Here is a 64,441-nt window from a genome sequence, read left to right on the forward strand (position 1 = left end):
TCACTGTGACACCGACACATCCCTTACCCCTCACTGTGACACTGACACACCCCACACCCCTCACTGTGACACTGACACATCCCACACCCCTCACTGTGACACTGACACACCCCACACCCCTCACTGTGACACTGACACATCCCACACCCCTCACTGTGACACCGACACATCCCTTACCCCTCACTGTGACACAGACACACCCCACACACCTCACTGTGACAATGACACTCCCCACACCCCTCACCCCTCACTGTGACACTGACACATCCCACACCCCTCACTGTGACACCGACACAGCCCACATCCCTCACTGACACACCCCACACCCCTCACTGTCACACTGACACCCCCCCACTGTAACAGTGACACACCCACACCTTTACTGTGACACCGACACACCCCACTCCCCTCACTGTGACTCTGACACTCACCACACCCCTCATTGTGACACCGACACATCCCACACCCCTCACTGTAACACTGTCACACCCCACACCCCTCACTGTAACACAGACACACCCCACACCCCTCACTGTGACACTGACACTCCCCACACCCCTCACCCTCACTGTGACACCGACACATCCCTTACCCCTCACTGTAACACTGACACACACCACACCCCTCACTGTGACACCGATACACCCCACACCCCTCACTGTGACACCAACACACTCCTCACCCCTCACTGTGACACCGACACACCCCTCACCCCTCACTGTGACTCTGACACACCCCACACCCCTCACTGTGACACAGACACACCCCACACTGTGACACTGACACACCCCACACCTCTCACTGTGACTCTGACACCCCCACACCCCTCACTGTGACACCAACACACTCCTCACCCCTCACTGTAACACTGACACACCCCACACCCCTCACTGTAACACAGACACACCCCTCACCCCTCACTGTGACACTGACACACCCCACACCCTCACTGTGACACCGACACACCCCTCACTGTGACACTGACACAGCCCACACCCCTCACTGTGACACTGACACACCCCACACCCCTCACAGTAACACACACATCCCACACCCCTCACTGTGACACTAACACATCCCACACCCCTCACTGTGACACCGACACACCCCTTACCCCTCACTGTAACACTAACATACCCCTCACTGTGACACCAACACACCCCACACCCCTCACTGTGACACTGACACACCCCCACCCCTCATTGTGACACCGACACACCCCTCACCGTGACACCGAAACATCCCTTACCCCTCACTGTGACACAGACCACACCCCACACCCCTCACTGTGACACTGAAACATCCCACACCCCTCACTGTGACACCGACACATCCCTTACCCCTCACTGTGACACAGACACACCCCACACCCCTGACTGTGACACTGACACTCCCCACACCCCTCACTGTGACACAGACACACCCCACATCCCTCACTGTCACACTGACACACCCCACACCCCTCACTGTGACACCGACACAGCCCACACCCCTCACTGACACTGACACACCCCACACCCCTCACTGTGACACCGACACAGCCCTTACCCCTCACTGTGACACCGACACAGCCCACACCCCTCACTGACACTGACACACCCCACACCCCTCACTGTCACACTGACACACCCCCACTGTAACAGTGACACACCCACACCTTTACTGTGACACCGACACACCCCACTCCCCTCACTGTGACTCTGACACATCCCACACAACTCACTGTAACACTGACACACCCCACACCTCTCACTGTAACACTGTCACACCCCACACCCCTCACTGTGACACAGACACACCCCACACCTCTCACTGTGACACTGACACATCCCACACCCCTCACTGTGACACTGACACACCCCACACCCCTCACTGTGACACCGACACACCCTACACCCCTCACTGTAACACTGTCACACCCCACACCCCTCACTGTGACACAGACACACCCCACAACTCTCACTGTGACTCTGAGACACCCCACACCCCTCACTGTGACACCAACACACTCCTCACCCCTCACTGTGACACCAACACACCCCTTACCCCTCACTGTAACACAGACACACCCCTCACTGTGACACCAACACACCCCACACCCCTCACTGTAACACTGACACACCCCACACCCTCACTGTGACACCGACACACCCCTCACTGTGACACTGACACACCCCACACCCCTCACTGTGACACTGACACACCCCACACCCCTCACAGTAACACAGACACATCCCACACCCCTCACTGTGACACTAACACATCCCACACCCCTCACTGTGACACCGACACACCCCTTACCCCTCACTGTAACACTAACATACCCCTCACTGTGACACCAACACACCCCACACCCCTCACTGTGACACTGACACACCCCCACCCCTCATTGTGACACCGACACACCCCTCACCGTGACACCGACACATCCCTTACCCCTCACTGTGACACAGGACACACCCCACACCCCTCACTGTGACACTGACACACCCCACACCCCTCACTGTAACACTGTCACACCCCACACCCCTCACTGTGACACAGACACACCCCACACCTCTCACTGTGACACCGACACATCCCTTACCCCTCACTGTGACACAGACACACCCCACACCCCTCACTGTGACACCGACACACCCCACACCCCTCACTGTAACACTGTCACACCCCACACCCCTCACTGTGACACTGACACATCCCACACCCCTCACTGTGACACCGACACATCCTTACCCCTCACTGTGACACAGACACACCCCACACCCCTCACTGTGACACCGACACACCCCACACCCCTCACTGTAACACTGTCACACCCCACACCCCTCACTGTGACACAGACACACCCCACACCTCTCACTGTGACTCTGACACATCCCACACCCCTCACTGTGACACTAACACATCCCACACCCCTCACTGTGACACCGACACACCCCTTACCCCTCACTGTAACACTAACATACCCTCACTGTGACACCAACACACCCCACACCCCTCACTGTGACACTGACACACCCCCACCCCTCATTGTGACACCGACACACCCCTCACCGTGACACCGACACATCCCTTACCCCTCACTGTGACACAGACACACCCCACACCCCTCACTGTGACACTGACACATCCCACACCCCTCACTGTGACACCGACACATCCCTTACCCCTCTCTGTGACACAGACACACCCCACACCCCTCACTGTGACACCGACACACCCCACACCCCTCACTGTAACACTGTCACACCCCACACCCCTCACTGTGAGACAGACACATCCCACACCCCTCACTGTGACACCGACACACCCCTTACCCCTCACTGTAACACTAACATACCCCTCACTGTGACACCAACACACCCCACACCCCTCACTGTGACACTGACACACCCCCACCCCTCATTGTGACACCGACACACCCCTCACCGTGACACCGACACATCCCTTACCCCTCACTGTGACACAGACACACCCCACACCCCTCACTGTGACACTGACACATCCCACACCCCTCACTGTGACACCGACACATCCCTTACCCCTCACTGTGACACAGACACACCCCACACCCCTCACTGTGACACCGACACACCCCACACCCCTCACTGTAACACTGTCACACCCCACACCCCTCACTGTGACACAGACACACCCCACACCTCTCACTGTGACTCTGACACACCCCACACCCCTCACTGTGACACCAACACACTCCTCACCCCTCACTGTGACACCAACACACCCCTTACCCCTCACTGTAACACAGACACACCCCTCACTGTGACACCAACACACCCCACACCCCTCACTGTAACACTGACACACCCCACACCCCTCACTGTAACACAGAGACACCCCTCACCCCTCACTGTGACACTGACACACCCCACACCCTCACTGTGACACCGACACACCCCTCACTGTGACACTGACACACCCCACACCCCTCACTGTGACACTGACACACCCCACACCCCTCACAGTAACACAGACACATCCCACACCCCTCACTGTGACACTAACACATCCCACACCCCTCACTGTGACACCGACACACCCCTTACCCCTCACTGTAACACTAACATACCCCTCACTGTGACACCAACACACCCCACACCCCTCACTGTGACACTGACACACCCCCACCCCTCATTGTGACACCGACACACCCCTCACTGTGACACCGACACATCCCTTACCCCTCACTGTGACACAGACACATCCCACACCCCTCACTGTGACACCGACACATCCCTTACCCCTCACTGTGACACAGACACACCCCACACCCCTCACTGTGACACTGACACTCCCCACACCCCTCACTGTGACACAGACACACCCCACATCCCTCACTGTCACACTGACACACCCCCACTGTAACAGTGACACACCCACACCTTTACTGTGACACCGACACACCCCACTCCCCTCACTGTGACTCTGGCACTCACCACACCCCTCACTGTGACACCGACGCATCCCACACCCCTCACTGTAACACTGTCACACCCCACACCCCTCACTGTGACACAGACACACCCCACACCTCTCACTGTGACACTGACACATCCCACACCCCTCACTGTGACACTGACACACCCCACACCCCTCACTGTGACACCGACACACCCCTTACCTCTCACTGTGACACCAACACACCCCACACCCCTCACTGTGACACCAACACACTCCTCACCCCTCACTGTGACACCGACACACCCCTCACCCCTCACTGTGACTCTGACACACCCCACACCCCTCACTGTGACACCAACACATCCGTTACCCCTCACTGTAACACAGACACACCCCACACCCCTCACTGTGACACTGACACACCCCACACCCTGACTGTGACACCGACACACTCCTCACTGTGACACTGACACACCCCACACCCCTCACTGTGACACTGACACACCCCACACCCCTCACAGTAACACAGACACATCCCACACCCCTCAGTGTGACACTAACACATCCCACACCCCTCACTGTGACACCGACACACCCCTTACCCCTCACTGTAACACTAACATACCCCTCACTGTGACACCAACACATCCCCACACCCCTCACTGTGACACTGACACTCCCCACACCCCTCACCCTCACTGTGACACCGACACATCCCTTACCCCTCACTGTAACACCAACACATCCCACACCCCTCACTGTGACACCGACACACCCCACACCCCTCACTGTGACACCAACACATTCCACACCCCTCACTGTGACACCGACACATCCCTTACCCCTCACTGTAACACAGACACACACCACACCCCTCACTGTGACACCGACACAGCCCTTACCCCTCACTGTGACACTGACACATCCCACACCCCTCACTGTGACACCGACACACCCCACACCCCTCACTGTGACACCGACACACCCCACACCTCTCACTGTGACTCTGACACACCCCACACCCTCACTGTGACACCGACACACCCCTCACTGTGACACTGACACACCCCACACCCCTCACTGTGACACTGACACACCCCACACCCCTCACAGTAACACAGACACATCCCACACCCCTCACTGTGACACCGACACACCCCACACCCCTCACTGTGACACTGACACTCCCCACACCCCTCACTGTGACACCAACACATCCCTTACCCCTCACTGTAACACAGACACACCCCACACCCCTCACTGTGACACTGACACTCCCCACACCCCTCACCCCTCACTGTGACACTGACACATCCCACACCCCTCACTGTGACACCGACACACCCCACACCCCTCATCCCTCACTGTGCCACTGACACATCCCACACCCCTCACTGTGACACTGACACACCCCTCACCCCTCACTTTGACACCGACACACCCCTCACTGTGACACCGACACATCCCTTACCCCTCACTGTGACACTGACACACCCCACACCCCTCACTGTGACACTGACACATCCCACACCCCTCACTGTGACACCGACACATCCCTTACCCCTCACTGTGACACAGACACACCCCACACCCCTCACTGTCACACTGACACACCCCCACTGTAACACAGACACACCCCACACCCCTCATTGTGACACTGACACTCCCCACACCCCTCACCCTCACTGTGACACCGACACACCCCACACCCCTCACTGTGACACCGACACACCCCACACCCCTCACTGTGACACCGACACACCACTTACCCCTCACTGTAACACTGACACACCCCTCACTGTGACACCAACACACCCCACACCCCTCACTGTGACACTGACACTCCCCACACCCCTCACCCTCACTGTGACACTGACACACCCCACACCCCTCACTGTAACACCAACACATCCCTTACCCCTCACTGTAACACCAACACACCCCACACCCCTCACTGTGACACCGAAACACCCCACACCCCTCACTGTGACACCCACACATCCCACACCCCTCACTGCGACACCGACACTCCCCACACCCCTCACTGTGACACCAACACACCCCACACCCCTCACTGTAACATTGACACACCCCACACCCCTCACTGTGACACCGACACACCCCTTACCCCTCACTGTAACACTAACATACCCCTCACTGTGACACCAACACACCCCACACCCCTCACTGTGACACTGACACTCCCCACACCCCTCACTGTGACACCAACACATCCGTTACCCCTCACTGTAACACAGACACACCCCACACCCCTCACTGTGACACCAACACACCCCACACCCCTCACTGTGACACCGACACAGCCCCACACCCCTCACTGACACACCCCACACCGTCACACTGACACCCCCCCACTGTAACAGTGACACACCCACACCTTTACTGTGACACCGACACACCCCACTCCCCTCACTGTGACTCTGACACATCCCACATAACTCACTGTAACACTGACACACCCCACACCTCTCACTGTAACACTGTCACACCCCACACCCCTCACTGTAACACTGTCACACCCCACACCCCTCACTGTGACACTGACACATCCCACACCCCTCACTGTGACACTGACACACCCCACACCCCTCACTGTGACACCGACACACCCCACACCCCTCACTGTAACACTGTCACACCCCACACCCCTCACTGTGACACCAACACACTCCTCACCCCTCACTGTGACACCAACACACCCCTTACCCCTCACTGTAACACAGACACACCCCTCACTGTGACACCAACACACCCCACACCCCTCACTGTAACACTGACACACCCCACACCCCTCACTGTAACACAGACACACCCCTCACCCCTCACTGTGACACTGACACACCCCACACCCTCACTGTGACACCGACACACCCCTCACTGTGACACTGACACACCCCACACCCCTCACTGTGACACTGACACACCCCACACCCCTCACAGTAACACAGACACATCCCACACCCTTCACTGTGACACGGACGCATCCCACACCCCTCACTGTGACACTAACACATCCCACACCCCTCACTGTGACACCGACACAACCCTACCCCTCACTGTAACACTAACATACCCCTCACTGTGACACCAACACACCCCTCACCCCTCACTGTGACACCGACACACCCCTCACTGTGACACCGACACATCCCTTACCCCTCACTGTGACACTGACACACCCCACACCCCTCACTGTGACACTGACACATCCCACACCCCTCACTGTGACACTGACACACCCCACACCCCACTGTGACACTGACACATCCCACACCCCTCACTGTGACACCGACACATCCCTTACCCCTCACTGTGACACAGACACACCCCACACACCTCACTGTGACAATGACACTCCCCACACCCCTCACCCCTCACTGTGACACTGACACATCCCACACCCCTCACTGTGACACCGACACAGCCCACATCCCTCACTGACACACCCCACACCCCTCACTGTCACACTGACACCCCCCCACTGTAACAGTGACACACCCACACCTTTACTGTGACACCGACACACCCCACTCCCCTCACGGTGACTCTGACACTCACCACACCCCTCATTGTGACACCGACACATCCCACACCCCTCACTGTAACACTGTCACACCCCACACCCCTCACTGTAACACAGACACACCCCACACCCCTCACTGTGACACTGACACTCCCCACACCCCTCACCCTCACTGTGACACCGACACATCCCTTACCCCTCACTGTAACACTGACACACACCACACCCCTCACTGTGACACCGATACACCCCACACCCCTCACTGTGACACCAACACACTCCTCACCCCTCACTGTGACACCGACACACCCCTCACCCCTCACTGTGACTCTGACACACCCCACACCCCTCACTGTGACACAGACACACCCCACACTGTGACACTGACACACCCCACACCTCTCACTGTGACTCTGACACACCCCACACCCCTCACTGTGACACCAACACACTCCTCACCCCTCACTGTAACACTGACACACCCCACACCCCTCACTGTAACACAGACACACCCCTCACCCCTCACTGTGACACTGACACACCCCACACCCTCACTGTGACACCGACACACCCCTCACTGTGACACTGACACAGCCCACACCCCTCACTGTGACACTGACACACCCCACACCCCTCACAGTAACACACACATCCCACACCCCTCACTGTGACACTAACACATCCCACACCCCTCACTGTGACACCGACACACCCCTTACCCCTCACTGTAACACTAACATACCCCTCACTGTGACACCAACACACCCCACACCCCTCACTGTGACACTGACACACCCCCACCCCTCATTGTGACACCGACACACCCCTCACCGTGACACCGAAACATCCCTTACCCCTCACTGTGACACAGACACACCCCACACCCCTCACTGTGACACTGAAACATCCCACACCCCTCACTGTGACACCGACACATCCCTTACCCCTCACTGTGACACAGACACACCCCACACCCCTGACTGTGACACTGACACTCCCCACACCCCTCACTGTGACACAGACACACCCCACATCCCTCACTGTCACACTGACACACCCCACACCCCTCACTGTGACACCGACACAGCCCACACCCCTCACTGACACTGACACACCCCACACCCCTCACTGTGACACCGACACAGCCCTTACCCCTCACTGTGACACCGACACAGCCCACACCCCTCACTGACACTGACACACCCCACACCCCTCACTGTCACACTGACACACCCCCACTGTAACAGTGACACACCCACACCTTTACTGTGACACCGACACACCCCACTCCCCTCACTGTGACTCTGACACATCCCACACAACTCACTGTAACACTGACACACCCCACACCTCTCACTGTAACACTGTCACACCCCACACCCCTCACTGTGACACAGACACACCCCACACCTCTCACTGTGACACTGACACATCCCACACCCCTCACTGTGACACTGACACACCCCACACCCCTCACTGTGACACCGACACACCCCACACCCCTCACTGTAACACTGTCACACCCCACACCCCTCACTGTGACACAGACACACCCCACACCTCTCACTGTGACTCTGAGACACCCCACACCCCTCACTGTGACACCAACACACTCCTCACCCCTCACTGTGACACCAACACACCCCTTACCCCTCACTGTAACACAGACACACCCCTCACTGTGACACCAACACACCCCACACCCCTCACTGTAACACTGACACACCCCACACCCTCACTGTGACACCGACACACCCCTCACTGTGACACTGACACACCCCACACCCCTCACTGTGACACTGACACACCCCACACCCCTCACAGTAACACAGACACATCCCACACCCCTCACTGTGACACTAACACATCCCACACCCCTCACTGTGACACCGACACACCCCTTACCCCTCACTGTAACACTAACATACCCCTCACTGTGACACCAACACACCCCACACCCCTCACTGTGACACTGACACACCCCCACCCCTCATTGTGACACCGACACACCCCTCACCGTGACACCGACACATCCCTTACCCCTCACTGTGACACAGACACACCCCACACCCCTCACTGTGACACTGACACACCCCACACCCCTCACTGTAACACTGTCACACCCCACACCCCTCACTGTGACACAGACACACCCCACACCTCTCACTGTGACACCGACACATCCCTTACCCCTCACTGTGACACAGACACACCCCACACCCCTCACTGTGACACCGACACACCCCACACCCCTCACTGTAACACTGTCACACCCCACACCCCTCACTGTGACACTGACACATCCCACACCCCTCACTGTGACACCGACACATCCCTTACCCCTCACTGTGACACAGACACACCCCACACCCCTCACTGTGACACCGACACACCCCACACCCCTCACTGTAACACTGTCACACCCCACACCCCTCACTGTGACACAGACACACCCCACACCTCTCACTGTGACTCTGACACATCCCACACCCCTCACTGTGACACTAACACATCCCACACCCCTCACTGTGACACCGACACACCCCTTACCCCTCACTGTAACACTAACATACCCCTCACTGTGACACCAACACACCCCACACCCCTCACTGTGACACTGACACACCCCCACCCCTCATTGTGACACCGACACACCCCTCACCGTGACACCGACACATCCCTTACCCCTCACTGTGACACAGACACACCCCACACCCCTCACTGTGACACTGACACATCCCACACCCCTCACTGTGACACCGACACATCCCTTACCCCTCTCTGTGACACAGACACACCCCACACCCCTCACTGTGACACCGACACACCCCACACCCCTCACTGTAACACTGTCACACCCCACACCCCTCACTGTGAGACAGACACATCCCACACCCCTCACTGTGACACCGACACACCCCTTACCCCTCACTGTAACACTAACATACCCCTCACTGTGACACCAACACACCCCACACCCCTCACTGTGACACTGACACACCCCCACCCCTCATTGTGACACCGACACACCCCTCACCGTGACACCGACACATCCCTTACCCCTCACTGTGACACAGACACACCCCACACCCCTCACTGTGACACTGACACATCCCACACCCCTCACTGTGACACCGACACATCCCTTACCCCTCACTGTGACACAGACACACCCCACACCCCTCACTGTGACACCGACACACCCCACACCCCTCACTGTAACACTGTCACACCCCACACCCCTCACTGTGACACAGACACACCCCACACCTCTCACTGTGACTCTGACACACCCCACACCCCTCACTGTGACACCAACACACTCCTCACCCCTCACTGTGACACCAACACACCCCTTACCCCTCACTGTAACACAGACACACCCCTCACTGTGACACCAACACACCCCACACCCCTCACTGTAACACTGACACACCCCACACCCCTCACTGTAACACAGAGACACCCCTCACCCCTCACTGTGACACTGACACACCCCACACCCTCACTGTGACACCGACACACCCCTCACTGTGACACTGACACACCCCACACCCCTCACTGTGACACTGACACACCCCACACCCCTCACAGTAACACAGACACATCCCACACCCCTCACTGTGACACTAACACATCCCACACCCCTCACTGTGACACCGACACACCCCTTACCCCTCACTGTAACACTAACATACCCCTCACTGTGACACCAACACACCCCACACCCCTCACTGTGACACTGACACACCCCTCACTGTGACACCGACACATCCCTTACCCCTCACTGTGACACAGACACATCCCACACCCCTCACTGTGACACCGACACATCCCTTACCCCTCACTGTGACACAGACACACCCCACACCCCTCACTGTGACACTGACACTCCCCACACCCCTCACTGTGACACAGACACACCCCACATCCCTCACTGTCACACTGACACACCCCCACTGTAACAGTGACACACCCACACCTTTACTGTGACACCGACACACCCCACTCCCCTCACTGTGACTCTGGCACTCACCACACCCCTCACTGTGACACCGACGCATCCCACACCCCTCACTGTAACACTGTCACACCCCACACCCCTCACTGTGACACAGACACACCCCACACCTCTCACTGTGACACTGACACATCCCACACCCCTCACTGTGACACTGACACACCCCACACCCCTCACTGTGACACCGACACACCCCTTACCTCTCACTGTGACACCAACACACCCCACACCCCTCACTGTGACACCAACACACTCCTCACCCCTCACTGTGACACCGACACACCCCTCACCCCTCACTGTGACTCTGACACACCCCACACCCCTCACTGTGACACCAACACATCCGTTACCCCTCACTGTAACACAGACACACCCCACACCCCTCACTGTGACACTGACACACCCCACACCCTGACTGTGACACCGACACACTCCTCACTGTGACACTGACACACCCCACACCCCTCACTGTGACACTGACACACCCCACACCCCTCACAGTAACACAGACACATCCCACACCCCTCAGTGTGACACTAACACATCCCACACCCCTCACTGTGACACCGACACACCCCTTACCCCTCACTGTAACACTAACATACCCCTCACTGTGACACCAACACATCCCCACACCCCTCACTGTGACACTGACACTCCCCACACCCCTCACCCTCACTGTGACACCGACACATCCCTTACCCCTCACTGTAACACCAACACATCCCACACCCCTCACTGTGACACCGACACACCCCACACCCCTCACTGTGACACCAACACATTCCACACCCCTCACTGTGACACCGACACATCCCTTACCCCTCACTGTAACACAGACACACACCACACCCCTCACTGTGACACCGACACAGCCCTTACCCCTCACTGTGACACTGACACATCCCACACCCCTCACTGTGACACCGACACACCCCACACCCCTCACTGTGACACCGACACACCCCACACCTCTCACTGTGACTCTGACACACCCCACACCCTCACTGTGACACCGACACACCCCTCACTGTGACACTGACACACCCCACACCCCTCACTGTGACACTGACACACCCCACACCCCTCACAGTAACACAGACACATCCCACACCCCTCACTGTGACACCGACACACCCCACACCCCTCACTGTGACACTGACACTCCCCACACCCCTCACTGTGACACCAACACATCCCTTACCCCTCACTGTAACACAGACACACCCCACACCCCTCACTGTGACACTGACACTCCCCACACCCCTCACCCCTCACTGTGACACTGACACATCCCACACCCCTCACTGTGACACCGACACACCCCACACCCCTCATCCCTCACTGTGCCACTGACACATCCCACACCCCTCACTGTGACACTGACACACCCCTCACCCCTCACTTTGACACCGACACACCCCTCACTGTGACACCGACACATCCCTTACCCCTCACTGTGACACTGACACACCCCACACCCCTCACTGTGACACTGACACATCCCACACCCCTCACTGTGACACCGACACATCCCTTACCCCTCACTGTGACACAGACACACCCCACACCCCTCACTGTCACACTGACACACCCCCACTGTAACACAGACACACCCCACACCCCTCATTGTGACACTGACACTCCCCACACCCCTCACCCTCACTGTGACACCGACACACCCCACACCCCTCACTGTGACACCGACACACCCCACACCCCTCACTGTGACACCGACACACCACTTACCCCTCACTGTAACACTGACACACCCCTCACTGTGACACCAACACACCCCACACCCCTCACTGTGACACTGACACTCCCCACACCCCTCACCCTCACTGTGACACTGACACACCCCACACCCCTCACTGTAACACCAACACATCCCTTACCCCTCACTGTAACACCAACACACCCCACACCCCTCACTGTGACACCGAAACACCCCACACCCCTCACTGTGACACCCACACATCCCACACCCCTCACTGCGACACCGACACTCCCCACACCCCTCACTGTAACACCAACACATCCCTTACCCCTCACTGTAACACCAACACACCCCACACCCCTCACTGTGACACCGAAACACCCCACACCCCTCACTGTGACACCCACACATCCCACACCCCTCACTGCGACACCGACACTCCCCACACCCCTCACCCTCACTGTGACACCAACACATCCCTTACCCCTCACTGTAACACCAACACACCCCACACACCTCACTGTGACACCGACGCACCCCACACCCCTCACTGTGACACCAACACATCCCACACCCCTCACTGTAACACAGACACACCCCACACCCCTCACTGTGACACTGACACTCCCCACACCCCTCACCCCTCACTGTGACACTGACACACCCCACACCCCTCACTGTGACACTAACACATCCCACACCCCTCACCCCTCACTGTGACACTAAGACATCCCACACCCCTCACTGTGACACTGACACACCCCACACCCCTCACTGTGACACTGACACATCCCTCACCCCTCACTGTGACACCGACACATCCCTTACCCCTCACTGTAACACAGACACACCCCACACCCCTCACTGTGACACTGACACAGCCCACACCCCTCACTGACACTGACACACCCCACACCCCTCACTGTCACACTGACACACCCCCACTGTAACAGTGACACACGCACACCTTTACTGTGACACCGACACACCCCACACCCCTCACTGTGACACCAACACACCCCTCACTGTGACTCTGACACACCCCACACCCCTCACTGTGACACCAACACACTCCTCACCCCTCACTGTGACACCAACACACCCCACACCCCTCACTGTAACATAGACACACCCCTCTCCCCTCACTGTAACACAGACACTCCCCACACCCCTCACTGTGACACTGACACACTACATACCCCTTACTGTGACACCGACACACCCCACACCCCCACTGTAACACTGACACACCCCACACCCTCACTGTGACACCGACACACTCCACACCCCTCACTGTGACACCGACACACCCCACACCCCTCACCGTGACACTGACACACACCTCACCCCTCACTGTAACAACACAACCCACACCCCTCACTGTGACATTGACACTCCCCACACCCCTCACTGTCACACTGACACACCCCCACTGTAACAGTGACACACCCCACACCTTTACTGTGACACCGACACACCCCACTCCCCTCACTGTGACTCTGACACTCACCACACCCCTCACTGTGACACCGACACATCCCACACCTCTCAGTGTAATAGCGACACACCCCACACCCCTCACTGCGACACCGACATAACCCACACCCCTCACTGTGACACCGACACACCCCACACCTCTCAGTGTAACACCAACACACCCCACACCCCTCACTGTGACACCCACACATCCCACACCCCTCACTGCGACACCGACACTCCCCACACCCCTCACTGTGATACTGTGATGTGGGGGATGTGTTTGCTGAGGGGAATTGTTGTTGAGGGAATAGTGTTTGCGGGGGTAAGGTATGAATAGATAGTGTTTGTGGTGGAAGGGGTGTTGAGGGTGTTTGACGAAGGGAAGGGTAATGTATGGAATGTATTTGCTGAGGGGAACGGGTGATGAGGGTGTTTGACAAAGGGAAGGGGTGATCAGGCCAATGTGTTTGCCAAAGGAAAGGGGTGTGTATTAACCACTTACCTACACACAATGGTTGGGCTCAGGGTCTGTGCAGTAATTGGGAGGTGAAGGATTAGTTCTGTGGCCTCCTGCGGCCCTGCTGGAGAAGAGGGCCTTTGTGTTGATGGGATTTAGAGGTCTCACTAATCAATGCCTGTTGTTCAAGATACAAGGGGGGAGGGAGTATTTGGATTGAGCAATTAGAGCTGGCAAAGCCAGAATGTGACTCCTCATCTGCTTCACACACATGAGATTAGTTTTGGTTGCTGTCTGTGTGAAGCCCTGAAGTCACCTGAGGTTTGGCTCAAGTCTCACTCTCTCCCTGGGATGGGATCTGCTAGTTTAATTATTTGTCTCAGTGATTTGTTTGCAGAATGAGAAACAAAAGGAACTTGAGAGCGCCTATCACCAGTATTGCAGTCATAGAGCACTGCAGCACAGGAACAGGCCCTTCAGCCCATCTAGTCACTGCTGAACTGTTATTCCCCTCATCTCATCGAGCCATGCCTGTACCATAGCCCCCCACACCCCTCCCATCCATGTACCTATCCAAACTTCTCTTAAAAATTGCAGTCTAACCCACATCCTCCACTAACATCGGCTCGTTCCCCACTCACACCCCCCCCCGAGTGAAGGACTTTCCCCTCAAATATCTCACCCTGCACCCTGCACTTGTGACCTCTGGTTCTCGTCACACCCAATCTCAGTGGAAGAAGCCTGCTTGCATTTATCCTATGACTACTCCTCATCATTTTGTATAGTTCTATTACATCTCCCCTCGTTCTCCTCCACTCCAGAGAACAAAGTCCTCACCTCTTCAACCTTTCCCTTTTACTCCAGTAAGCAATGTCCTTGTAAGTTTTCCATGCACCCTTTCAGTCTGATTGACATCTTTCCTGTAGGTGGGTGAGCAGGACTGCCTGAACTTCAGCCTCACAAGCATGTTGTACAGCTCCAGCACAACACCCCAAATCCTGGACTTCATACGTTGAGTTATTAAGGTCAATGTGCCAAAAGCTCTCTTTAAGACCCTATCTAACTCCAATGCCATTTTCAAGGAATTATTGACCTGTTTCTCCTCACTCCTCAGTGCCTTACCATTCACTGTGTAATTTCTACCCGAAGTTAAACACCTTACATTTGTCTGCATTAAATTCTGTCTGCCATTTTCCAGCCCGTTTTCCCATCAGGTCCAGGCCCCCGTTACAAGCTTTGGTAGCCTTCCTCGCTGTCCACTCTGCCCCCAGTCTTAGTGTCATCGGCAAACATGCTGATCCAGTTAACTTTGAGACAGATGACAATTTTGATAACTTTGAGACAGATAACAAGCAGGGAGAGGGGCAACCATTTACCGCTGCTGTCAGTCCTCTCCGACGCCAAGATTGTACCCAATTTTCTACCTCATCTTGAAGGAGGGAAACGTTATATAGATAGTCGAGTAGGTTAAAGTTTGGCACAACATCATTCACCAAGGGGCCTGTCCCGTATTATAATGTGCAATGAATCCCCACTGCTTCCACTTTCACCTGCCCTGTGTACCACTGCGGCCAGTCACTTTTGACAAAAGATCAACATGAACCGTTAGCTTGGTTTCTCTCTCTGCGGGTACGGTCTGTTTAGTGACTCATTTTTCCCTTCCCCGCTGCAGACTACATTGCGGTCCTTGATCCGTTCACTGGTCGATTGCTGTGTTCTGAACCAGCGTGCACGGTATCTACAGCAAGCAAAAGGGTCTTCATCGCACTCAGGCTGGGTATCACAATAAACGATACGGCTGCGGCAGGCATCCTGACTGGTTGCAGACGCGGTCTTTCCAGTGCCCGGCAACTTGAGACGTCTGTGCTCCCTGCCACCGAGACCACGTGCAGGAGGCGCCGTCTCAAGAACATGGCACCCATCATCAGAGACGCCCACCCTGCGGGCACCACCCCCTACTCAGTGCCACCATCGGGCAGGAGGCACAGAAGCCTGAAGTCCCACAGAATCAGGTTCAATATCACCAGCACATGTCATGAAACCTCTTGTTTTGTGGTAGCAGTACATTGCATGGATAATAACAAAAAACTCCCAATCACAACAAATAAATATAAATTATATCATCATCATCATCATCATCAGGTGCTGTGCCCAGTTTGAGCTTTGACTGCCATGGCCCACACACTCCTGTTCCGGGTCAAGTGGATCAATTCATTGGTATTCATTTCCAGTTCTCTGGCTGCTGTCTCCATCATCATTTGTCTTTGTCTTCCTCTTGCTTTCTTCTCTTCAATCTTTCCCATAATTACCATGCATTCTAACTCCTCTTTCCTAATCACATGTCCAATGAAGTTACGTTGCCTTTGCATGATCTCATACATTATTTCTCTTTTTGTGTTTGCTCGGTTCATGACATCCTAAATTATATCATAAATATATATAATCATATCATAAATTATATACTGTATAAATTAAACTAAATGAGTATTACTAAAAGAGAGAGGGAAAAATACTGAGGTAGCGTTCATGGATTAATTGTCCATTCAGAAATCTGCTGGTGGAGGGGAAGAAGCTGTTCCTGAAATGTTGAGTGTGTGCCTTCAGGCTCCTGTACCTCCTCCCTGGTGGTAGCAATGGGAAGAGGGAATGTCCTGGGTGATGAAGAACTTTAATGATGAATGCTGCCTTTTCAAGGCATTGCCTTTTGAAGGCGGTGAAGAAGGTGAATGGTATGCTGACATTCATAGCAAGAGGATTTGAGTACAGGAGCAGTGAGGTACTACTGCAGTTGTACAAGGCCTTGGTGAGACCACACCTGGAGTATTGTGTGCAGTTTTGCCTAATCTGAGGAAAGACATTGTTGCCAAAGAGGGAGTACAAAGAAGGTTCACCAGATTGATTCCTGGGATGGCAGAACTTTCATATGATGGAAGACTGGATCGACTAGGCTTATACTCTCTGAAATTTACAAGATTGAGGGGGGATCTTATTGAAATGTATAAAATTCTAAAGGGATTGGACAGGCTAGATGCAGGAAGATTGTTCCCAATGTTGGGGAAGTCCAGAACGAGGGGTCACAGTTTGAGGATAAAGGGGAAGCCTTTTAGGACCGAGATGAGGAAAAACTTCTTCACACAGAGAGTGGTGAATCTATGGAATTCTCTGCCACAGGAAACAGTTGAGGCTATATATAAGAGGGAGCTAGATATGGCCCTGGTGGCTAAAGGGATCAGGGGGTATGGAGGGAAGGCTGGTGCAGGGTTCTGAGTTGGATGATCAGCCATGATCATACTGAATGGCGGTGCAGGCTCGAAGGGTCGAATGGCCTACTCCTGCACCTATTTTCTATGTTTCTATGTCCTCGATGCTGAGGAAGTTAGCACTCATGACGGAGTTTACAACTTCCTGCAGCTTTCTCTGATGCTGTCCAGTGGCCCCTCCAACCAGTCAGAATGCTCTGCAGGTACATCTATATACATTTGTGAGCGCCATTGCTGACATACCTAGTCTCCTCAAACTCCTGTCATGCCTTCTGAAGTAGGTGTTACTATTGTCCGGATGACCCAAGCACAACGATCAGGAACAGCTACTTGCTTTCAATCACCGGGTGTCTGAACTGGCCCTACAACCCACAGAACACAACATTAGGGTCCAGCATTGAGCTGAGTCTGATGGTGTTGTTTTGTGCTAAGCTCTCGCTTTACCACGACTTCTACACCGCCATCAGATCTCCGAATGGTCCCCGAACACCGCCTCACGTCTTTTGCTCTCATTTTGCACTATTTGAATGGATTTTTCCACTTTAAAAATACTCTCCCTCATAGGTTTCTGACATCGGCAGACAACACACACACACATTTTCATAACATATGTCAGTGATAACAAACAACTTTATATGTAATTTACACATACCACATACACATATACGAGGAAATCTGCAGATGCTGGAAATTCAAGCAACACACACATATATAATTTTCTGTGTTGGTACCTAGGTGCCTGTGATGCTGATGCAAATTTTTCATTATAACAAACTTGACTCTAACTACTTTGAATTTCCTTTTTTTTTAAGTTGGTATTTCAACCGAAGGAATTTGTTTAAACCTCCCTATCCTTTGTAAGTGACGGAGACACTCGGCAGGGCCGCTGGCTCCTGTAGACAAGCGCTACTATCGCAGGTGGGAGAGCTGCGAAAGAGAGAGAGGAAGTTAGGGCGAAGTTGGTGGAAGTTTTGCAGCATCTGTGCCCAATGTCTAATTTACCTCCGGAGCTCTCTGAAATCCGCCTGCTGTGAACGTCCTTTCTGGGGGCAGCGGGATTGAGACGTGGGTGGCGAGGGACGGGGCTACCGGGACGGGCAGGCGGGCGAGCGCTGCGGTGCCCGGGATAAACCCGGTTTAGGAGGCGGGGACCGCGGTTCATTGATTGGTGGTTGGGCAGGTCAGTGGATGGGGCCCGGCCATTGGTTGGCGCTAGGGGGCGGGGCAAAGGGTGGGATCGCAGTCAGGCCCCGGCTATTGATTGGCGTTCGGGGCGGGGCGATAGGCGGGGCTACGGTCGGGCCCCGGCCATTGATTGGCGGCGGGGGCCAGGGGCAGCTGGCAGTCAGAGCGGGGCAGCGGGCGGGAAGATGCCGCTGAGCGGCGGCGGGGAGCTGGGGGCCAGCGACGAGCTGATCCGCTTCAAGGACGAAGGCGAGCAGGAGGGCGAACGGGACCTGGCCGAGGTCAAATCTTCGCTGCTGCAAGAGACCGAGGGACCGGAGAGCGGTGGCCGTCCGCCCAGGACCCAGGTCAGCTCCGAGTCGGTGATCCCCCTCGCAATCTCCCGCCGGCCGCCCCGGATTCCCCCGGCAGCCGGTCCCCCCCCCCTCCACCGCGTACCTCTCGGCCGCTCTGGACCCCGGGCTGACGCCTCTTGTGTGTTGCAGGCGGAGCGCAGAGCCGAGTCCGAGAGTTTGGTGGAAAAACGCCGGGATCGAGAGGAGGAGGGTGAGTGAGACCGATTCCCCACCCGCCCCAGGACATCTCCCCCCTCCCCACTCGGTCTCCGTCTCCGTCTCCCCTCCACACACTGGATCTCTTGTCACTGCGCTGGGTCTGTCTGCCCCCCCCCCGCACCCACTGCGCTGGATCCTCTCCCGCACCCCCGCTCTAGATTGATCCCTCTTTTTAACTGTACCGCCGCCCACCAACTCCATCTCTGCGTCTGCACCGGATCTCCCCCCCCCTCCCCACAGCACTGGATTCCTTACTGCAGGGGTTCCCAACCCGGGGTCCGCCGATCCCTCGGTCTGGCCATTAAAAATGGTTGGAAACCCCTGCCTGACTCGATCCCTGTTTCTCTCAACTTGATCTCTGCTGTGCCCCCTCGCACTGGATCTCCCCCCCCTTCCCCATCCCTGTTCACTTACTCTCCCGTACACCCTCCACCTCCCCTTGGCCTTCCATTAACCCCAATCGCCGCCTTTCTCTCCCCTGCAGCGCGGAGCCGGGATGGGGGCTCGTTGTCGGCCGCCACCTTACCCTTTCTGCTGATCCCGGAGTTGGCGGCGCCGCGAGGCCTGCCCTCGGGGCCGCGCACGGTGAGTCCGAAAACTTGTTCAAACTTTTCGCGCACTCGTCCCGGGGGCCGTGTGTGTGTGTGTAAGAGAGAGAGAGAGTGTGTGTGTGCCTGTGCCGGATCTCTCCCGCATTCTCCCATCGCCATGGTCCCACCCCCGAACCGGGCCTCTCAGCCTTTTGTTCTGGACCTCGCTGCACCCCCTCCTCCCGCCCCGCTGTCTATCCCACCTTCTCCCCTCTCCCTCCCATACCCCTGACGCGCGCTCGCTCCTTCCTTCCCACCCACCACCCCCAACCCTACCCCTACCCCTCACTCCCTGTCGCTTTCGACAAATTGCAAAGTTTGGCACAAGTTTCTGTCGTGCCTCGGGGTAAATTTTTTCCCAGTCTCGCCGCGCCGGGTGTGACTCGCAGAAAGTGTAGATGCGCCGGCAGCCCGACCCAGTAATCTCCCGATATCGGGCGTCCAAACCCGACGTGAGCTGCAGAAGGTTTCCTGGGGGAGTTCCGGGGGTGGGGGTGTGGAGAGATGGTCAGGAGAGTTGTTAGTAAAGTTAGTGAAGACTAGCCATTCTTATAGCCGGGCTGGCCACGTCCTGATGCGTGTTTAGAGAGAACAACTGGCCGGAGGCACAAGATTCTGCAGATCATAAACACAAGGGATTCTGCAGATGCTGGAAATCCAGAGTTATGACTTGGAGTCTCGGCCTGATGTGCTGAATTCCTCCGGTACTGCAGTCCGGAGCAACTCGTACTGAAGGAACTCAGCAAGGTGAACAGCGTCCCTTGGGGAATTAGACTGTGCACGCCTCAGAATCTGGTTTAATATCACTGGCGTACATCGAGGCAGTAGTACCTCGCAATATATAATAATAATAAGCTATAAATTATATTGAGTATATATAAACATTTAATTAAACAAGTGGTGGAAAAAGAGAGGACAAAAAACATGAGGTAGTGTTCATGGGTTCATTGCCCATTCAGAAATCTGATGGCAGAGGGGAGGAAGCTGTTCCTGAATCGCTGAGTGTGTATCTTCAGGCTCCTATAACTCCTACCTGATGGTAACAGTGAGAAGAGGGCATGTCCTGGGTGATGGGGGTCCGTAATGACAGATGCTGTCTTTTTGAGGCATCGCCTTTTGAAGCTGGCCTGGTCGCTGGGGAGGCTGGTGCCCATGATGGAGCTGGCTGAGTGTACAACTTTCTGCAGCTTTTTCCGATCCTGTGCGGCCGCCCCTCCACTCCAGATGGTGAGGCGAACAGTTAGAGTGCTCCCCGCGGTACACCTGTAGGAATTTGGTGACGTGCCAGGTCTCCTCAAGCTCTGAATGAAACGTAGCCGCTGACGTTCCTTCTCTGTAATTGCAACAATATCTTGAGTCTGGGACAGACCTTCAGAGATGTTGAAAACCAGGATCTTGAAGCTGCTTACCCTTCTTATCAATGTTCCCTTGACTTCCCGTTCCCGGAGACCACAGATCCTGGGAGTGAGAAAGATCAGCTGGTTGAGTGGTATCGCAACATTAGTCGCACTGATGTTGTTGCGATACCACTCAACCAGCTGATCTTTCTCACTCCCGTAACCCCCAACCCCCCCCCCCCCACCGTCACCATCTGAAACTCTACCAGGAGTAGTTGCGTCGTCAACAAATTTGTAGAGAGCATTTGAGCTGTGCCCAGCCACACAGTCGTGGGCGCCAGTGTTGATTGTCAGTGAGGAGGAGATGACGGGGCTCTCCCAGTTGCAGAGGGAGGTACGGGGGCCCAGGTCTGGGAGCTGGTTGATTAGGACTGAGGGTACGATTGTATTGGACACTGAGTTCTAATCAATGTGTATAATGTGTAGGCATTACTACTGTCCAGGCTGAGTGGAGGGCCATCAAGATTGGATCTGCTGCAGACCAAGGCAAATCGCAGAGGGTCTAAGTCCTTGCTTAGGCAAGAGTTGATTCTAGCTGTAACCAAGCTCTCAAAGCACCTTATCGCTGTAGATGTGAGTGCCACTGGGCAATATTCATTGAGGCAGCTCACTCTGTTCTTCTTGGGCACTGGTCTGATTGTTGCCCTCTTGAATGTCCGACTGTAGTAGTGAGAGAGGCTGAACAAGCCCTTGAACACTCCCGCCAGTTGGTTGGTACAGGTTGCCAAGGACACCACCTGGGTCTACTGCCCTGCGATGGTTCACCCAGAGATGTCCTGACGTCAGCCTCCGAGGCAGAGATTGCGGGGTCACCAGATGGTACAGGGATTCGCACGGGTAACTTTATTCTCCCTTTCAAAGCGAGTGTAAAAGGTGTCGAGCTTACCCGGGAATGAAGCATCACAGGCATCCATGATGTAAGGTTTCACTTTGTAAGAACTAATGGTTGGCAAACGCTGAAAGACCTGAAGTACATCCGATCCTGTCTGTAACCTCGATCGGAATTGCCCTATTTGCTCTTCGAAATAGCTTTCTGTGGGTTGCACCTGGCGACATGTATTGACACAAAACCCTGCACACAGACAGGTTTTGACCCCCAAGCGTCAACAATTACTGCCTCCCCAACCTCCCCCAGGCACATGGACCTGCTGAGCGTGTTACCACTGCAGCTCTGTGTCTCCCAGTTCAGAACCTAACCTAACTGTTCATTATGTCTCAGTAGGACAGCCGCCAACTCTCTTCCCTGTACCCTGTTTAGTTCTGCAGAATTTCCCAGGCATCTAAATCAGAATCATATGTTGCAAAATTAGTTGTTTTGCAGTGCAAGACATAAAATTTACTATAGAAATATGGAAAATAGTGCTAAAGCGAAGCAGGTTTATTATCACTGATGTATGTCGTGAGATGCAGCAACTGTATATAAAAAAAAGTTACTATAAGTTGCAAAAAGAAATGTATAAATAACTAAATAAGTAATGTAAATCGAGACCCTTTGACCAGTCCTGTCAATACTGACCATATTGTACTCATCTACACTTGCCTGAATTAGGACAGTTCTGTGCTTTGCCAACTTAATTGTCTCTCCAAATGTTTCTTAGATGTAGCAATTGTATTCGATTCCAGGACTTCCTCTGGCAGCATGTTCAAAGTGAAATTTATTATCAGAGTACATACATGTCACTACATCTAATCCCGAGATTCTTTTCCTGCAGGCATACTTAGCAAATTTATAGAACAGTGACCATAAACAGGATCAATGGACAAAAAGAACTATGCAAATGCAGATATAAATAACCAGCTTTAAATAACAAGATAAAATGAGCGTAGCTATCCCCTTTTGTCCAAAAGCCTGATGGTTGAGGGGTGATAACTATTCTTTAACCTGGTGGTGCAAGTCCTGAGGCTCTTGTACCTTCAATTCCAGGTTTCTGAGTGTCTGAGGACTTAACCTGGATGCAACATATTGATACAGCTATAGAGAAGGCAAGACAGCAACTAATTTTAATTAAGAATTTAAGTAGATTTGGTTTGTCAACTAAAACACTTGAAAACGTCTACAAATGTACCGTGGAGGGCATCCTGACTAGTTGCATCACCTTCTGGTGTGTGGGGCGGGGGGGGGGGGGCTTCTGCACAAGATCAAAATAAGTTGCAGAAACTTGTAAAATTAGTCAGTTCCATCATGGGTACCAGTGCTCAAGACTTCTTAAAGGAGCGGTGCCTTAGGAACATGGCATCCGTCATTAAGGATTCCCCACCACCCAGGACATGCCCTCTTCTCATTGTTAGCGTACAGAAGCCTGAAGGTGCACACTCAGCAATTCAGGAACAGCTCCTTCCCCTCTGCCATCCGATTTCTAAATGGACATTGAACCCGTGAACACTACCTCGCTACTACTTTATTTCTGTTATTTTGCACTGCTTTTTCAACTTATCTATTTTATAAACATATATGTACTTAATGTAACTCTGATTTTTTTCTCTGTATTTATTTATCATGTATTTCATTGTACTGCTGCCATAAAGTTAACAAATTTCACGACATGGTATTAAATCTGACTCTACCTTTTTACCGTGATGTACTGGGCTGAATTGTAGGTTTTTACTCTCTTTCTCTCTCTGTGTGTCTCTCTCTTCTCACATCCCCTTTAAACCTCACAGTTCAAAGTAGATTTATTGTCAAAGTACATATATCTGTCATCATATACTGTCCTGCGATTCATTTTCTTGTGGGTATTCACAGTAACTACAAAGGCACACACATGCAACGAGGAAGGGCAAGCAACTGCCGTTTAAAAGGCAACAGACTCTGCAAATACAAGAAGCGAAAAATTAGTCATAACAAATGAATATCGAGAATGAGTTGCAGAGTCCTTGAGAGTGAGTCCATTAGTTGTGGGGTCCGTGTTGGTGTGAGTGAAGTTATCCCCTCTGGTCGAAGCTCATGTAGCTCCTTCCTAGTGGAATCAGATAGAGGAATTAATCCAGTGTACTCTGCTGTGTTCTTTTGATTGACTGTAAATGAACAAAATCAGTGCAGATGCCTAGTGTGGATAATGGACTGTCTTCAGACTATTGCATTCTCCAAACCTTCATTTTCATCGTAAGATTCAAGATGATTCTTGAGGCCTTCAAATCTTCGTAGTTTCTAACTTCTTGTAGTAGTGAAATTGTTTCATTTTAACTCCTGGCTGTTTATGGCATCGCCAAGACTGAATGCTTGAATCTGTGTTTCAAAAAAAAGCAAAATAGTTCTGAATTGTCTTACTACTTATTTCTTCTGAACTACCAGTGACAAAAATCACTGTCTCTTGAACACAAACACATGCAAATAAGCTATTTGAAAAAAAACTCTGCTCTAAGCAAGATGTACTATCTAATGGCCACAGAAGTGCACATGACTGGTGTGAGAAACTTCACCTGTCCCAATTAAGCAACATAGTGTCCCAAGTAAACAATTAGCTTTTGCCCTTAAAGATTTATCCCAAATAAGCAGCTGCCCCGATTAACTGATGGCCCCATTATCTGGAGTCCAAAGAATATATTTTTCTTATTGTAATTTATAGTCTTTTTAATGTATTGCATTGGACAGATGTGGTTTGGCATGGACTAGATGGGCCAAATGGCCTCTTTCTGTGCTGTGCTTTTCTATGACTCCATGCACTGCTGCTGCAAAACACCAAATTTCACAACATATATCAGCGATGTTAAACCTGTTTCAGATTCCGATTCGTTGCTTTAAAAATGATTTTAGAACCTGCCTCAGTCAGCCCTTCTCTCTCTCAGATCCTGCAGAGATTGGCTTGATTTGAATTCAGGGCCTCCTAATTGTCAGCGGCTGCTGTGGTTTCAATTTCGATGAAATTCTTCATGTTCACATTTATTTAGCACGTGCCTGTCAAAATGTGCCATCTGCAGTAACCATCAACGCACCAAAGGATGTTCTGGGGGCAACCCTTCTGTCTCAGATCTTGCATAGGTTGGCTCTCTCATTGCCAACAGTTCCTGTGGTTTCAATTTCGATGAAATTCTTCCTGTTCAGATTTAGATTTATCGACCACGTGTCCGTCAAAACATGCAGTGAGATGTGCCATTTTTAATAACCACCATTTTAATGCCAACCACAGACTCTGGTGCCAACATTGCATGCACGCGACCAACGATCTTATCCAGAGGATCTTTTCATCACAGGATTTATATCAGACTAGTCTATAGATCTAGTCCTGGGTAAGAGTAATGCCCTGTTCCCTTATTAATTCTTTGACTTGTTACTGTAGAAAGCTGATTCAGTGAACATTCCACTCAGTTATTTCTTGCCAATTTGCTTTGACTGGTCTTTGTAAAGGTATATGCTCTATTATTTCACTACTCTTGTTACAAGCCCCTCAAACATGCTGAATTATTCTCTGTCCCACGGTTTAGGTATTGTTATGGGACCCATAAATTATTTCCAGCAGTTACTTTCTTCCCCCCTGTGTTGGTTCTTAGCTGTGCCTAGATTGATTCTGCTTAGCTGAGGTAAGTTTCTTTCTCCTTGTGGCTTCTTATTATCATGGCTGCCCTGTCCTGTCTGGCCCAACCTCACCTTCTCCTGCCCTCCTCCTCCTTCTAAAGTCCATCTCCCCTGCTGGGGCGTAGGGTGCTGACAGCAGCCCACCGGCGTCCTCAGTCCTGAAAGCTTCCACTTTCACCCCACCGCTCCGAGGTGAAGATCCTCCCTCTCCCCGGGATGAGGTCTTTGGAGCTCCTGTTGGTGTTTCTGCAGCTGTGGCTTTTTATGAAATGGGGTTGCATAACCCTCGTTTTGCTGCCGGGCTTGGGTCCATGTAGGTCAGAGCTTTTCCTGTCCCGTTCTACGCCTCCCTGTTGGTGTAACAGCCCTTTCTTGCATGCGTAACTTCACTTACTGACGCCCCCCCCCGATTTATAGTCTCACTTCCAAGGACTCTACAACTCGTGTTCTCAGTGCTTTTTGTGTGTGCAATTTGTCTTCTTTTGCTCTTTGGTTCTTTGTCAGTCTTTGCTATTTAAAGTTTTTCAGAAATAATAACTCGGTTTTAAATGTACCCAATATCTTGGCCTCCACAGCCGTCCGTGGCAATGAATTCTACAGATTCACCACCCTTTAGCAAAAGAAGTTCATACCTGGTTTTATTTAGAGATACAGCATGCTAAAGGTCCAGTACGCCGATGTGTCTTTAGAATGTAGTCATGGGAAATGCACACAGCTTTATAGTAACCACTACACTACTGTCTTGAACACCTTTGTTCTCCTTCTATTCTGAGGCTGTGCCTCCCGGTCTTGACTCTCGCGTTGTCGGAAATATCCTCTCCATGTCCACTCTATCTCGGCCTTTCAGTATTTAATAAGTTTTTCAATGAGATCCGCCTCATTCTGCTAAGCTCCTGCGAGCGCAGGTGCAGAGTCATCAAGTCTCCATACATTAACCCTTTGATACCCGTGCTCATCCTTGCAAACCTCAACTGGACTCTCCTTCCTTCGATATGGGAGGCAAAACTGCTCATATCATGTTAAATCTGCTTTTAAAATCAAGTCCTCTCAAAATGAATGCATTTGCCTTCCATAACAATGACTCAACCTCCAAGTTAACCTTCAGGGAATCCTGCACAAGGACTCCCCAGTCCCCTTGCACCTCCAGTTTCTGAATTCGCTGTCCTTTTAGAAAATAGCCTATGCCTTTATTCCTTTTACCAAATTGCGCGACCATTCACTTCCCTACACCGTTTTCCATCTGCCACCTTTGCCCATTCTCCTAATCTATCGAGGTTCCCTGGTTCCTCAACACGTCCTGCTCCCCCATGTTGTTTTTTTTGTATTGTCGGCAGACTTGGCCACAAAGCCATCAATTTTGCAATCAAATCGTTAACCTATAACGTGAAAGCAAACACGGGAAAGTCTGGAGGTGCTGGAACTCCAAGCAACACACACTAAATGCTGGAAGTCCTGATGAAGGGTCTCGGCCCAGGATGTCAGCTGTTTGCTCTTCACAGAGGCTGCGTGGCCTGCTGAGTTCCTCCAGAATCTTGTGGGCGTTGCTCACGTAACATGAGAGGTTGTAGACCCGACACCGACGCCAGCGGAACACCACGAGTCACCAGCGGCCAACCAGAAAAGGCCTCCTTTTTTTTACCACGCCCTGCCTTCTGCCAGTCAGCCCCCCCCTCGCCCCATCCTCTGTATGGAGCCTGTGTTACACTGGGCTGTGTCCACCACTTTACACTGTAGGTGGCAAACTTCTTGAGGGGGGAGGTGGTGTGTGTGTATAGTCAGGGCAAGTTTAACATATTTTTCTTGCAGAAAACCATTCCAGGTCAGACCAAGTAGGTCTGACAAGAATAATGTCTACTTGATGTTTCAAAAACTACCCACCCTGCAAACTGCCTTTCCTTCTGGAAAGCCTGTTAAAACAAAAACTTAACTCAGTCTTATAAGTTTCTTTCCCCTGGCAGTTAATCTGATCAACCATTCTCCTTAGCCCCTTCCCCCCCTTCTATTACCCCCACTGTAAACACTTTAAGCCACTGTGTTTAATATTATCTACATTGTAAATACACACTGGTGTTTATACTCATTTAATTCCATGAATTAATTCTTTAACCTCTAACTTTATATTGTATATAACTCTCAGGAATGGTTGAACGGTGTTTTTCGTTGTTGCATGTTGTACCCTGACTGGTAAATTCTTGTACACGTAAATATATACGGTGAATAAAGTTAATCCTTGATTTTAAAAAAAAAAGCTCAAAAGCAAGTAAGGTTAAGTGGCTCCAAGCTCCCGGATTTTTGCCGGATGAGACTCAGTCCTTTGTAACCTAGGGTTAACTTACAGTTGGTGCAGAAGTATGGGACGTGGAAGCTTTCAGGAGAGTGCAGAGGAGATTTACCAGGATGCTTCCTGAATTAGAGCGCACGTCTTGCGAGGAGAGGTTGAGTGAGTGAGGACTTTTCTCTTTGGACTGAAGGAGAATGAGCAGAGGTATGGATTGAGTGGTCAGCCAGAGCCTTAGTCCCAGGGTGGTAATATCTAATATCAGGGTACATAACTTGGGAGGAAAGTATAGGGGGATGTCAGAGGGATGTTTTTATGCAGAGCTTGGAACTCACTGTTCCAAGAGGCAGATACATGAGACATTTAGGAGACTCCTACGTTGGCACATGGAGGGAAGGGTTTGATTGATCTTGGAGTACATTTAAAGGTCAACACGACATCAAGGACCGAAATGTCCGTACCGTGCTGGACCGTTCCGTATTCTATGTGGTAAGAATCTGGGGATTGGTTTGGTTTTTTTTTATTCTGGTGTCAGGATGCTGGAGCAGGGATCCAATCGCAGACCCAGTACTGTGCACACGGTGATATTAATCGAGTTACAAATCCCGAAGTGCAAACAAGGTCGGCATCAAAGTTCAGGCAGAGATCAAAACATCCAGAGAAATCCAAAAACCAGGATCAGGTAGAGTCGATATTCAGATGGACAGGGTACAGACACAAATGCTGGAAAGGCTCAGGAAAATTCACCGGCACAATCTGGCAACAAAGAGGTGAAGACACAGGACTGAAATACACTGAGCAATACACAGAGGCAGATGATAGGTGGAGCACAATGAGACACAGGTGGCAGCAAAACAGGTAATAATGAGAGACAGGTGAGAGACGGAGTAGAGCAGTAGCAAATGGCAATACAAAACCACAGACTGACAGCTAGGGGGAAACACACAAAAAGGTAGAGTTCAACTGGAGGTACCTGGGCTTCGAGGAGTGCAGAGTGTGTGACTGTTCAGGGCTGTGTGGGGTGGGCTTTGCTGATTAATTCAGTCCGTCGTCTTATTCTACAATGGTTTCTAATGTCCTGCAGTACCTGCACATGAAATGGCCCCTGTTGGACATCCAGGCGGCAAGTTCACTCAAGGACGCACCATCTCCCGTGCACATTGTGAGTACGGCAGCGGTTTTGTGGCACTGCGTGTGTTGGGCCTTCTGCTGTAGAGTGGCTGAGGGTGCGAGGTGTGGATCTGGAGGGAACGGGGTAAAGTGCGAGGGAGTAGGGTGTGTGTGTGCGCGCGCGCGCGGGAATGTAATAACTGTAGGCCAGTGGGGGGAGGATGGGAGGCCAGAGGTTTCTGACCACCTGACCACCACTGGAAGCTGGCTTCATCTCCAGGTCCTCGAAGGTTACTGTTCACTCACGCCCAGCTCAGTCTGACTATGGGGGAGGTACGGGTTGGATTTGTCACATGTACATCAGAACATGCAGTGAAATCTGTCGTTCTGCGTCAGCAATTGGCACAGTTCGTGGATGTGCACGTGTCGCCAGGCCTCCGGCACCAACATAGCGTGCGCAGCAGAGCACGGCATCGTGGGTTGGAAGGGTCGGCACAACATGGTGGGCAGAAGGGCCTGTACTGTTCTCTAGTGTGGAGGAGCTGCCCTGAGGGGAGGAGATTTGCCTGGGAAGGGGAGGGCACAGGTGATTCTCCAGGACGGTAGCAGTGTGGATAGGTTTGCAAGAACCTCGCTAACTTTGCAGCTTCCTCCTCGAACACCCCAGCACAGCCCACCAGGTTTGGTCGACTGGCCTGGCAAACTGCTGCCTGTACACACCACCCTCCCTGTGAACAAGTTATATCTCAGGTCCTTTTTGAAATCTCTCACCGGGAAACCCATGCACTCGATTTTTTTTTTGGTTACCTGTTCCCGAGAAGATTAACGATTCGAGATTAGATTTATTTATCACATATACACCAAGCTAATACAGTGAGATGTGTCGTCTGTGTTTAATAACCAACACAACCGAAGGATGTGAAGGGGCCAGCCCGTAAGTGTGGCCACACATCCAGCACCTTTCGGTTCCTGCACTCCAACCAATAAAGTCAGGATTGGAGAGAGAGACAGACAGACAGACAGACAGACAAACAACTCATGGGACCAAAACCAGAGCTGGAGTCCCTACGTTGAGTTCAACGCTGACTGGTAACCCCTGCGAGGCCTCTGGTGCCCAACTATATTGGTCTCTGCCATCCTTTGGATTCATCAGGGGCATGGAGAGAGGAGCTTGCTGCATGGGCAACAGCTTGTTCTCAAATCGTACTGCCCTGGCTTGCATTTCTTTTCTTTATTAATCTTTTTATTGATTTAAAAGGAACATAAATACAAACAAGAGGAGAATTATCTCAAATATATATATCAATAGCAATACACACTGAGATTAAGATAGACATTATCAAAATCTTACACATTGTTAAGCTGGTATATAATATATAATAAAAAAAGAAAACAGCAATTCTCCTCTTATCAGTTCATGAAGAGGAAAGATAAAACATTGAATTTTAAATGAAGGAAAAAAAACAATACACTATATAAAAAAAACAAAAAAAAAGGGACTGGGCAGTCCGTTTTGAGGATACAACGCAAAAAAAAGGACTTTCTGATCAAATCTAAAACTTCGGGAAAAAAAATTGGAAGAGTAATAAATCAAATTAAATGAAAATATTGGGTAAAAGCTCGCCAGATTTGCTTAAATTTAAAGGATGTATCAAATGTCCAACTTCTTATTTTCTCTAAACTTAAACAGGACAATGGAGGAAAGCCCAGGCTTGCATTTCACGTGGACAGCAGGGTCATAACATCAGTTTTCAGCCCCAGCCCAATGGAGAGCCTCAGTGTGTGTGTGTGTCTGTCTATGTGTGTGCGTGCGTATGTGCGTGTGTGTGTGTGTGTGCGGTGGCGGGGGTAGTAGTGGAAGGCAGAAGGAAGGGGAGTATTTGGGAAAATGTGTGGAATGTTGTGAAGAATAGAACTGGGCTTAGTACGAGAAGAATTTTAGAGACCAGCAGAGAATGACAAATAATATCTTGGGAATATAAAATCTAACCTCAAGGAGAGAAAGGGTAACAATCAAAAACATTGGTCACACAGTGGGTTTGACAGTTGGGAATAATTAAAATAACCGAGATGATATTAAACGATATTGTTTATGATAGAGCATATCGAAACCTGCAGGTAGCCAAATGACAAATGACAGTGAGGAAGTTAGTTGCAGAATCCTAGTGGACTACTGCATAGAAACAGGCCCTTTGGCCCGTCTAGTCCATGCCAGACTGTTATTCTGCCTGTCACTTGGCCCACACCCGGACCATAGCCCTCCGTACCCCTCCCATCCATGTAGTTATCCAAACTTAAAGTTGAAATTGACACCGCATCCACCACTTCCTCTGCCAGCTTGTTTCACACTCCCACCACCCTCCAGTTGAAGAAGTCCACCCACGTGGCCGCATAGTGGTTAGCGCAACTATTACAGTTTGGGGCATTGGAGGTTAATTCCGATGTCATCTGTAGAGAGTCTGTACGTCCTGCCACTGGGTTTCCTCCTGGTGCTCTGGTTTCCTCCACAGTCCACAGGCCAAGGGGCTAGGCAGAGTAACAGTCTGGCATGGACTAGTTGGGCCGAGGGGCCTGTACTGATTAGTAGGTTAATTGGTCATTGTAAATTGTGCCGTGTCAAGACTAGGGTTACATTGGGGGTTGCTGGGCAGCACAGTTCAAAGGGCTGGAATGGCGCATTCCACATTGTTCCCAATCAATAAATAAATATTTCACCTTTCATCACTAACCTATGACCTCCAGTTCTAGTTTTAGCCAACAGCAGTGGGAAAAGCCTGCTCTCTACCCCTCATAATTTTGTACACCTCTATCAAATCTCCCTTCAATCTTCAACTTTCTAGAGAATAAAGTCCCAACCGATTCGACCTTTCCCTGTAACTTGGGCCCTCAAGTTCCAGCAACAAGCTTGCAAATTTTGCCTGCACTCCGTCTGTCTACTATTTCAAAATAAAACAACTAATTATAGAAAATGTGTCAGGCTGATGGACAGAGCCTGGTGGGCACCATCTTGGGGTGATCGAGCTGCAGAGATATCGTCACCTTCCAAACCTCTGGGGGTGGGGGGGGTGTGAGGAATAGCAAATATCAGTCTGCTACTTGAGAGAGAGAGATCTTTAATCATGGGCAATGTAATACTGATCTACCCTCAACGTTTTGTACTTGACCCCACCAAGACCCCTACATCAGACTTCTTCTTCATCGGATTCTCCTTCAGGTTGGACGAACAACACCTTGTATTCAGTCTGTGTAGCTTCCAACCTGGGGCATGAACATCTATTTCTCCATCTTCCAGTCATTTCTCCCTTTTTGCCTTCTCTCTTTCTCCATTCCCCATTCTGATTACCCCTCCTCCACACCTCCCCATCACCTCCTTTTGGTGACCCTCCCCTCTCCATGGTCCACTCTGCTCTCCGATCAGTTTCCTCCTTCTTCAACCCTTTACCTCCTTCAGCTGTCCCCTCCCAGCTTTTCCCCTCATCGTCCCCGCCTTCCCCCTCACCCGCCCCCTCCCCTCCACCTTCTTATTCTGGCTTCTGCCCCGTTCCTTTCCAGCCCCGATGAGGGGTCTTGGGCTGAAACGTTGAACTGTCCGATCCCCTTCTCTAGATGCTGCCTGATTTGCTAAATCCCTCCAGCATTTTCTGTGCACTGCTCAGGATATCCAACGTCTGCAGAAGCTCTGGTGTTTACAAACCTGATATGTTGTCAGCCCAGTTGGCCTTGGCTGTGGGTGAGAGTCACGTGGGCCATAATCACAATCACGGTCTCCTAGCTGGCTGATGTGTGACTCCCTCCATCCAGCTATCAGTGACTGTGCCTCCCTGAGATTCCGGGAATGCCGTCTGAGTCGTGGCATTGAATATCTCTTTGGCGGTGTTCTCTTGTTGCTCGGGTTAATTCACTGGATTGGATTCGGTGTAACGGAAGGTGGGGGAGGGGGACTTGTGGCACAGTGGGTAGAGGTGCTGACTCATGATGCCAGAGACCTGGGTTCAATCCCCACCTCAGATGCTCTCTGTGTGGGGTGTGCTCACTTTCCTGTGTGGTTGCCACCAGGTGCTGGAGTTCTCTCCCACGCGGGGCGCTCCGGGTAGCGGTCAGCACGACGCTACTACTGCTGGGTGCGCTGGAGTTCAGGGTTCAATTCCGGCGTCTTCTGTAAGCAAGTAGGTTTCCTCTGGCTGCCCTGGTTTCCTCCCACAGTCCAAAGGCTGTCACTCTCACCACCCCCTGAGAGAAGGAGGTCCCCCCCCCCCCCCGTGCTCCCCTACTGCGGGCGCCGCAGTAGCTTGGGGTGTCTAAGTTCAATTCCGACATCATCTGTAAGGAGTCTGTGGTTTTCCTGCAGGTGCCCTGGTTTCCTCCCACGGTCCAAAGACATTCTGGTTACTTGGTCACTGTAAATCGTCCCTTTAGGCAAGGATTAAATTGGTGGCTCGCTGGGCAGCACGGCTCGAGGGGCCTGTTCCGCTCTAAATCTCGAAATAAGATTAAATAAATCTGAACAGCACTTAGGATCAGAATGTCAACTGGCTGCTGTAAATTACCCCCCGACGTGTGGGTGAGGGAATGTCAGGGGCGTTGGTAGGAATGTGGGGAGAATGTACTGGAATCACTGTCAGGTTAGTGGATGGATGGTTGGGGGTTGGTATGGACTTGATGGGCTGAAGGGCCTCTCTCTCTGTGCTCTGTGACAACACGGTAGCACAGCTGTTAGCTTAACATTACTGTGCAAGTGACCGGCTGCTGTCTGTAAGGAGTTGGTATCATCTCCCCATTCCCTCCTGCGTTCCGAAGGGGTGGGGTTCGCATTGGTGCAATTGGGCCACGTCTCTAAATGAAACGAAGAGTAGTGTCAAGGCTGAATGGCTTTCTCCTGTGTATTTATGATGGAGGAGGGGAGAAGAAGGTCAGGGAGTGGAGAAGGGGATTTCTGGTCACTGGGGTGAGGTGTGGGTTCCTCTGAAAGAGTTTGCTGATCTCTCGTCTTTTTCTCTCCGTCTCCCGTAGACCAGCGGTGTGCCCCTGGTTCAGCACCCTCACCATGTGCACCCCCTCACCCCCCTCATCACCTACAGCAACGACCATTTCTCGCCGGGGAGCCCCTCCCCTCACCTGTCCCCGGAGCTTGACCTCAAGAGCGGTGAGTGACCTCCCTCCCTTTGTCTGCCTCGTCGCCGCCTGGCCTTCTCCTGGTTATCGCTGGCTCTCGCTCTCTCTCTGTCTCCCTGCAGGACTCCCTCGGGTTCGGCACCCCTCAGAGCTCGCGGCGTTTTACCCGCTCTCTCCCGGCGCCGTCGGACAGCTTGCTCACCCTCTCGGCTGGATGGTACCACCGTAAGACCCTTGTGTTGCTTATCCCTCCCGGCCCCCATTCTCTCGACTCTCTCCAGCTTCCACCAGTCGCTGGTGCGCCCGGTTCCTGCTGCTGTCTGTAAGGACGTTGTAGGTTCTCCTGTGGCTGTGTGGGCTTCCTCCGGGTTTCCACCCGCATCCCAAAGGCTTGGGAGTTAGTACGTTAGTTGGCCAGCGAGTGTAATTGAGCTGTGGGGCTTTTGGGTCAGGAGAGCCTCTTACCGTTCTGTATCCCTGAAAAAAACAAAGCAAAGTCCAGTCCATCCCATTCCTGGCGTCCGGCCAGCAGTGGGGAGGGTGGTGCCCCCGCGGATCCAGCAAACCCCCACCAGGTTGGATCCTGATCCCCGAAGCTGTCCGGGTGTTGTTTCCCCGGACGTTCCGGTTTCCCCCCCACGTCCCAAAGCTGTGCGGTTAATCGCAAACACAGGAGACCTGGCAAAAGCCTGAGCGGTGCTCTCAAGGTGCTGGGGGAGCTCAGCAGGTCAGGCAGCATCCGGGGAGGGGAATAAACAGACAAGTGTTTCAGGACGGGACCCTCTGACAGGACTGGGAAGGAAGGGGGCAGAAGCCACAATAGGTATGCTGGGGAGAAGGATGGAGTATAAGCTAGCAGGTGATAGATAGGTCCGGTTGTGGGGCGGGGGGGAGGTGTGTGGGGTATTGGAGGGGAGTTGAAGCGAGAAGCTGGGTGGTGATGGGTGGAAAAGGTAAAGGATTGAGGAAGAAGGGGAGGAGAGTGGACCATGGGAGAAAGGGAAGGAGGAGGGACACCAGAAGGAGATGATGGGCAGATGAGGAGAAGCGAAGGGGACTGGATGAGGAAGAGCAAAGAGGGAAAAAAATTACCAGTTTACCCCCCCCCCCAACCTTCCTCTGGATTCTCCCCCCTCCCTTTCCAGTCCTAATGAAGGATCTCCACACAAAACATTGACTGCTTCTTCCTTTTCCATGGATGCTGAGTTCTTCCAGCATTTTCTCTGTGTTGGCAAAGCCACAAAGGCTGGGAGATTGACTGTTTGTTGTAAATGCCCCCTGGTGGGAGCACAGATGTGTGGGGGGGAGGGGTGGAAGAAAGAATCTGATAGGAGAGGAGAGTGGACCATGGGAGAAAGGGAAGGAGGAGGGGAACCGGAAGACCCAAGAGTACAATAGGGCTGTTTGGCCCATTGAGTTCTCCCACCACTGGGGTTCTTCAATAGCTTTTCGAAAGAGATTCGGGTGGAGGGAGAGAAGTGGGATTCAAGGGGTTGCTCTAAGTGTCCGCATATACTCGATGGGCTGAAGGAACTTCTGTGTCAACCCGAAGTACGAGAGTCAGCACAATGTGTACCGATTGTTACGCTGCTCTCAGACTCCACCGGGGAGTTGCACATCCGATCTCACACCATTCTCCACGCACCCGGGCACGCCGGGAGTGATCCTATTGCTGGGATAGAGACCGGTGGAAACCTGAATCCCAATCCTGAAAGATTCCTGTTTTCCAGTTGTGACTCTTCAATAGCTTTGAGGAACTTGGTCCAACCAGAGGTGGATACAGGTGTAATAAATGATAATTGGAATTCTTTGTCTTTAGAGGGGCCTTTCCTGTGCATCTGCCCCTGCCCTTGGTGTGTGAGATAGGAGAGTGTAGATGGGCCTACCCCTTGTTGTCCCTGCCCTATTTTTGTTTTTTTACAATACTACAACAAACATCATCCTATCCTTGTCAAAGATGGCGTTTATCCCCTGCGGTGCCCAACAATTCCAAAACGCTTCTGAGGTACCCATGTACCGGGCAGTCTGGCTCTCCCAGCCCTGGGAGTGTTTGACAGGACAATGCAGAGAGAGCTACTGTCTGTATCTAACCCATATCGGGATAGTGTGGAGGATGCTCCAGTTGGTACAGGGAGGGTGATCCTTAGATGGGTGGGGGGGCATTGGTCTGGTATTGTGGACTCAGGGAGACAAGGGAACCACGTTTCACTCGTAGTGTGGCGATGGACCAGGACTTGTGTTAGAACACAGAAAATTACAGGCTCTTTGGCCCACGATGTTGTGCTAACCCTTTAATCTACTCCAAGGTCAATCTAACTCTTCCCTCAAAAATAGCCCAGCGTCTTTCTTTCATCCGTGTGCCTGCGGAGTCTCTGGCTGTCCACTCGATCTGTGCCTCTTGTCATCTTCGTCAAGCCATCCCTCATCCTCCTTCGCCCCAAAGGGAAAAGCCCTGGCTCATTCGACTGTTACTCATAAAACATTCTCCTTAAGTCACTTACCGGGCCGGGAAACCTGGTAAATCTGTTCTGCACCCTATTCTAAAGCTTCCACATCCCTCCTCTAATGAGACACCCAGAACTGAACGCAGCAATGTGTTCTCGGTTTAATATATCGTGGTCTGTTTTTCTCTGTTTGTTCGGAGTGCCTTGTAATTTGGGATTTTTTTTCTCACTCCTGTTGTTGTACCACAGGCCAAGCCCCCCCCTCTACTCGATGTTAGCGTCAGGCCTTAGGCCCTCCTACCATACAGCGCTGGCTGCCAACGCCTCTGTGGCCAGGTGGGTGAATCTCCACGACTTCTGGGTCAGCCACTGGCCCCAGCAAGGGAGTCCTGCTCAAATGCCTTGTGTAGGGGGCGGGGGGGGTGCTCTGTCAGAGGTAGTGTCCCTCGCGCAAGGGACGGTGGCGACCATCCATCGCGGCAGTTGCCCTGTACCCTGTGACGGCAACAGTGTCACCTTTCCAGCCCTACGTGGGGGGGGGGGGGAGGAGGGTGAGGGAGGGATAAAGGAACAGAGGAAGAAGGGAGGGGAGAGGAGAAGGAGGGTGAGGGAGAGATAAGGGAACAGAGGAAGAAGGGAGGGGGAGGAGAGAAGGAGGGTGAGAGAAGTACGAGGGAATGGAGGAAGAAGGGAGGGGAGAATGAGAGGGTGAGGGAGGGATGAGGGAACGGAGGGAAAAGGAGAGGGTGAGGGAGGGATGAGGGAATGGAGGTAGAAGGGAGGGGAGAATGAGAGGGTGAGGGAGGGATGAGGGAATGGAGGAAGAAGTGAGGGGGAGGAGAGAAGGAGACCGGCCACGGGAGACAGAAATAGAGAGAGAAATAGAAATGGATGGGGAAGGAGAGAGAGAGAGGAAGGGTTGAAGGCAGAGGGAGGCACATCATGTACAGAGCAGGGGATGAGGGAGGATCGTGCCCCTGAATTCTGGAAGGTTCCTACAGCTGGATGGTCACTGGCTCCCACCTGTGTTACCCCACTGGTACAGTGCAGAGAGGCTGTGAAGGCAGAGGGCTGTAGGGGCAGGGAAAGGAGAGTGACATTGCAGCTTTGCACCGTGTGAGGATAAGGGGATGGGGGCACTGAGCAGAAAATAGTATTGTCCGCTGTACAGAGGGTGTGAACAGAGATATTTCCCCACTCACATGCTACAAGGAGCGGTAGAACAAAGGGATCTGGGAATACAGGTCCATAATTCGTTGAAGGTGGCATCGCAGGTAGATAGGGTCGTAAAGAAATTTTTGGCACATTGGCCTTCATAATCAAAGTATTGAGTACAGGATGGGATGTTATGAAGTTGTATAGGATATTGGTGAGGTCTAATTTGGAGTACTGTGTGCATTTTTGGTCACCTATCTACAGGAAAGATGTAAATAAGGTTGAAAGTGTCCAGAAAAACTTTACAAGAATGTTGCCGGGTCTGGAGGACCTAAGTTATAAGGAAAGGTTGAATAGGTTTGGACTTGAAACGTAGAAAATTGAGTGGAGATTTGACGAAGGTATACAAAATTATGAGGGTTTAGATAGGATAAATGCAAGAAGGCTTTTAAGAGAAGTTTGGATAAGTACATGGATACTCTGAACTTTGATTGGTGGACCTGAGTTATAGGGAAAGATTGAATAGGTTAGGACTTTATTCCTTAGAACGCAGATTTGACAGAGGTGTACGAAGTTATGAGGGGTATAGATCGGGTAAATGTAAGAAGGCTTTTTAAACTGAGGTTGGGTGGGACTACAACTAGAAGTCATAGGTTAAGGGTGAAAAGTGAAAAGTTTAAGGGGAACATGAGGGAAACTTCTTCACTCAGTGGGTCGTGAGAGTGTGCATGCAAGCTCAATTTCAACATTTAAGAGAGGTTTGGGTAGGTACATGGATGGTAGGTGTAGGCAGTTTAAATGTTTTCGGCATGGACTAGATGGGGCAAGGGACCTATTTCTGTGCTGTACTGTGTGACTGTATGAAAGAGAGAGAGGTTGGATATACTGCTCCCCACACAGGATGCTGGGGAGAGGCAGAGTCGTTTTATTCCAGGTGTTGGGAAGGTGCCATCACTGTTGGTGCAGATAGCAGGGACTGTGGAGAGCCTGGGGCAAGGAACCGCAGAGTGTAAGGACCAGTGACTCGACGCGAGGAATTGACGGACGAGGTGAGGGAGGGGTGGACCGCTGCTGTGGGACTGTGATGTGGCAGCAGGGCCCCACATTCCCTTGGTCTTCGCAAAAAGTGAACCTTAAGCAACATTCGAGAACGTAAAATAGTACGTGAACCTTTGGCCCACCGGGTTCTTGATTAGTGTCAAAGGTTACGGGGAGAAGGCAGGAGAACAGGGTTGACGAGATAGTAAATCGCAGAGTGGTGGCCCAAATGCCCTAATTCAATCTTAGCATCCTGTGGACAGCACAACATTGTGGGCTGAAGGGCCTGTAATGTACTGTACTGTAGTATGTTCTATTTTAAATAGAACATATAAGTGAGAATAGTAAAAGTCCAGTAATTTCATAGCAAATAAAATTGAGGCGGCTTCTTCAAATTGATTCCAGAGTTGGCCTCAAGTCTGGAGGAGCGGTTTCACAATGCAGCCATGTGTTCTCTGGAATATGTATGAAAGTTTAGCTTTATTTGTCATGTGGGTATCAAAACACAGTGCTGTTCATTCTAATGACCAGTGCAGTCCAGGGATGTGCTGGCCGGGGGGTGGGGGGGGTAGGCAGCCCGCAAGTGTCAGCACGCGTCCAGCAGGCGCACAACTTGGCCGATCCGTATGTCTTTGGGACATGGGTGGAAATCGGATCACCCGCAGCAAACCCATACAGCAACAGGCAGAACGTCCTCACAGGCAGCAATAGGAATTCAGCTCCGATCACCTCTCTGTAAAATCCAGCTAACTGCTTTGCTACCCTGATGGGTGTCTAAGAGTGATTTGATCAAGGGCTTTGGAAGGAATTAGAGTAGATGGGGGTAAATTTCATGCCGGAGGGAGAGGCCAAGAGCAGAGATTCTTCCAACTCTGCGCATGGCCATTCAGTAGAGAAGTAAAGAACAGTTCTTTCATCCGATTGACCTTGGATGTGAGGAGCATTCAGAACAAAGTACCGTAGATTTTAAATACTCTCCACATCCACACTATCTAGGCTTTTCAATGTTTGGTAGGTTTCAATGAGATCCACTCTCCCTCAATCTTCTAAACTCTCTCACAAGTACAGGCCCAGAGCCATCAAACACGCCCCATAAGTTAACCCTTTCATTCCTGGAACAATTCTTGTGAACCTCCTCTGGACCTTCTCCAATGCCAGCATATCCTTTCTGAGATATGGCCCCTAAACTGCTCACAGTAACCTCAAATGTGGTCTGACCAACAATTTTTAAAGCCTCAGTGTTACATCCTTGCTTTTATATTCTAGTTCTCTCAAAATGAATGCCAATGTTGCATTTGCCTTCCTTACTTGTGACTCAACTTGCAAGTTGACTTTTAGGGAGTCCTGGATTCCCAAGTTCCTTTGTGCCTCTGACTTTGGAATTTGCTCCCTGTTTAGAAAACAGTCTATGCCCTATTAAAGTCCTTCTCTCAAAGTGCATGACCATGCACTACAACCTATTACATCTGCCACTTCTTCACCCATTTTCCTAATCTGTCCAAATCCTCCTGCAGACCTCCTGCTTTTTCAACGCTACATGCCCCTCTTTGTATCAGATTCAGATTTGGACTTGCTATGTTTATGAAATGTATGGTAAAGTGCGTTAACAATCACCAGAGCAACAACAAAACAAAGCAAGACCGCAGGAAAACAACCCCCTTTCCCTTCATACCCACCCACCCATTGCTATCAATTCCATCGTGCAGATCACTGGTGAATGGTAGCGGACCAGTGGAGCACCACTAGTCATTTGGCCCAAATGATTGGACTCACAGTTGGGTGAGCTGCCCACTGCCTGTTGGGATGGTTTGTAATCTGTCAGTGCGTCTTGTTTCTACTCCTCACTGACTCACGTCTCTTTGGCAGGTTCTCTCCTCAGCTGGTCACGGCATCACACGGTCTACATGCAAGTGGAATCCCCCACCCCGCCATCGTAACAACGGGAATCAAGCAGGAGCCCAATCACAGCCAGCCCAGTCCGAGCCACATCTCGTGAGTTTTGTTGCGTCTTTGCTGGAGGCTTCAAAACGATGAGCGGAAGATTCAATAATTGGCACGTTGACCTTGATTTGGAGGTTCAAGGGGTCAGGGGTACAGTTGATGAGAAATTCTCAAGCCAAGATGGTGCCCTTTGTCAGAAACGAGCAAACACAAATATATCCCTGTGTTTACAAATATACTCAGAGGCCTCTTTATCAGGTACAGGAGGGGAACCTGGTGTGGTCTTTTGCTGCTGTAGTCCATCGAACACATCTTCATGGTTGGATGTGTTGTGTGTTCAGGGATGCTCTTCTGCATGCCACTGTTGTACCATGAGGTTATTTGAGTTATTGTCGCCTTCTTGTCAGCTTGAACCAGTCGGGCCATTCTCCTCCGATCTCTCTCATTAATGAGGCGTTTTTGCCTGCAGCACTGCTGCTCACTGGATGCTTTTTGTTTTGTTCCTCACACCATTCTCTGTAGACTCTAGAAATGTTACCTAAGCAACTTTGACGGCAGAATGATTGTTGGTGCCAGACAGGGTGGATTGAGTACCTCTCATAAACTGTTGACCTGGGATTGTCACGCAGAACAGTCTCCAGAATTTATAGATACAACCCTCTCACCGGAGCTTGTACACTAACTTTTGGGGATGTTCCGATTGAAGAACATTGATTGTAGTAATTGCTGTGTGCATGCTGCTCATACACAAATATCCGTCGCCAAGAAGCAACAGATCGCACACCCGTTTAAAATTACCAAGAAAGTATATTTATCAATTTTCAACATCATCAGACAATTAGTAGGAAAAGAAAGGAAAGAGTAAAAGGGCCCATTACAGTTAATCAAGTCTAAACATGCACATAAACATTGGAGCTCATATCGGTAGTGGTTGGGTGTACCACTTTACTCGCGGTGCTGAATTCCCATCACCAACCACAGGGCGAGCTCCCCTTCTCGGAATCCTGCCTCTCGGAAAGGTCTCCTTGCAACAGGGTCTCCCCTTCCAATGGGATCCTCCAGGTGTCTTCCCTGGTGCTCTGCTCTCCGCACCTCCCGCCAAAAGCCCCCAAAACCAGGCTACTCTTCCTTCAGAAATCTCATCCTGCCCAGCTCTCTAGAATCTTCTCTCGCATCCCACTGGGTAGGAGGTTACAACACATTCCCAGTCAGTCCTGATTGGCTGACACCACATTCTTATGCTGGGCAACATGGCTCCTTATCTTTAGCTGAAACCAGAACTCTCTTACTAAAACGACACGCTGCTTTTACAGAAAACTACTAAAATAGAAATACCTCACAGCATAGCTGTAGAAATCTCATCCAGAGTATTACACAGAGAATGGTATAAAATGTGCTTATTTGAGTTATTGTCTCCTTGTCAGCTTGAACCAGTCTAGCTAATCTCTTCTGACCTCTCATTAACAAGATGTTATCATCCACTGAACTACCACTCATGGGTTTTTTTTTAACGTGCCATTCTCTGTAAACTCTAGAGACTGTTGTGCATGAAAATCCCAGGAGACCAGCAGTTTCTGAGATACTCAAACCACCCCATCTGGCACCACATTCAAAGTCATGTAGATCACACTTTTTCCTCATTCTGATGTTCAGTCTGGTTCCATTTCAAATGGTTCAACAGCTGAACCTCTTGACACGTCTGCTTGCTTTTGTGCATTGAATTGGTGCCACGTGATTGGCTGACTATATATTTGCATTAATGAGCGGGTGTACCTAATAAAGTGGTCACTGAGTACATTGAGGAAGGGAGAGATTTGTTCCATTAGGACTCTCTACAACTGAAAGGGACGAGGAAATGGAATGAATCCATTGGTGTTGGGTCTCCTGAGAATGGAAGTGAGTGGTTTCATTGGGATTCTCCCTAATGGGGGTGAATGGCAAAAAGCTTTGTCCTTTGGAAATGTAATGCAGAAGAGAATGGGAGGAGATTCATTCCCTGAGGTTTCATTTACTGGGAGTGAAAGGGAGAGGTTGGATCCAATGAGATTGTATATCATGGGATAAGTTGGACCTTTCAGTTCTTTACTGGGAGACTAGATGGTACAGCCTCTGAATACAAAGACATCCCATGAAAACAGATGAGGAATTTCTTTAGCCAGAAGGTGGTAAATCTGTGGAATTCATTGCCACAGACATCTGTGGAGGCCAAGTGGTTGGGTATATTTAAAGTGCAAGTTGATAGGTTCATGACTAGTCAGGGTGTTAAAGATTACAGGGAGAAACAGGAGATTGGGTTTGAGAGGGATAATTCCCCATTCTGGTTCCCCTCTCACCCCTTTTCTTCTTATCTGCCCATCACCTCCTTCTGGTTCCCATCTGCCCTTTTCTCCCATGGTCCATTCTCCTCTCCTTCTTCAGCCCTTTACATTTTCCACCTATCCCCTCCCAGCTTCTTCACCCCCTTCCCCATACCCCACCCACCGAACTTCCTCCTCAGCCGTTCTCATGTATCAGCCAAGATGGAATGACACAGCAGACTCGATGGGCTGAATGGCCTAATTCTGATCCTATGTGTTGCGGTCTTGCTTTGGAAATCATTTGGTTCACCGGGTCGGTCGGAAAACTTCGTACTTGGCTCGTGATCGCGTTACTTCACGTGGCAAATACAACTAACCGTTATCGTTCGTTTCAGGAAGCCCCTGGCCACGAAGGAGGAGGATGAGAAGAGAAAACCGCACATCAAAAAGCCACTGAACGCTTTCATGTTGTACATGAAGGAGATGCGGGCCAAGGTGGTGGCCGAGTGTACACTAAAAGAAAGTGCCGCCATTAACCAGATACTGGGGCGCAAGGTAAGCTCCAGGCTTAAGTATGTTGTCCGTGAAAGCAGGCCAGACACGCCAACTCATCTAGTTCCAACATGTCCCCACTCTCAAAAATTCCCTTTTCCTGTCTTGATGCAACTGGGACGAGAAGTTCGGACTATGTGGGTGACTGTAACACATAGGAGCAGAATTAGGCCATTCTGCCCATCAAATCTGCTCCATCATTCCATCATAGCTGATTTATTTTCCCTGTCTCCGTAACCTCCCCCCCCCCCCCCCCCCCGGTAATCAAGAACCTAACCCTCTCCTCTTATACCCAATGACCTGACCTCCTCAGCTGCCTGTGGCAATGGATTCCACATATTGTGGTATGGCAATTGTCTCATATCAGACCGCAAAGCACTCCAGCGTGTGGCGAAAACTGCCCAGCGGATTATCGGCCCCGAATTGCCCACCCCATTGAGAACATCTACCATAAACGCTGCCTGGGCAGGGCAAAAAGCATTATCGAGGATGCATCTCACCCTAACTACGGACTTTTTACTCTCCTCCCATCCAGTAGGCACTACAGGAGCCTCCGCTCCCGCACCAGCAGGCACAGGAAGAGCTTCTTCCCTGAGGCTGTGACCCTGCTGAACCTCTCATCACAGCATATTGTACTGTCTCAGTACCTTTATATTTGTGTGCTGTAGCACTTACTTTTTATTTGCAGTTATTTTGTAAATAACTCTATTCTTTGCATTTCTGGTTAGGTGCTAACTGCATTTCATTGGCTTTGTATCTGTACTTGGCACAATGACAATAAAGTTGAATCTAATCTAATCTAGTCTAATATTCACCAATATTCAGTAGGTTTTAATGAGATTTATGACCCCTCCCCCCAGCCCGCCCCATTGTTCTAAACTCCAGTGAGTACAGGCCCAGAGCACCGTAAACCCAGACCAACCACTCTCTGTTGACTCTTCCCAGCAGATGGACAGACCAAGTTGCACGATGGCGTTGAGCTGCAGTCTCTGTCGAAATCATGGCTCTGGCTAAATTGCGTTTTTTTTTAGGTTTGTAAGGATGGGTTTTGGGGACAGAGAGGGGGGAGCTAGAGGTCAGATTAGGGTTTTGGGATGAAGATGTCGGGGAGTTCGAGGCCAGGCCTCCGGTTCGCATTCAGAGTCCGGCAGTGTAGACGGGTGACGAACGACATCCCTGGACATGGGGCTGTCCCAGAGTCCGGGGATCGGACGTCCGTGTGAGCAGGGCCAGTCGGTTGGTGCACCTAGAGCCCAGGGTTCCGTCAGTCTCTTGTCCAGGGTCAATACTGAAGTTCATTCGGAAGTCCGCAAGCTGGAGTCAGGAGGCTTATCCCGGAGCTGCAGGACTGTTTATGTCTGTGGGTGGGTGGGAGGAAATGGATTTGTCTTGTTTGTATGTTCTGTGTGTGTTGTTCTGCTGAGCATTGAGGTTTTTCATTGAGTGTTTCCATGTACATGTGGTAAGTAAACCTGAATCTTTTTTTGATGGGTCTCCTGCCTCTCTGGAAACGGTGGACCACCTCAGTTTGAGGCACGGTAGTAATTAAAAACAGTAAGATTTGGTAGTTAAGGAAGTGTCCTTTCATGCTGATGGTGACTCAGTGGGTTGTACTCATGCCTGAGTCAGAAACCACACTCTGGATGCTTGTGCTCAGCAGTCTGAGGTCATCTGTGTTTGGTCTGTGTTGGTTTATGCCTTGCCCCTAGACTGCCGGTCTTCCAACAGCCACCCGTTTCAGTCTGCCTTCCCATTCTGACGTGTCAGTCCATGGCCTGATGATAAGGAGGAAAAAATAACCTCACTCTATCTGGGTAGCCTCCAATTTGATCAAGAATGTCAATTTTCCCTACTTCTCTGCAGCTGCCGTTCCATCCACCTTCCCTCTTCTTCCATTCCGCATCTGGTTCCCCACTCACCCCCTCAACTCCTTCTGGTTCCCCTCCTCCTTCCCTTCCTCCCATGGTCCACTCCTCTCCTATCAGATTCCAACTTCTTCAGCCCTTTACGTTTTCCACCTATCCCCTCCTATCTTCTTACTTCACCGCCCCCCCCCCCGTACCCCATGCATCCACCTTCCTCCTCAGCTGTTCTCACCTATCACCCCGCCCCATGTTCTTAGACTGGTTTCTGCCCACTTCCTTTCCAGTCCAGTGCAGGGTCTGGGCCTGAATCCCCTCCACAGATGCTGCCCGACCTGCTGAGATCCTCAGTATTTTGCCTTGTGCTGCTCCTAGACTGCAGAATCTGACTTAGTCAGGCCACGCCTGCACGGGGTGGCTGCTTTAGTTGTGAAGGGGGTGGGGGGGGTGGCTATCCTCTCCACATTTCTGCTGCTGAATGCAGCCCAGTGCACAGCACGCGAGGACCCCCCCTCCCCACCTCCCTGCCGTGGAGCTCATCTACAAGGAGCTCTGCTGCAAGAAATCAGCTTCCATCATTGAAGAGCCCCACCATCCAGGATATTGCCTCTTGTTGCCACCTTCAGGCAGGAAGTCCCACTCCGCCAGGTCAGGGAGCAGTGATCACCCTAGAACCATCAGGTTCCTGAACCAGTGTGGGTAACTTCGCTCACCCCAACTCTGAACTAACTTTACAACTACAAACTCACTTTCAAGTAATTTTCACAACTCCTGTCCTTTTATTTTTTTTTAATTTTCAAAAGTTTGCCTTCTTTTTCACATTGGTTGATAACAAAATTAGGTAATAAATTTTAGTTCAAACTTTTGAGTGCCTCTCCTCGGCGATCCTGTGGGGAGGTGTCTTGGGCGTAGACTGATAATCTTGGTACCGTGTACGTACTTTGATATTAAATTCCCTTTGAGTTTTGAAGTCCTGCTCTGTCCTGACAGTGGCACGCGTTGACCCGAGAGGAGCAATCGAAGTACTACGAGCTGGCGAGGAAGGAGCGGCAACTTCATTCCCAGCTCTACCCCGGCTGGTCAGCACGGGACAACTATGTGAGTAGCTGGCTTGGTTCAGCCAGGCACCCTGAGCTGCGGCGACGAGACCCTCTGGTCCCTTTGCCGGGGAAATGGAGCTGAGGGATGCTAGTAGTGCCTTGACAGGGCCTGGGCGCCGAAGTTGGAAGGAGGGGTGTTGATTAATGGCTGGATGTTTGAGGGGGAAGAATGGGGCGGTATGGTAGCCCAGCAACAGTGACCCAGGTTCAATTCCTGCCGCTATCAATGTCACTACCTCAGTGAAGCAGCCTTCTTCTTTGTGGCCAGGCACTTCCAGAAACAAATGATAAAGATCAGCATCAAAACATACATGATCAGAATCAGATTTAATATCACTGGCGTAGGTCGTGAAATTCCTTAACTTTGTTAGCAGTACAATGAAGTACATGATAAATAACTATAGAGGGAAAAAAGAGTTACATTGAGTGTATATACACCTCTGTTAAATAGTTAAGTTAAAAATAAGTGGTGCAAAATAACAGAAATAAAAAAGTAGTGAGGTTGTGTTGATGGGTTTAATTTAGAAATTGGATGGCGGAGGGGAGAGGCTGTTCCTGAATCACTGAGTGTGTGCCTTCAGGCTTCTGTACTTCCTTCTCGGCAGCAGAAGAGGGCACGTGCTGGGTGGTGGGGGTCCTTGATGATGGATGCCGCCTTCCTAAGGTACCACTCCTTGAAGTTGTTTTGGATACCGCGGAGGCTGGTACCCATGGTGGAGCATTGTACAAGTTTCCGCAGAAACGTGCTATTTGCGTCGACGGCCAACACCGTCTGAGGATTGTGCTGCCGTCAGCCCGCAAGCATCACCACGTTTCCGGCACCAACGGAACATGCCCACGTCTTACTAACCCCTGACCTGTACGTCTTTGGAAGGTGGGAGGAAAATGGAGCATCTGGGGGGATGGGGCGGGGGGAGCTCACATGGTCAGAGGGAGTACAATCTCCTTATGGTGAGCAGAAAGAACTGAGCCCCCATCACCGGTGGCTGTAAAGTGTAACACTTGCCACTATGCTACCGTAACGCCCCGTTCTTCCCGCGACCAGGTGGGTTTCCTCAAACGTTCCAAAGACGTTTGGGTTCGTGGGTTAATCGGTCACATGGGCAGTGAGGGCTCGTTGGACTGGAATAAAAAGAACCAAGTGTCATGAATGTTGTTTGTCATATACATTAGTGATCTGGATGATGGGGTGGTAAATTGGATGAGTAAGTATGCAGATGATATTAAGATAGGTGGAGCTGTGGATAATGAAGAAGGTTTTCAAAGCTTGCAGAGAGATTTAGGCCAGTTAGAAGAGTGGGCTGAAAGATGGCAGATGGAGTTTAATGCTGATAAATGTGAGGTGCTACATTCTAGTAGGACTAATCAAAATAGGATATACAAGGTAAATGATAGGGCATTGAAGAATGCAGTAGAACAGAGAGATCTAGGAATAATGGTGCATAGTTCCCTGAAGGTGGAATCTCATGTGGATAGGGTGGTGAAGAAAGCTTTTGGTATGCTGGCCTTTATAAACCAGAGCATTGAGTATTAGGAGTTGGGATGTAATGTTGTTTGGCACAGACTAGAAGGGCCGAGATGGCCTGTTTCCATACTGTAATTGTTATATGGTTATATGACAAGGTCTGGGACACTGAAGGTGCAAGGGGGGCTGCCGAGGGGGAGGGATCGGAATTGGACAGGGAAGAGTGGTCAGGGGTCACCACAGGTTGTACAGGGTTTAGTTATCATGGGAGGGCTTTAATAGAGAATTGGCCAGTGGGTGCGGATGGGCTGGAAGTTGGCTCAGGGGTGAAGGGGTTGGTCGGGGGACTGAAATGTTTCCTGGGACTGTGTTGCACTCACTGTCTTGGTGTCCACCTTACAGGGCAAGAGGAAAAAGAGGAAACGCGGCAAACAGCAGCAGACCGAGGAGAGTAACCAAGGTGTGTCCTCCAGACCCCGAGGGTCTGCTCATGATGGACGTGGGGGTGGCTGGAGCTGAGATGGGTGGGGGTGTTGGACATCCAGGGTTCCTGCCTCGGACAAGGTTTCTTCAGCTGCTTCTGGGGGACGGGCAGCTTGGCAGAGTCAGTACGGGTCCAACGTGGGCAAATGGGACAGCATGGAGGTGTTGGGCTGAAGGGTCTGAAGTGCAGATGTGGATCATGAATTAAAACAGCAGAGTTACTGTACGGGTGTAAAGTTAAAAGTAACTCCTTAATGCAGACAGGTGTGTGGTGCTGCACTTTGGGAAGGACAGGCCAGGGTAGGACTTACATGGTGAACAGCAGTGTGCTGAGGAATGTGGTAGAGCAGAGGGATCTGGGAATACAGGTCCATAATTCCTTGAAAGTGATTGTAAAGAGAGCTTTTGGCATATTGGCCTTCATAAATCAGAGATACAGAGGAGCTGGGATGTTTTGTTGAAATTGTACTAGACGATGGTGAGGCTGAATTTGGAGTTCTGCAATACCATAACATGTAGGAGCAGAATTAGGCGATTCACTAACATGTCTGATTTGTTATCCCTCTCAACCCCATTCTCCTGCCTTCTCCTCATAACCTTTGACTGCCTGACTAATCAAGAACCTATAAAACTCTGCTGTTTAAAAAGTGACTTGGCATGCACGGCTGTCTGAAGCAAGGAATTCCACAGACTCGCCTCCCTGTGGCTGGAGAAATTTCTCTTCATCTCTGGTCCTAGACTCCCCCACTATAGAAAAGTGTGGGACTCCACTCGATCTAGCCCTTTTCAATATTCATTACCTTTCAATGAGATCCCCCCTCCCCGTCATTCTTCCAAACTCCAGAGAGTGCAAGACCGGAGCCATCAAACTCTGCTTGTATGTTAACCCTTTCGTTCCCGGGATCATTCTCGTGAGCCTCCTCTGGGCCCTCTCCAATGGCAGCACTTGCTTTTTTTTTAGGCAAGAGGCCAAAGACGCCTTACGATACTCAATGCAGTCCGGCCGAAGCCTTAAAAGGCCGTACTGCATTGTGTGCAGTTCTGGTCACCAATGACAGGAAATGAATGCATCAGTAAAATCAAAACAGTACATAAAAAATTTACAAGGATGTTGCTGGGACTTGTGGACATGAATCATAGGGAAAGGTTGAATAGGTTAAGACTTGTTCCCTGGGGCGTAGGAGAATGGGGGGACAATTGTTAGACGTATACAAAACTGAGGGATATAGATAGGGTAAATGCAAGCAGGTTTTTTCCACTGAGGCTGGGTGAGACGAACACTAGAGGTGGTAGGTTAAGCAGGGATTGGCCTTGTTTGTCACATGTACGTACAGTGAAATGCACCGTTTGGTGTCATGACATCAGTGAGGATCGTGCTGGGCAGCCTGCAAATGGCAGCTCGCTTCCGGCATGCCCACAACTTGCTCACCCTGACGCTTACACCTTTGGGCTGTGGTTGAATATTTCAGGGGAACCTGAGTGGGTGGGGGGTCCTTCTTCAGTCGGGGGCGGGGGGGTGTGGCGTGTGAGCGTGGAACGAGCTGCCGGCAGAATGGTGGACGTGGTTCAATTGCAATATTTAAGAGAAGTTCGGATAGCTGAATGGATGGGACGGGTGCAGAGGGCTATGGTCAAGGTGCGGGTTGATGGGACTAGGCCGATTAACAGTTTGGCGTGAGCTAGATGGGCTGAAGGGCTGTAGCGCTCTATGACTCTGTGCTGGGGGCAGCCTGCAAGTATCGCCACGCGTCCTGCCGCCAGCGCAGCATGCCCCGCTGTGTTCAGCAGACCAACACAAGCAGCAACAGCAGCAAAGTAAGTCCCTTTGCCTTCCGCGTTCTCGCACGCACAGATGGGTGGCTAACCCCAGGGCAGGCCACCAGTCTCAGACTCGCAGACATGACTCTCAGTGGTGTAAATTTATATGTGCAGTGCCTCCAGTGTTGTCAAAGAACCCTCCCATCCTTCCCTCACTCTTTTTGACCAACTCCCGCTAAGAACCAGAACTTGCCTGCAGGGTAACAGCTTCGTCCCCCGGGCTGTCTGTGCCAGCTGAAGGACACGTGCTCATCTTGCCCTGGTCATCTTTAATTGCTGCTTTTTCTCGCATGTTTGTACGACTGCGTTTTTATTTGGGAAAGTGCCAGTAACATTATACTGCCTTACACAAACATGCAGCTTGCACTCTGTCAGACTGTTGATCTTCAGGCTCGGCCACTCAGGGACCCGTGCTAATTTTAATTTGGGACTGTATGCGCTGCGTGTGACTATAATGTACTGTGTTTGGCACCTCGGCCCCAGAGGGACAATCTTTCATTTAGCTGTGTACATGTGTGTGGTTGAATGTCAATAAATTTCAATTTGCGTGTAGCACGGTCCGAGGAACCTGACCGCCCGGGTGGGCCATTGTCTCTGCCTGCTCCTGCCGCACTGAACTCGTGTCCTCATACCTTGACCCCGTTCTTTCCTCTTCACACCTCCATCTGCAATTTAATTCCCATTCCCGTTCCTGTTCCGACCTCAGGGTGGAGGAGCAACAGCTTGTATTCCATCTGAGTAGCCTCCAACCCAATGGCATGAACATCGATTTCTCCTTCCAGTAAAATAAGTTTTGTTCTGCGCTCTGGTACCTACCCATCACCTTCCCTGGATCCTCTCCTCCTTCCCTTTCTCCTATGGTCCACTCTCCTCTCCGAGCAGATTCCTTCCTCTCCAGCCCTTTACCTTTCCTACCCACCTGGCTTCACCTGTCACCACTAGCTATCCTCTCCCCACTTTTCCCCCACCTTTCTATTCTGGAGTCTTCCCACTTCCTATCCGATCCTGGAGTAGGGTCTTGACCGTGCCTGCGGCGTTTTGTGTGTGTTGCGTTGAACTGGTGTGTCAGGTGCGCGTGCGCCGTGACAACCTGGTCGCTGTCTGACGATCAGTTCCTTCTCTTGCAGAGTCGCTGGTGCCCGGTTCCCGTCGGAGGCTGAAGGGCCGCCAGCTGGTTCGCGCGGACGGGATCTACTCGCTGCCCGTCTCTGCTTCCGCCGCCAGCAGCAGTATCCTGGACTCGCCACCCTCCCCGTCCACCCGGCAGCCGGTGCCGGAGGCCCGGGGCCCCGAGCAGGCCCAGCCGCTCTCGCTCAGCATCAAGTCGGACACCCAGCCCAAGCCGAGGGCACCCGCCTCCAGCCCCTCGCCTGCCAGCTCCCGGCGCCTCTCCCAGGCTGCCACGCCCACCTTCCTCTTGACTCCGCCTTCCTCCGTTGAGGCTGCCACGCACTCCCAGCACGGTTTGCAGACGCAGCCGTTGCCCTTGGTGACCAGGTCACCCGAGTGACCTTTAACCCATGAACTCCCCCCCTCCCACCCTCTGACCCCATATTCAGTCTCGGACCCCCTGACCCTCCAGAGAATTTTTTAAAAGATGTTCTTTGAAGCTGGTCAATATTTGACCCCACTTTTTATATTGAAAACTGTAAATAACTTTTTATTACGTTGAGGTTGGAGGAAGTCAAGGAGGGCTGGAGACGGGTGGGTGGGGGCTTCCATTGGGAAGAGAGAGGAAGGGAGGGGTGGTAGATAGAGATGCCCCTGTGCTCACTGCAGCGCATGCTTGACAGAGTTTGTGGAGTTCACTACAAGGACCAAGGGTTCTGGTCAGTCCCCGAAATGTATCCTCCTGTCAATAAGGCCCAATTTATGTCCCTGGTGGGGGTATTGAGCTTCCTCAGTCTTGCCAGAGTTCCATTGGTCGCCTGGGGGAGGGGGTTGCTGATCCTGGGCACTGCCTACTGCTGCCCTTTGGGGTGGCTGAGAGGTCGGTTCAGGGTGGCCCTCTGTACTGAGACAATCACATGACTCACAAATTATAGAGATTCTTCCCCCCAGCCCACCGCCTGAAAAACACACACTTCTTATTCGCAAACAAGAGAAAATCTGCAGGTGCTGGTAATCTGGGCGAATGACAAGTAACACACACACACACACATACACAACACAGACACATATACACACCCACACACCCACACGCACAATGCCGGAGGAACTCAGCAGGCTCGACACCATCTACGGGAAAGAGTTTTGGGCCAAGACCCTTCACCCTGAGTTCCTCCAGCATTTTGTGTGCGTGTTACTCTTTATTTGCCCAGTTTATAAGCTGAACTGCATAGTTTAAGTAACAAGGACCATATCCATTGCTGGGGCTGGTTCTGGGCTGACCAAACTGCTTGTTCTCTTGTCGGTGATGGGTACAGTGGGTTTGACTTGAGCTCAAAGATCTTTTCATCCATTTGGTGACTGAGAAATAATGCTTCTCTACAGGAGAATGACCAAACTCGCGACTGCTTCTCCCCACAGTGGAATAGGCTTTTGACAATTTCAACGCACATCTAATGTGGCTTCCAGTCCTGAGCAAAATTTTTCTCCCTACTTAAAGTGCATAATGGCTGTTTAGCCCAGAAGATCCACTGCCTTCTTGAGAATACCCCCACCCTCCACTCTCCATACCCCTGGGTTATTTTCACTTTGTTTAAAACATGTACAAATTTCTACATAAACGTTATCATATATGAAAGGTTCTAGTTTTTGTTTTGTGACATGGAAATTCCTAGGTTTTGGTTTGGAGTGGGGTGTGCAGATAAGTATCCCAAGGTTTGAAGGAATAGTTGTCAGTGCAAAGGTGGGAATTTGGATTTCTCCTGCTTCTTACTGGGCTGCGACTCCCAAAAGTTTGGACGTGATCTGAAGCATTCAGAATGCAGAGTTTTGTCAAGCTGGGAGAGGGCACAGAAGAGATTTAGGAGGATCCTAGAGGGCCTGAGTGATAGGGAGATATTGGCCAGGCTCAATCTTTATTCCCTGGAGGGGTGACCTTACAGAGGTTTATAAAATCATGAGGGGCACAGATAAAGCAGATGGTCATAGTCTTTTCCCCAGGGTTGGGGAGTCCAGAAGGGCAGAGATACAAGATAAAAGGGGAGAGATTTAAGAGACTTGAGAAGTAACTTCTTAATACAGAGGGCAGAGAGTACTTGAAGTGGTTGAGGCGGGCACAATATGGATAGGTACGTAGAGGGGAGGGATTTGGAGGGTTACGGGCCAAATGAGGGCAACTGAAACAGGGAGGGAGGATGATGTGGCCAGCATGGAAAGGCCATGTTCTGTGTGTTGGGTTCTATGGAAAGATCTGCATTGAACAATGTCGTTCTTGCCCCAGGGTGCCCCCCCCCCAAGCTTGTGGAGATATTGAGGTTGTCTCTGATTTACGTTGTAGGTGGGTGTGTTTGTGCACAAGAATGGGGGTCTGTCGTGTTTCTCTGGAGTGTCGGGAATGAAGGGAGCAGAGGATAAGCTTCCAATGAAAATTAAGGGAGCTCTAAGGATGCTGAAAGGCAGCATTTGAAATGGCCCCCTCAGCCTCTCAGATACTGAAAAGTATTTGGCATCCTCCCCGCTGACCATCTTGCACGGCTAAATGCTTCTGAATAAAATGGTGATGAGGTGTAAGCAGTACTCTTGCAAATCACCGTCTGTGAAAGAGAGTGCCATACTTTCCATGCAGGGGAACTGTGAGAACACTTCTCCCAATGTTTTGCTTGCATGTTTCCAATTTTCTGATAAAAGTGTCAGTCAGATCTTTCGATGAGGAACACGAGAGGGAACTTCTTCACTCAGAGGGTGGTGAGAGTGTGGAAGAAGCTGCCAGCAGAAGTCCTGGATGTGGGTTAAATTTCAACATTTAAGAGAAGCTTGGATATGTACATTGATGGGAGGAGTACGGAGGGCAATGGTCCAGGAGCAGGTCAATGGAATAATAGATCAGCATGTAGCAGATGGGTTGAAGGGACCCATTCTGTTCAGTACTGCTTTATGAATGTCATACTTAAGAGGAGAATGACAAAAGTGTAAAACAAACTGATGCCAGAAATTCCCAACAGTTCAGGCAGCATCAGTGGAGAGAGAAACCGCTGATTTTTCAGGTTGAAGAAATACGCCCAGTGGCCGCTTTATTAGGTACACCTACTCGATAATGCAGATATCTAAGCAGCCAATCGTGTGGCAGCAATTCAATCCATAAAAGCATGCAGACATGGTCAAGAATTTCAGATGTTTAAATCAAACATCAGAATGAGGCAGAAATGAGATCAAAGCGACTTTGAGAATGGAATGATCGTTTGTGCCAGATGGGGTGATTTGAGTATCTCAAACTGCTGACCTGGGATTTTCAAGTCTAGACTTTTACAGAAAGTGATGTGACAAACAAAAAGCACATCTAGTGAGTGGCAGTTCTGTGGGCAAAAGTGTCTTGGTAATGAGAGGGGTCAGGGGAGAATGGCCAGACTGGTTCAAGTTGACAGGAAGGAAACAATAACTAAATTAACCACCCTTTGCAACCGTAGTTTGCAGAAGAGCAGGTGTGAACGCACAACACATTGAAACCTTGAAGTGGATGGGCTGCAGCAGTAGAAGACTAAGAACATACACTCAGTACCACCTGTACCTAATAAAGTAGCCATTGAGGTGTGCTTTTCAGCAGACCTGGGTGCAAAAATTCTGACACAAAGCTGATTGTCTGCAATTGTTACATGAAATAGTGAATCTCAAAAACTAAATGCCCAATCAGAGAATGAGGTGTGGTTACCTGAGCGTGTTTTGGGATTTGTTGGAATATTACAAGACATTAATCAGTATAACACATTCGGTCCATGATGTTCTACTTGCCAATATCTCCTAAAGCACCTTCATACTTGCTAATGTCCCTCTTAGGCATAGCATACTTTCTGGCACCCCCATAGTGTAAAAAAAAATGTCTAACGCTGTGTACATCTTCTGATGTCTCTGGACACATCTTCAGTGATGTTCCTGGAATCATCGGGTGTTTTGGGTCTTTCAACATCATACAACCTCCTCCAGGTGACCCAGCCGGGGCTGATCAGACCCCAGCTTGTGTCCAGATGGCTGGCAACTTAAGACTCCATGGCTCCCCTCTTTTGAGCCACAGCCATCTTGAGGACCTCTCTGCCACATTGGTGGTACTGCAGATGGCTCTCCTCTTCCTCTCTCCCTCGATGCCCAAATAGCTGAAGGGGCTGTGAATCCCCTACAACCAACCTCCACTGGGAGACACCTCACTCTCCATCCAGCCTGCTGACAGTTGCTGACCAGTCCTGCGTACTTGGAGAACTTCCTTTCAAAGGCCTCTTCCAAGCTATCTTCCCATGGGACTGTCAGCTCCAGCAGCACCACTTGCTTAGTAGACTCAGACACTAGGACAATGTCTGGTTGCAGGGTGGTGGCTGCAATATGGTTGGGGAACTTCAGCTGCCGTTCGAGGTCCACCAACAGCTGCCAGTCCCTTGCAGAGGTCAGGATGCCTGCAGATGTTCTTTAGGCAGGTATTGGCTGCTCCCCAGCTCTGACAAAAGTAATGGTCTGCTTGGAGGGTTGGGACCGCTTCGCCCACTCAACTCCTGTGCTGATGGCTTCAGCGATGGTCTTCAGGACCTGATCATGCCTCCATCGGTACCGTCCCTCACTAAGTGCCCTTGCGCAGCTGCTGAGGATGTGCTCCAGGTTTCCTCACTTGGAACACAGTGGGTACGCAGATGACTCTGCCTTGCCCCTCATGTGCAGGTTTGATGGGCTTGGAAGCACATCGTACACTGGCTGGATGAGAAATTGGATGCAGTGTGGTTCGGCTTTCCAAAGATCAGCCCAGGTCACTTTCCTCTCAACCGCATTCTCCCATCTTGTCCAAGCTCCCTGTTGCTTCATTCCCACCGCCTTGTAGGCTCTCATCTCCTCCACTACCGCTCTCACCTCCTCCTGAACTAGACGACGCCTTTCCTTCCCTCTGATGCTGTCCACTTGGGGAGTTGGAAAGGATCCTAGCCCAGCTCAGCCTCCTGTGACGCAGCCTCGCCTCTGCCTCCTGAACAGTTTCCTCTGCCTGCCAGTCCTCATTTGGATCCCTGCTCTAGCCACCTTCGGGTCATTTGAGTCCTTATACTGTAGCACTTCTCTGGCTCTTGTTACCTTGAATTCTTCCTCCAAGGATTTGAAGGGCATTTGCAGTTTGTTGTGGTGTCCATAGAGTGCGATGCTGCTCAGGCTCTTTGGCAGCCCCAGCCATCTCCTGAGGTGGTTGCTAACCCTCTTCTGGAAGGTTTCAACTATCGGAACTGCATAGAAGAGGAAAGGCCACAGGATTCTGGGAAGAATGCCATGCTGATACACCCAGGCTTTAAACTTCCCAGGTAGGCCAGACTTGAATACGGATACGGACTTGTCCACAGATTTCAGCCAGCCATCCAACTCGGTGCAGGTCACCTGCATGGATGTTGTGTCCCTTAAAGAGCTGTCAAAAACTTTGCCTAAGCTCTTGACTGGCTTTTCTGTGATGGTTGGGATGGCTGTGCCTGCGATGCTGAACTGGAACTTGTTCTCCACCTTCCCTTTCCTCAGCACCATCGATCTTGATTTGGCTGGTTTGAAACGCATCCGAGCCCACTCCACCAGCTTTTCGAGCCCTTGCAGAATCCACCGGCAGCCTGGGACTGATTCTGTGGTGACTGTGAGGTCATCCATGAATGCCCTGATAGGTGGTTGCCGTTGAGCGGAATTCATTCTGGGCCCTCTGCACTCTGGCTCAGCAGGCTTAATGAGCATGTTCATGACTAGGGAGAACAGTGTCACTGAGATAGTGCACCCTGTGATGCCGATCTCTATCTTGTGCCAGGTTGATGTAATTGCTCCTGAAGAGACCCTCATCCTGAAGTTGCTGTAATAATCAGCGATAAGGTCTCTGATTCTGCTGGGGACGTGATATTTGGTCAGAGTGAGCTGCACCAGCTTGTGCAGAATGGAGCCATATGCATTTGCCAGGTCGAGCCACAACACTGACAGGTTGCCCTTGTTCTCTCTGGCCTCCCTGCTGAGCTGTGTCACCACACCGATGTGCTCCAGACAGCCCGGCGTCCCTGAAATGCCACCCTTCTGGACTGATGTATCAATATAGGTGTTCTTTGCTAGGTAGGTGCACAGCTGATTAGAAACGGCACTGAAGAAGACCTTCGCCTCGACACACAGCAGGGAGATGATGTGAAACTGGTCTATCTGGGTGGCGTTTTCCTCCTTCGGGATCCACAACCCTTCAGCCACTCTCCACTGTTCTGGGATCTTCCCCCTTCTCCAGAAGATTCTCAGAATCGTCCACAGGTGCAGCAGGAGTTTGGGGCAGTTCTTGTACACTTTGTACGAGGTGTTGCTTGGTCCTGGAGCTGAACTTGCCCTTGCTTTGCGGATGACCTCTCTGACTTCCTTTAGCTGCAGCTCTGACATGTCGAACTGCACATCCAGTTCAGAGGGGTCTATTAGGATATTGTACTCTCCTAACTCCTACTCTCTTTCAGGATCATTGTATATCTTCTTCAGATGTTGGTCTATGTCTTCCTGCAAACAGGCCAGTTTCCCACTGCGCTTCTCCCCCAGCAACTCCTTGGTGAACTTGAAGGGGTTGGCGATAAAGGCGGCATGTTTTCATGATACCGCCTCTGATGCTACTCTGCCTGGTGGAGGACCCTGATCTTCTTTCGTAATATGCACATCAGCTGGGCTGAGCCAATGCGCTCCTCTTCTCCTGTATTGGGACTTCACCACTTTCATCTCCTGCCTGATGTTGTGGACCCTCAATGCTCTTTGGTTCTTTGAGCAAAGTGTTTTGGAGCCTCTCTTCTGCGAACCATTCAGCTGCAATGCTGACAATGATTGTTATCATGGCTTGCAGCTTCCTATCGACCTCTCCCTTAACCATTGACTCCAGAATTTGGTTGACATCTTCAGCAAACTGCTTCCACAGTGAAGTCATGTTAGCTGCAGGCCATTGGATCAGCCTCCTGTTAGATTTGATGTTAGAGGGATTAGTTTGCTAACATGAGAAAAATGATTCTGCTTTAAATGCTTATTTAACTTTAAACCTAGTTTACGCAGTACCTGTACATTGCTCAGCAGCCTTGATATTAATGTGATCCTTGAGTTTGATGGTTTTCAGCAAGAGCTGAAATATCTAACAAAAGCCTCAAGTCCCCACATGTAACAATGTACAAGTGGTTTCTGGTTTTTTTTTTCTGAGTATGTGATGCTGCACTGAAGCCTCTTTCAACAAGGTAGGAGAATGGAAATGCAATGAAGAGCTGTTTGGCTCTTGTCCAAAGACCAAGCAGATATGTCAGTATAACCACATACCACAAAAGTCAGCATTTGGTTGGTAGGGTTGATGAGATTGCCAGGTTTCGGATGCATTGTGACAACGAGTGCTCACCAACTGCAGAGATGTGGTTCTTCCAGTGTTCCAGGGCTCATCCTCTTTCTATGGAAGCACCAGCTCTAGTAACGGTCCGTCAGATCTCAAGCCTCGGTTTAGGGTGCCGCTTACTGCTCCCCCGCAAGAATCCTGAATGCCCTCCGAAGACTTCTATTCCCCCCCAACATCCCTTTAGGACACGTAATCGCTCATTTGGTGGTGGGGGCAGTACCATCCCCGTTGGGAATCACTGATCTAGTTTTCCCTCCATTTTTCTATCATAAAGTGCCTAAGAGTTTCCTAAATATCTTAAATGTCTCTACCACCACCCCTGGCAGACCATTGCACTCACCCATCACCTTCTGTGTAAAACAAACAAACAAACAAACAAAACCCTACCATTGACATCCCCCTATACTTTTCTCCAACCGCCTTAAAATTAGCCATTGCAGCCCTGGGGAAAATCTCTCTGGTTGTCCGCTCTGTCTGTACTTCTTATCTTATATACCTCTATCAATTCACCTCTCACTCCAAAGAGAAAAGCACTAGCTCACTCAATCTATCCTCATAAGATGCAGCCTCCTAGTAAATCTCTGTGCTCTGCTCTAAACATGCGAAAGGGAGTGTAAATGGACTGCCAGATGAACTGCAGTAAGGATATTCCCAGTGGTGGAGAGTCTGGAACTCGAAGTTCACAGTCCAGGGATAAGGGAAAGCCATTTAAAATTCAAATCTGGAGAAGTTTCTTATCCCAAATAGAGGTGAACATTTGGCCCATTGAGTCTGCTCCGCCATTTCATCATGGTTGATCCATTTTCCCTCTCAGGCCTAATTTCCTGCCTTCTCCCTGTATCTCTTCATGCCCTGACTAATCAAGAATCTATCAACCTCTGCCTCAAATACACCCAATGACTTGTCCTCCACAGTTGCCTGTGGCAACAAATTCCACAGATTCTTCACTCTTTGGCTAAAGAAATTCCTCCCCATCTCCATTCTAAATGGGTGTCCCTCTATTCTGAGGCTGTGCCCTCTAGTCTTAGACTCCCTCAGGAGAGGAAACATCCTCTTCAAGTATATTCTTTCAAGGCCTTTCAACGTTCAATAGGTTTCAATGAGATCCTTCTCATTATTCTGAATTCCAGTGAGTACAGGTCCAAAGCCCTCGTATGATGAGCCTTTCGATCCTGGAATAATTTTCATGAACCTCCTTTAAACCCCCTCCAATGTTAGCACAACCTTTCTTAGATAAGTGGCCCAAATCTGTTCCCAATAATCCACATGAGGCCTCACCAGTGCCTCATAAAACCTCAGTATTACATCCTTGCTTTTATATTCTAGACCTCTTGAAATGAATGCTAACATTGCACTTACCTTCCTCACACAGACTCAACCTTCAAATTAACCTTTAAGGAAGCCTGCACGATGACTCCCAAGTCCCTTTGCAACTCAGATTTTTGAATTTCCTCTCCATTTAGAAAATTCTGTTTTTATTTCTTCTACCAAAGTGTGTGACCATACACTTCCTGACACTGTATTCCATCTGCCACTTCTTTGCCCATTCTCTTAATCTGTCTAAGTCCTTCCATTGCTTTTCTGCTTCCTCGATACTACCTGCCCTCTGCCTATCTTTATATTGGCCATAAACTTGGCCACAAAGCCATCAACTCCATCATCCAAATCATTGACATATAACATAAAAAGAACTGGTCCCAACACAGACCCTTGTGGAACACCACTAGTCACCAGCAGCCAACCACAAAAGGCTCCCTTTATTCCCACTGTTTGCCTCCTGCCAATCAGCCACGTTTTATCCATGCTAGTATCTTTCCTGTAGTATTCTGAATTCTTAACTTGTTAAGCAGCCTCATGTGGCATCTTGTCAAAGGCCTTCTTAAAATCCAAGTACACAATATCAACCAATTCTCCTTTGTCTTTGTTGCTTGTAATTTCCTCAAAGAATTCCAACAGGTTTGTCAGGCAAGATTTTCCCTTGAAGAAACCATGCTGACTACGGCCTACTTTATCAAGTACCTTTAAGTACTTGGAAGCTGCATCCTTAACAATTGATTCCCACATCTTCTGAGGTTAGGCTAACTGCCTCTCTCCCTTCTTGAAAAATGGAGTGACATTTGCAATTTTCCAGTCCTCTGGAACCATTCCAGAATCCATTGATTCTTGAAAGATCATTTCTAATGCCTCCACAATCTCTTTGGCCACCTCCTTCAGAACACTGGGGTGTACACCATCTGGTCCAGGTGGCTTATCTACCTTCAGACCTTTCAGTATTCCAAGCACCTTCTCCCTAGTATTGGCAACTTCACTCTCTCCTGTCCCCTGACACTCTCAAGATGTTGGCATACTTCTAGTGCCTTGCACAGTAACAACTGATGCAGAATATCTATTTAGTTCCTCCACCATGTCCTTGTCATCCATTGCTCTCCAGCATCATTTTCCAGCGGTCTGTTGTCTACTCTCACTTCTCTTTTACACTTTATATCTCAGAAGGATCTTTTGTTATCCTCTTCAATATTATTGGCTAGCTACCCTTTATATTCCATCTTTTCCTTCTTTATGAGTTTTTTAGTTGCCTTATGTTGGTTTTTAAAAGCTGCCCAGGGATGTCCAGGGAAGGGTAGCACCTCTGGTGGTGAGCTTGTCGTGCTCTGCCCATGAGCAGCTTGTCCAACTTTGGACCCCACCTGCAACCCAGCTCTCGCCTGTAGCACCAAGCAACTATTTGCGGGTGACAATGGCCACACCCCGGTATCCTGCTTTGACAGGTGGACTAAACCAGGATAGGGTAGCCAGAAACCTCCAACGCCGGTGAGATAGTGATATGTCTACCCCAGCATGTGAAGCCGTTCCGGCGGACTGGGTGGATGAGACCAGCTGCGAGATCCAATGGCCAAGAAGCCAGTGCTGCAACACTTTGTGGAGAGCGAAGGTATGACAAGGCACAGAAGATGTCATGTTTATACACTGCAGCTGAGGAAGTCTCCAGTCCTAACGACTTTTTGTACCATTGCACAAAGAATTTTGAGGCCAAGAGAGTGGAACTTCCACAGTGCAATGTCTTTTTCACTGTAAAACTCCTCCGGCATAGGTACATCATTGTCAGAAACGATGAACAACCAACACATGTTGGTTTTTAAAAGCTTCCCAATCCTTTAACTTTTGCTCTATATGCCCTCCCTCTGGCTTTTATGTTGGCTTTGACTTCCCTTGCTGGCCATGGTTGTGTCATTCTGCCCTTTCGAATACTACTTCCTCTTTGGGGTGTATTTATCTTGCACCTTCCGAAATGCTCCCAGATATTCCAGCCATTATTGCTCTGCCATCATCCCTTCTAGTGTCCCCTACCAATCAGCTTTAGCCATCTCCTCTCTCATGTCTCTGTAATTCCCTTTACTGCACTGCAATCCTGATACATCTGACTAGCTTCTCCTTCTCAAATTGCAAGGTGATTTTTATCATAATATGATCACTGCCTCTGATGGTTTCCTTTATCTTAAGCTCTCTAATCAATTCTGGTTAATTGCACAACACCCAGCACAGAGTAGCTGATCCCCTAGTGGGCTTAGACACAAGCTGCTCTAAAAAGTCATCTCACAGGCATTCTACAAATTCCTTCTCTTGGAATACAGCACCAATCTGATTTTCCCAATCTTCCTGCATATTGAAATCCCCCATGACTATCGTAACATTGCCCTTCTGACATTCATTTTCTATCTCCCGTTGCAATTTGTAGACCACATCTTTCCTACTGTTTGGAGGTCTGTATATAACTCTAATCATGGTCTTTTTACCTTTGCCTTTTCTTAGCTCAACCCACAATGATTCTACACCTTCCAATCCTATGTCACTTCTCTTTAATGATTTGATTTCATTTTTTTTTTAACCAATGGAACCACCTCAACCCCTCTGCCTACCTGCCTGTCCTTTTGATACAATGTGTATCCTTGGATGTTAAGCTCCCAGCTATGATCTTCTTTCAGCCATGACTCAGTGATGCCCCACAACATAATACATGCCAATCTGTAAACGTGCTCCAAGTTCACCTATCTTCTTCTGTATACTACATGCATTCAAATAGAACACCTCCGGTCCTGCATTCTTCACCCTTAATGATTTTTACATTGCAACTCATCCTGTTGAGTGCCATGTTGCC

The 64,441-nt window shown here is 50.7% G+C and overlaps 1 protein-coding gene across 3 annotated transcripts; it reads left to right on the forward strand.

Moving 5' to 3' along the window:
* Positions 1-20,256: 20,256 nt before the first annotated feature.
* LOC140201727 (transcription factor 7-like 2) lies at positions 20,257-54,546 on the forward strand. 3 transcript variants are annotated; one of them, XM_072266309.1, is made up of 12 exons: positions 20,257-20,438; positions 20,577-20,637; positions 21,130-21,230; positions 30,508-30,585; positions 35,544-35,676; positions 35,768-35,870; positions 38,339-38,425; positions 42,149-42,274; positions 44,916-45,075; positions 47,925-48,032; positions 49,902-49,959; positions 52,928-54,546. In XM_072266309.1, exons 1-12 carry the CDS (start codon positions 20,277-20,279, stop codon positions 53,308-53,310), a joined length of 1,560 nt encoding a protein of 519 aa, XP_072122410.1. In that variant the 5' UTR covers positions 20,257-20,276; the 3' UTR covers positions 53,311-54,546. The 3 variants fall into 3 exon arrangements, with proteins under 3 accessions (XP_072122410.1, XP_072122412.1, XP_072122411.1); XM_072266311.1 differs by lacking the exon at positions 38,339-38,425; XM_072266310.1 differs by lacking the exon at positions 30,508-30,585.
* Positions 54,547-64,441: the final 9,895 nt, after the last annotated feature.

This window comes from Mobula birostris, chromosome 8 (genome assembly GCF_030028105.1).
Source record: "Mobula birostris isolate sMobBir1 chromosome 8, sMobBir1.hap1, whole genome shotgun sequence".
NCBI lineage: Eukaryota > Metazoa > Chordata > Chondrichthyes > Myliobatiformes > Myliobatidae > Mobula > Mobula birostris.

What these genes read in the sequence shown, in the direction of transcription:
- LOC140201727 (XM_072266309.1), top strand. Translation starts at nt 20,277, where the DNA reads ATGCCGCTGAGCGGCGGCGGGGAGCTGGGGGCCAGCGACGAGCTGATC. An exon ending in CCGGGATCGAGAGGAGGAGG is followed by an intron (nt 20,638 to 21,129) that starts GTGAGTGAGACC and finishes TCTCCCCTGCAG; the next exon opens with CGCGGAGCCGGGATGGGGGC. An exon ending in CACCATCTCCCGTGCACATT is followed by an intron (nt 30,586 to 35,543) that starts GTGAGTACGGCA and finishes CGTCTCCCGTAG; the next exon opens with ACCAGCGGTGTGCCCCTGGT.